General features: G+C 35.2%; 4 protein-coding genes and 1 long non-coding RNA gene across 7 annotated transcripts; 3 read left to right on the top strand and 2 right to left on the bottom strand.

Annotated features, from left to right (window-relative positions):
* The first annotated feature begins 34,950 nt into the window (after positions 1–34,950).
* LOC108454415 (uncharacterized) lies at positions 34,951–38,423 on the top strand. Its single transcript, XM_017752869.2, has 7 exons — positions 34,951–35,442; positions 35,592–35,833; positions 36,168–36,264; positions 37,092–37,275; positions 37,376–37,457; positions 37,995–38,064; positions 38,142–38,423. Exons 1-7 carry the CDS (start codon positions 35,032–35,034, stop codon positions 38,211–38,213), a joined length of 1,158 nt encoding a protein of 385 aa, XP_017608358.1. The 5' UTR covers positions 34,951–35,031; the 3' UTR covers positions 38,214–38,423.
* Positions 38,424–41,258: 2,835 nt separating this feature from the next.
* Positions 41,259–43,306, bottom strand: LOC128279220 (ABC transporter G family member 10-like). 2 transcript variants are annotated; one of them, XM_053018668.1, is made up of 2 exons: positions 41,489–43,306; positions 41,259–41,434 (listed from the first exon to the last, which is right to left on the bottom strand). In XM_053018668.1, the coding sequence occupies exons 1-2, from the start codon at positions 43,110–43,112 to the stop codon at positions 41,301–41,303; spliced, it is 1,758 nt and encodes a 585-aa protein (XP_052874628.1). In that variant the 5' UTR covers positions 43,113–43,306; the 3' UTR covers positions 41,259–41,300. The 2 variants fall into 2 exon arrangements, with proteins under 2 accessions (XP_052874628.1, XP_052874627.1); XM_053018667.1 differs by having other exon boundaries at positions 41,259–43,306.
* A 1,170-nt stretch (positions 43,307–44,476) lies between these two features.
* LOC108454745 (uncharacterized) lies at positions 44,477–45,350 on the bottom strand. The gene is made up of 2 exons (XR_008270562.1): positions 44,892–45,350; positions 44,477–44,766 (listed from the first exon to the last, which is right to left on the bottom strand). It is a non-coding gene; the product is annotated as an uncharacterized LOC108454745 (long non-coding RNA).
* Positions 45,351–49,989: 4,639 nt separating this feature from the next.
* LOC108455791 (probable protein phosphatase 2C 28) lies at positions 49,990–51,774 on the top strand. Of its 2 annotated transcripts, none has more exons than XM_017754339.2 (7): positions 49,990–50,055; positions 50,203–50,245; positions 50,454–50,504; positions 50,594–50,854; positions 50,924–51,197; positions 51,271–51,428; positions 51,522–51,774. In XM_017754339.2, the coding sequence occupies exons 2-7, from the start codon at positions 50,240–50,242 to the stop codon at positions 51,663–51,665; spliced, it is 894 nt and encodes a 297-aa protein (XP_017609828.1). In that variant the 5' UTR covers positions 49,990–50,055; positions 50,203–50,239; the 3' UTR covers positions 51,666–51,774. The 2 variants fall into 2 exon arrangements, with proteins under 2 accessions (XP_017609828.1, XP_017609829.1); XM_017754340.2 differs by having other exon boundaries at positions 51,502–51,774.
* Positions 51,775–62,507: 10,733 nt separating this feature from the next.
* On the top strand, positions 62,508–63,430 carry LOC128280736 (uncharacterized). Its single transcript, XM_053019057.1, has 2 exons — positions 62,508–62,847; positions 62,913–63,430. Exons 1-2 carry the CDS (start codon positions 62,508–62,510, stop codon positions 63,428–63,430), a joined length of 858 nt encoding a protein of 285 aa, XP_052875017.1.
* Positions 63,431–72,089: the final 8,659 nt, after the last annotated feature.

The following is a 72,089-nucleotide window of genomic DNA, read 5'->3' as shown; positions in this document are numbered from 1 at the left end:
AGCTCTTATAAGCTTACAGATACTCAGCTCATACGAGCTTACCATTATTTAGCTCGGAAGAGCTTACCGATATTCTGTTTGGAGGAGCTTACCATTGTTTAGCTCAGAGGAGCTTACCGTTTACAGCTCATATGAGCATACATGTACATGAATTGACGGATTACAGTTCAGTACACCTTGTATATGCTAACCGCGTATCCAACGATATTCTAAATGGTTCAATGGGAACAGTTTTGTCTCAAGTTTATATGATTTCAATACGAACTAGTACAGGTATTTACATGAATTACATGGAAATGGTTTGTATATGATATATGGATACATGATATTGATGTTACATGTATATGGAGTTTGAATAGTTGTTGAACTCATACTTGATTCTTGGTTTTTATATGAATTATACGGCTAATATGGTTGATGAATATGTGTTAGGCTTTTGGCCAAATTGAGTGAGATATGCTTTGGGTTTACTTACGATAAATGTGATTAAAATGGTAAGTTAAATTCTCTATTTTACGAACTTACTAAGCTTAAATGCTTACTCTGTATTATTTTTTCATGTTTTATAGTGATTCGGGAGCTCGTTTGGGTTGGAAGCTTGTCGGAGCTATATCACACTATCCATCAGTTTTATTGGTACTTTCAGTTATTTAATTTCGGTTATAATGACATGTATAAGTTAATTTGGCCAATGTTGGCATATATGTGTTTGCTGAGATTAGCCATTTATATGGCTTGTGTTTGGTATATTTTGATGTGTATATATATGTGGCCTTATCATGTTTGATGTGCATTTTTGGGAGTAGGTTGACGTCATTTTTGGGTGTGAAATGTGGCTTAAAAATGACCTATTTTTGTCCACACGGGTAGAGACACGAGCGTGTGTCTCAGCCGTGTGTCCCATGTATCTTTTAAAAGGTGCAAGTCAATATGCTCACACGGCCTAGCACAAAGGCGTGTAGCTTGGCCGTGTGGCATATGTCAGTGAATTACACGGGTTAGGACATGACCGTGTGTCCTTATTTCGAATGCCCATACAGTCTGGCCACACGGTCATGTGAGCTCTGCAGTTTTGAAAATTTTATAAGTTTTCAAAAAATCCTTTGAATCGCCGATTTCGTCTCGATTTGCTTATAAGGTGTATGTTGGGCCTCGAAGGCTCATATTAGTGACAACATGCATATCTATGATTGGTTTCTTTCATGAATGCTATATGTTATGGAATGTTTGAATTTTTGTCCATTTAAATTGTAAACTTTGGTAATACTCTGTAACCCTATTCTAGCGACGGATTCAAGCTAGAGGTGTTACATTTATTGGTATCAGAGCTACGATTTAGTCAATTTTCATACCAACGTAGCATATACGAATCTAGCTATATATGGCATTATTTAACATGTGATAATGTGATATCTCCTGCCCATTTTAAAGTATGTTTTTATATAGCAATAGCATTCAACTGAGCTGATTCTGATGAAGTAGAAAGTAAGGCTCAAGCCTCCGTTCACGGAGTAGCTTCGAGTGGCACGAGGCTCATATCTAAGGGCCGAGAAGGAGAGGCTGAGGAAGCCTTCTTCCAGTTGATGAATGAGTGGTTCACCGAGTTCGTACGAATGAACTCGGCTGCTCAACAACCTCCACCCTCTCTTGTTCCCCAATCAATTCCCATTTTTTTAAAGTACGGAACCAATTCGAGTTAGTAAGCCTCTTTTTGATAAGATTCGTAAGTACGGGGCTGAAGGATTCCGAGCTACTGCTAAAGATAATCCTAAGAGAGCTGAATTCTGGTTAGAGAATACTATCAGGGTTTTGACGAGTTATCTTGTTCCCTGATGGAATGCGTAAAGTGTGCAGTATCTTTATTAAAAGATTAAGCTTACCAGTGGTGGAATACATTAACTTCTATACTACCGAGAGAGAGGATCACTTGGGAATTATTTCAAACCAAGCTCTGCAAGAAATACATCAGTCAGAGGTTTCTAGATCAGAAACGTAAAGAATTTCTAGAGCTCAAGCAGGGCCATAATTTGTTCAATTGAGCAAATATGCTTGAAAGTGTATTCTGACTAAGACTGCAATGTGTAAGCGGTTTGAAGATGGCTTGAACAAGGATATAAAGCTTTTAGTTGGGATCCTTAAGTTGAAAGAGTTTGTTATACTAGTTGATTGGGCACATAAAGCTGAAGAGTTGAGCAAAGAGAAAAGACACGCTGAATTTAAAGTTAGAGATTCAAGAAAGAGATTGATAGAAAAATCGTATCAGTGAGCATCGAAGAAATCTAAAGAACATCACTATCGTTCTACTGCTTTTATAGGATACTCAGTAGAGATAGAGGTACCTGAGACTCCAATCCTAAACCTTAGGCTACATCTGTAGATAGTGTGGGTAGTGTTAGAAACACTAGACCCAAGTGTAAGTACTGTAATAGGCCATATTATGGTGAGTGTTGAATGAAAAATGAAGCATGCTTTAGGTGTAGTTCCTTAGGCCACTGTCTTAGAGATTGCTTAGAGAAATCCAAGAAAGAGAAAGCTCAAACCACGAGGCCAAGCAATACTACTATGAGAGGTAGACCACCTCGTATTCCCAAAAATGTGAATGGTAGTCATGGCGTAACGTAAGACTCTGCTATGAGATCTGAGGCACGAGCACCAGCTAGAGCTTATACTATTTGCGCACGCTAGGATGCTTCTGCGCTAGATGTTATTACTGGTACTTTTTCTCTTTATGATACTAATGTAACTGCTTTGATTGATCCTAGATCCACCCATTCATATGTAAGCATGAATTTGGTGTCTAGTAAGAATTTACCTGTTGAGTCCACTGAATTTGTGGTTAAAGTATTGAACCTCCTAGGCCAGTATGTGCTAGTTGATAAAGTCTGTAAGAATTGTCCTTTGATTAATCAGGGTTTCAATTTTTCGGCTGATTTGATGCTATTATCATTTGATGAATTCGATGTGATTTTGGGCATGGATTGGATAACTTTGCATGATGCTGTGGTAAATTGTAGACGAAATCTTATCATATTGAAATGTCAAAATGGTGAGACGCTTCGTATTGAATCATATAATCTGAGTGAGTTGTCTACTGTGATATCAGCTATGTCAATGTAGAAATATGTGAAAAAAAGTTGTAATGCTTATCTTGCTTATGTACTGGATACTAAAGTGTCTGAATCGAAGATTGAATCAGTACCTTTTTAAGTATTCTGATGTATTTCCAGAGGAGTTACCTAGATTACCGCTGGTCAGAGAGGTTGAGTTTGCTATAGAACTTGTACCGGGAACATCACTGATATCGATAGCACCGTACAAAATGGCTCCTTCTGAGTTTAAAAATTTGAAAGCACAGTTACAAGAGTTGACTGATAGGGGTTTTGCTTGACCTAGTTTTTCACCTTGGGGTGCACCGGTTCTATTTGTCAAGAAAAAGGATGGATCGATGTGATTATACTTTGATTACCGTCAGCTCAACAAAGTTACAATCAAGAACAAATATCCACTCCCTCGTATTGATGATTTGTTTGACCAGTTGAAAGGTGCCACAGTGTTGTCGAAGACTGATATTCATTTTGGCTATTATCAGTTATGAGTGAAAGATTCGGATGTGCTGAAAACTACATTTAGAATTAGGTATAGACACTATGAATTTCTTGTGTTGTTGTTTGATTTAACTAACGCACAAGCAATAATTATGGATTTGATTAACAGAATCTTCAGATCGTATTTAGATAGATTTGTTGTGCTATTTATTGATTATATTTTGATATATTCCCGAGACAAGTCTCAGCATGCCGTGCACTTGAAAATTGTGTTGTAAACTTTGCGAGATAAACAATTGTTTGATAAATTCAGCAAATGTGAGTTTTGGCTCCGAGAAGTTGGTTTTCTAGGACATATAGTATTTGATCGAAGGCATCCGAGTTAATCCGAGTAAAATTTCTGATGTGTCATTGAGAGCACCAAAAATATCCTATTCCATGTAAAATAGTAAAATAACAATAAAGGGGAAGTAAGGTCGAATCCTCAGGGACCGGATTGTACGAATGCTTGTTTCTTGAAATCCTGGACAATTTCTTGGCCAAGAAAACCTGCGTTCTTGAAAAAAAAATTGAATTAAGAATCTGGAGAAATAAAAACAGAATTTAAAGTGAATTAAAATTGTGAAATTAAATAAATTACAGAAATTAAAATGAGGAATATAAAAATAGATAGAGTTGAGAAAAGAGAAAGTTTCTTATGTGGCAAGATTCCAGCCTCCGGTTGTCTCGTTCTGCCTTGGGTTCAATCCTTGGCTTTTAAGTAACCCTTCTCGAGCAGGATAAGCCAGTTATAGTGGAAGAGGATGCCTACGACCACCAGCTCCAAGGATTTAGACTTAAAATTTGGCGGAGCCTGACTCTAGCCAATAATCGCTTTTGTGGGACTATCTTCTGCTAGATCACCTCTTCCCAACGGCGAATACCATGCTGTTTTGTCTCTTGGATTCGCCAACCTCTGACGCAGAAAGCCAAAGAACCGACTGTGCAACCTTCCTAAAACGTACAAAGCGGTCGTTCCTTGCACAAGTTGAAAAGATCACTTATTAAGGGACATGGACGGAAGCGTCGGTCTTGTAATGCGGAGAAGCGATGAATACCCTGTTGAGAAGGCTAAGCGCGGATTCTAAGCCTCATAAACCTTTTTGGAGAATTTTGACAACCTTCGGCTAAAGGCTCATGATTTTGGGGAAAGAAATAAATATAATATAAATGAGATTTTTATTAAAGACAATATGGAGAGAACAAAAGACAAAGTTTTTGGGAGAGGGAGTGTTTACAGAAAAAAAGAGATATCAAATATGTGCCACTCCATTCCCTATTTATAGAACTAGAAAACCTAGTCTATTCCTAATGAAATTCTAAAAGATAAATACAAATAAATAAAGATAATTAAAGATAAATAAAGATAAATGAAAATAAATCCTAAAATTAAATCTAAATAAAAATCCTTAATAATTATCCTAATATAATTGAAATTAAAATAGAGTCTTGTGCTATAAAATCTCTTTTTTTGCATTTTAGTCCTTGGGTCTTTCATGTTTGCATTTTTGGCACCACTTCTCTCTTCCTTTGCATTTTGGCCCATTATATATTCAAATTTGCACTTTTTTCCCTTAAATTTCCTCTTATCTCTAATTTAGTCCCTAAAATATAAAAGACCACAAAATAATCCAAATTAGGAGGATCATTTTCAAAATAATATGCAATTAGCACATAAAATATGTCGTTCTAGAGTATTATCAAATTCCCCCTACTTAGCCCATGCTTGCCCTCAAGTATGGTTCGTGTCCACTGTGAAAGTTAAATCTTTCCATGAAAGAAATACTATTCCAAAGTTTTATAAAAATTAGTCAGAATGCATATGTGATCGCGTGATTCGTAACAAGTAATAAATATTTATAATGAAGATCAAACCTAGACTACCTATTATCACGACGAAAAGGCAAGCGCACCTATCGAACAATAGTATAGTAATGGCAAGATCGGGATATCGTACCCAAGGGAACTAAAAGTACTAGTAATAACTATCTTTATATTTTCTAGCCTAAGAATAAAAGGGTTTATTTTAATTAACTAATTATCTAAACTAAATAACGAATTTAATTAAAGCAAAGAGAAAATTTGGAAAAAGACTTGAAGAAAAGCAATTGATAAAGACGACACCCAAGGAGGAATCCACCTAGATTTCATTTGTTATCTAACTCTGAACCAGACGATTTATTCACTTAACTTGTTCCGTAGAGATCCTTAAGTTAAGTTATTATCCCTATTCAAGACTAATAACGTCTAATCCCTAGATTGAATAACCGAGAATTTTCTCTAATTAACACTCTAGGGTTACATTAACTCGATCTATGGATCCCCTTATTAGGTTTCACCCTAATCTGACAAAATCTCGTAACCCTATTTCTAGGCGCTCGATCAAATCCGCTTAATTATGCCAAATCTACTCTTAGGCAGGGTCTATTCCTCCTTTACATAAGCACATCAAAACATAAATTAATACCCGAAATATTAACTCAAGCATTAAGAACACATTTTTAGAATAAATCAAGTATTTATCATACAGTTCAGATAATAATAACAAGATCTATCATAGGTTTTATCCCCCTTAGGTATCTACAGTGTTTAGTTCATAATAAAATAAAAGTACATCTCAAAAGTATAAAGATAACAAAACATGAAGAAAAGTCTAAAACCCTTGAAGGAATTCTGAGAGAGATCTTCAGTCTTGGAGTGGCTCCACTTTTGGGATGGATCGTCTGGCTTTCTTCAAGTAATTCCCGGTGTGAGGTTCTGTATTCCAGAAAAGTTCTGGAAGAGCGGCCCCCTTCTAGGTCATACTTAGGGTGTTTATATAGGCTTTGGATTGGCTTTCTTCCTCTCTAAGTACCCTTTTCCGTGTAAAATACAACTCTTTGAAAAAGGGACACGCCCGTGTGCCACGGTCGTGTGACATGATTACCAGGCCGTGTTCTATCCGTTAAATTGCACATGGCTGTGTGGGCTCAATGACCAGGCTGTGTGAATCGTCAAAACCTTGGTCGACACCCCCGAAGGCCACGGGCGTGTGAGATGCCCGTGTGGCAAGGCTTAGGCCGTGTCATCTTTTCGATTTAGTCTGTTTTGTCCCTTTTTAGCTCGTTTTTGGCTCCTTTAGACTCTTGGTGCTCTCCTAAGTACAAAACATGAAATAACTCGATTAAGAGCACCAAAATCCACAAATCTAGTAATAAACATCCATAAATATGCTAAGTATTTGGGGTATAGATATGTATAATTTGGTGTCTATCAATATGAAAAATAAAGAGAACCCTTAACTTGCTTTAAGTAAAATTGAAAAAAGTATTCCAATTAACACACACTTAGATTATTTTATGAAAATTAGGTAATTTACCAAACCTATCAAGACACCCTATTCGTTTCTACCTATAGTCTTCACACTTTATTAATATGTCTCTTTTTTTCTTTTTTTTTTCTTTTTTTTATAGAATTTTAATTTTATTTATTTATTTTTACTTAGGAATATATTGAACCTTTTGATGCGAAGAGAGATGATAGCCAAGCACCCCACCCCGGTTACTCAGCCCAACATACTCCTAATTTTTATTTTTCTTAAGAATATATCGAACCTTTTGACGCGAAGATAGATGACAGCCAAGCACCTCACCCCGGTTACTCAGCCCAACACATTCTTAAAAATTAATTCCTATTAGCGGAGTTTTACCTAACACGTCACACAACCTTTTGACGTGAAATAGGATGACAACCCAAGCACCCTACCCCAGTTACTCAGCTAGTCACGTCTTAAGCTGCACTCATAACCACGGAAACATTATTATTAAACGAAATTTTAATTTTAGAGGACTTAAGAAAAATGATCAAGTGTGAAAAATAAGTTTTAGTAATCACCTTAAAAGTCATGAACATATTTTAAGCATGCAATTGTATTAAGTGTCCTCTTGTATTTAGACTTAATCAAATTTACCAAAATCAAGATAAGGTTAACTCCATTAATCATAATCATTTAAACTAAAAGAAATAAAACAATGGAGATGAAATCTATCAAGCAAAATCATAATTAACTCAGTAGATAAGAATCATGCATGTGGGTCAAACAGTAGGCAAGTCATGGTCAAATTCTTGGGCATGAAAAGAAAAACATAATATGCTAAAAAAATAATTGTAGGCAGAACGTAGCAGCAACAATAATATAACAGCAAAACAGATGATAAAATAACACTAACAACGAAGAATACTTCCCCCTACTTAAAACACATTGTCCTCGATGTGGAAGAAAATAAACAAATAGATGGAAGAAAAGTTTAGAAGAACTCCCTCTGTAGTTACCGTTGTTCGCGTATTATAGTAATGAGTTCTCGCTATTGTTGCTTCAGTTTACCTGGACAAAAGAAGAGAATTTTATTAATATCTAAAATTAATAAGTAAAAAAATAATAAATAAAAATAAACTAAACTAAACTAAACTAAAAAAAAATAAAAATAAAAATTCGGTTGCCTCCCAATAAGCGCTTGTTTAACGTCGCTAGCTTGACGCCCCAACTAGTATTGGGGCTGTTCCAGCTGAATTCTTTCATTCGTATGGGCTTGAAAATTCTCATTTTTTATCACGCCCACCATATTTGGGTCTAATCATCCTTGCGACTCTTTCTTTGGTTTCGTATTTTCCTCCAAGGGGTTGATCCCTTTTAAGTCGGCAATGGTCTCATCATTCTCCAAAAATGTGCATTTGAGATGTTCGGGAAGTGGTTTTAATTTCAGATCTGGTGCTTGCACAACAAAAGGTAGAAGTTTAGTATTCATGGGAGCCAATAATTTATTAACAGATTCAAAATCATCAAACATCATTTTAGATTTATCTCCATAAGATGACTCAAAAGTTTTTTCTACTGATGAGTCAATTATGTCGACACGGTTTATGTCCAAGACTTCACTTGGGTGACTAATAGTGCCATAAACATTAAACTTCACGATCTCCCTGTCAAACTCCATCGTGAGGGTTCTGCTTTGTACATAAATCTTAGTATTCGCAGTACTAAGGAAAGGTCGCCCCAACAAGATATCTAAAGACCCAGGAGCATTATCCTCCTCCATTTTTATCACATAAAAATCTGCAGGGAAGATAAGTCTGTTGACTTTTCTAATACGTCCTTGAGGACTCCTTCGGGATGCACAATGGACCTATCTGCCAATTGAATGATAACACCTGTCTTTGTCAAAAAACCTGCGTTAGGTGATTCATAAACGGAAAAAGGCATGACGTTTATGGAGGCCCCTAAATCACACATAGCCTTCTTAATTCCTAAATGGCCTATTTTGCATGGTATTGCAAACATGCCCCTATCTTTACATTTCGCTGGCATTTTTCACTGTAACACTGCTGATACATTCTCACCAACACTTATCTTTCCATTACCTGTTAATTTTCGTTTGTTGGTGTAGAGTTCTTTAAGGAACTTGGCATACCGCAAAATTTGTCTGATGGCATCCAGCAGTGGTAAATTGATCTCGACATTTCTGAATGTTTCGAGGATCTCCTTATCTTCTTTACTTTTTTGACACTGATTTAATCGTCCTGGGAATAGAGGTTGGACTTTCGGCAATAGAGGTTTCGCTTGGATCTGTTTGTCACTTTCGGGATTTTCTTGGGTGATTTCTTGGCCAAGATTCCTATTAGGAATTGGTTCTAGTACCTTTCCACTTCGTAACGTCACTGTATTTACATGTTGTCTTGGATTAGGTTCTGTTTGTGATAGCAACTTCCCTTGAGAGTTCAATTTCTCAATTGATATGGTCAATTCTCTTATAGATACCTCAGTTTTCTGTTGAAAATCAAGCATATTAGCTGCTAATTTATTGACCAAAGTTTCTAAAGAATTACCTGAATCTTGTGGCTGCTGTGGAACCCGATTTTGGCATGGCTGGTTATATCATGGATTGGCCCCAAAACTTAAGTTAGGGTGGTCCCTCCATCCTGGGTTGTAGGTGTTAGCGTAAGGGTTGTATCGCCTTTGTGGTGGCCCAGGGAAATTTCCCGCAACATCTAAATGAGCCATAGTATCATCATAGAAACTGGGACATGCAACAGTTGTATGTTCAGGTGTAGCACATATTCCGCATACTCGGGTTGGTTTGGCTTTTTCTGCAACAAGAGAGCTCATAATATTAGTAAGTCTATCAATTTTATCTTCTAAGGTTGAATTACTTAGCTGATGAACCTTTCTAGGGGGTTCAGGATTGGCTCGAAATTGTTGGGAATTTGCAGCCATTGTGGAGATTAAGTCTCTTGCTTGTTGTGGAGTCATGTTGACCAACGCTCCTCCACTTACGGCATCTACCATATTCATCTCCTTGGGTTTCAGGCCTTCATAAAAGTACTAGAGCAAAGACTGTTCCGTTATATCGTGTTGTGGATAGCTCGCACAAAGCTTTTTAAATCGCTCCCAATAGTCGTATAGAGACTCTGTGTCTTTTTGCCTTATTCCCACAATTTCTCTTCTTAACTCGGCTACATGCGACGCTAGGAAAAACCTGTTGAGAAACAAACGAGACAATTCAGCCCAAGTCATTACAGATCCAGGAGGTAAATATAATAACCATTCCCTAGCAGAATCTGCTAAGGAAAAAGGGAAAGCACGCAATTTAATTTGATCCTCAGTTACCCCCTAAGGTTTCATACTAAGGAAAACCATATAGAACTCTTTCAAATACTTGTGGGGATTTTCGTTCTGTAACCCCCGACAAGTTGGCAGTAGCTGGATCAAGCCTGACTTTAATTCAAAATCAGTATCCATAGTAGGATACGCGATACATAGTGGCGGTTGTTCTGTTGGCGCTTCATCCAATTGCCGAATTTTCTGAGCCATAGGTTGAGGTGTGAAATTAGAGTTTTCGTCAACCCTAGCCCTAGCGTTAAGCACTTCTTTTGGGGAATCGACTTCTACTTTTTCACTTTCAAAAGTTTGAGTAGGGTTTTCGTTAACCCTAGACTCTACTTCGTCGTCGATTCTGATTTCTGGTGGTGGATTGCTTTGAGTTCCAACCACCGCTGACTGCTTTTTTCTTAGCTTTATTTCCTTGTGATTAGCTCTCGCAGTCTTTTCAATCTCCGAATCAAACGCAAGAGTTCCTAGAGCAGATCTGGTCATAAGAAACAAAAAAAAGATTAGTACGTTACCGATCCTCGGCAACGGCGCCTAAATTTGATGTGTCGTTGAGAGCACCAAAAATATCCTATTCCTTGTAAAATAGTAAAAATAACAGTAAAGGGGAAGTAGGGTCGAATCCTCAGGGATCGGATTGTACGAATGCTCGTTTCTTGAAATCCTGGACAATTTCTTGGCCAAGAAAACTTGCGTTCATGAAAAATAAAAAAATAGAATTAAGAATATGAAAAAATAAAAATAGAATTTAAAGTGAATTAAAATTGCGAAATTAAATAAATTGCAAAAATTAAAATGAGGAATATAAAAATAGATAGAGTTGGGAAAAGAGAAAGTTTCTTATGTGGCAAGATTCCAGCCTCCAGTTGTCTCGTTCCGCCTTGGGTTCAATCATTGGCTTCTAAGTAACCCTTCTCGAGCAGGATAAGCCAGTTATAATGGAAGAGGAAGCCTACGACCACTAGCTCCAAGGATTTAGACTTAAAATTTGGTGGAACCTGACTTTAGCCAATAATCGCTTTTGTGGGACTATCTTCTGCTAGATCTCCTCTTCCTAACGGCGAATACCACGCCGTTTTGTCTCTTAGATTTGCCAACCTCTGACGCAGAAAACCAACGAACCGACTATGCACCCTTCCCAAAACGTACAAAGCGGCCGTTCCTTGCACAAGTTGAAAAGATCACCTATTAAGGGACATGGACGGAAGCGTCAGTCTCGTTATGCGAAGAAGTGATGAATACCCTGTTGAGAAGGCTAAACGCGGATTCTAAGCCTCATAAACCTTTTTGGGGAATTTTGACAACCTTTGGCTAGATTGGTTTAGTGGCTCATGATTTTTGGGAAAGAAATAACTATAATTTAAATGGGATTTTTATTGAAGACAATATGGAGAGAACAAAAGATAGAGTTTTTGGGAGAGGGAGTGTTTACAGAAAAAAAGAGATATCAAATATGTGTCACTCCATCCCCTATTTATAGTACTAGAAAACCTAGTCTATTCCTAATGAAATTCTAAAAGATAAATACAAATAAATAAAGATAATTAAAGATAAATAAAGATAAATGAAAATAAATCCTAAAATTAAATCTAAATAAAAATCCTTAATAATTATCCTAATATAATTGAAATTAAAATAGAGTCTTGTGCTATAAAATCTCTTTTTTTGCATTTTAGTCCTTGGGTCTTCCATGTTTGCATTTTTGGCACCACTTCTCTCTTTCTTTGCATGTTGGCCTATTATATTTTCAAATTTGCACTTTTTTCCCTTAAATTTCCTCTTGTCTCTAATTTAGTCCCTAAAATATAAAAGACCACAAAATAATCCAAATTAGTAGGATCATACTCAAAATAATCATGCAATAGCACATAAAATATGTCATTCTAGAGTATTATCAATTTCTACAGTTGTTGATTGGAAACCACCGAGAAACGTATCTGAAGTTAGAATTTTTCTGGGATTAGCTGGTTATTACTGGAGATTTGTAAAAGGGTTTTTAATTATAGCTACACCGATGACACGACTATTATAGAATGATGTGAAGTTTGAATGGTCTAATAAATGTTAGCAAAGTTTTAACCAGTTGAAAGCACTATTGACCGAAGCACCAGTTTTGATTCAACCTTAATCGAGTAAAGAATTTGTAGTCAACAAGCTCCAAAACCACCTCAAGCTGAATCATTAAATATTTTAAAGGACTTGTTGAAGGCATACACGGAAAAAAAATGATACTTTGATCCAAAGTCAAGTAGTAACACTAAATAATCTGGAGAATCAGATAGATCTGTTAGCTATAGAGCTTCGTAGTAGACCGCAAGAAGACATGCCAAAGACTTCAACAAAATAAGCAGAAAGAAGAGGTGCAATTTAAGAAGTTCTTATATGTTCTAAAGCAATTTCAAATCAACATCCTGCTGGCGGAGGCTTTAAAGCAAATTTCCAACTACGTGAAGTTTATGAAGGATATTTTTTCCCAGAAGAAATGGCTTAGTGAGTATGAGACTATTGCTTTGACAAAGGAGTGCAATGTGTTCTTACAGAACAAGCTACCTCCTAAACTGAAAGACCCTAAAAGTTTTACGATACCCTGTAACATCGAAGAATCTTACTGCGGTAAAGCTTTCTGCGACCTTAGAGTAAGCATCAACTTGATGCCCAAATCTATTTTCAAATTTTTGGGAATAGGTAAAGTAAAACCCAGTACTGTGACACTTCAACTAGCAGATCGTTCATTAGCATATCCTGAGGGAAAGATCGAGGATGTTTTGGTAAGAGTTGATAAGTTTATTTTTCCTACTAACTTTATTGTGTTAGACTTTAAAGTAGATAAAGAATTCCGATCATCTTTAGGAGACCTTTCCTAGCCACGGGAAGAATGTTGATAGATGTGCAAAAGGAAGAACTCACAATGAGAGTTCAAGATGACTAAGTAACATTTAAAGTTCTAAAGGCTATGAAACTTCTCGATCCGATAGAGGAATGTTCAGTAATTGAGGAATTAGAAACCTTAGTTTCTATGGAATGCAAGAGCAATTTTGAAGAATACCCATTAGAGAACACTTTAGGTTCTAAACCATTGGAAGATGAAAAAGGTAATGAAGGCATGGCTTTGATGGAAGCCTATACGAGGAGCTATGTTGAACCACTACTTTGTTGAAAGTCAACTCTAGAGTTGGAAGTTCGGGAATTTACATAACCCAAGTTGTCAATCGAGGAACTGCCTAAGCTTGAACTAAAGGTACTTTCGTCCTATTTAAAATACATTTATTTAGGTAACAATTCTACTTTTCTTGTGATTGGTTAGTAGAATTGACAGAACACCAAGAGGAGCAACTAATTGCTGCTTTAAAGAAATTAAAAAAGGCAATTGGTTAGACCATAGTTAACATACGAGGTATAAGTCATTCCTTCTGTATGCATAAGATTATTTTAGAGGAAAGAGAGTGAGGTAGAATTGATGGGCAAAAGAGACTTAATCCTATCATGAAAGAGGTAATACGGAAGGAAGTGATCAAATGGTTAGATGCGGGAATTATCTACCTCATCTCAGATAGTTCTTGGGTAAGTTTGGCACAATGTGTACCAAAAGAAGGTGGAACTCGACGAGAACTATATAGGGGTATTGTGATGCTTTTGGGAGTAGTGTTATTTTACTTGTAATGGACATTGGATATTAAATTTTGGACTTTAATTTTGGTGATTTTAAAATTACTTTAATACATGATTTTATGTCTAATTGATGTTTGATTTATGGTATGTTGATGAGTGTTCGTACGGTGGTTGATAACACGGTGTATGAAGCATGTATTTTATACTAGCAATGTTTAATTGAAGTTTACCATGGAGTGGATTGCTTGCAACTAAGGTATGTAGCTTGTGTGAATTGATTGATGTTTGCTAAGCGTGTAATTGGGTGTTAAATTTTGATTAATCGTTGCATATTTGTTGTAAATAAATTAAATTGGAGATGTGTAGATGTTTATGGTAATTAATTGTAGTTATTTCAAGTTTAATGGGTAAGTAAAATATATAAAATCGGGTAATTAAAACAAATTTTTGACAAAATAGGTGTAGTGGTTTGGACAGGCGTTTGTCTTTTCACATTGGTTTGTGGGGTTTGATTTTTGGTTTTTGTAATCTAGTATTCTAATTTGCTTAATTTATGATTTAGTCCTAAAACTTGATTAGATTAATTGAAGCCTTTAATGATAGGGAAACTTGGTATTATTTTAGGATTAAACTTGTAACTGTTAATATTTAGTAGAAACACTCTTCATTTTTAATATTAAAAAAGTACTAAAAGTTTGTAAAAGTTATGATTTATCCCCTAATAATAAACCTTTAATTAGACATAGTAAATGAACTCGAATTAAGCAGAAATTTTTAGGAATTGCATAATTTGACTAAAAGAAGGTCGATAACTATTCAGAAATAAAATCAGGATAATTTAACCTTAGGCGGTAAAATAACCAAAATACCCTTAAGTTTAAATACATAGAAAAAGTTATAAAATGGTTCACAAATGGCTTCCGCATTAATAAATGATAGTTAATTAGTCATAAATAAGGTGTTATAAGGTTGGGGTGTGTGTCAGGTGGTTGTTAGCTGGAGAGTCGCTTTGGTGACTAATGTAACGTTTCAAATTTGGGTTAGTCCGTCCCAGTCTGATTTGAGGTGTCACGGTATCGACAAACAAAATTGAGGTGTGACCTGATCTTACATATGATTAAGAGCCAGTGGAAATTATCGCTCGCGAGGAAAAGGTCTTACGAAGCAAGAGGATTCCTTTAGTTAAAGTGTTATGGAAAAACCACAAGACTAGCGAAGCCACTTGGGAAACTATGGAAGCAATGAGGAGTCAATATCTTCATCTTTTCTAACATAGGTAGTTTCAAGGACGAAATTCCTTAAGAGGGGGATAGTTGTAACATCTTAAGATAGGGCCTAGGAGTTTGGAGTCTCGTGAGCCGAAGTTTGCCAAATAGTCAGGCGAGCATGTAACACCCCTATACCCAGTCTAACTGTATGGACCTGGTATAAGACTATTACATTTGGTGCCAAAATGGTTTTGGCTAGACGTTGTATAATTTAATTGTTCATACATAATGTATTAACTTATTTAACCCAAAAATTATTAATATAAACATCCAGGGTTATTAATGGATGTTTATTTGCATTCAGAAATGATTTAAAAATTGTTTTTACTCAAAACAGGGACAAAGCATCGATACCTTATGAAAGGTATCTATACCACTGCACAAAATCGATACCAAAATAGCATTCTGGAACTCCAAAAATTCAAATTTTGATGAAAGTATCGATACATATGCTTTAATATCAATGCCCACCTAAAAAACGATACCAAAATTGCTCTCTATTTCTCAAAAATTTGATTTTTGGGTCAAGGTTTCGATACCTTACCCTCAAGTATCGATACCTTGGGTTATAATGACACAAAAATAGTTGGAAAATTTTCTAAAAAGCCCCCTGCACTAATTCAAAACATTCAAACACTTCCAAACCAATTCAATTACCCTCAAACTCATTAAAATTCACCACAAAATCCATATAATAACATCATATATGCATTCATATGTTAAGATATTATAGATTCCTTTCAAAAGCTAACTAAATATGCCATTAGATCACCAAAATAATAAGGTTTCCAAAGTTTGCATTTTAGTCCATCTAACATTCACCTATACCAAAAACCTATGTGCATGCCATACTAACCCCAAAATTCATACATACAACCTTGCCTCTTGGAATGGTGCTGAGATGGGATGCACTCAACCTTGATATTAGCCTAATAGGATCTGCAGCACCTACGCATTAGAGAATTAACACGGTAAGTCTGTGAAGACTTAGTAAGTACTTCAAGATTTTTAAAATCTACTACTAATAAAAATAGAAAATAAAATTATATCCATTTTATAGACATATAATTCATATAAAATTAGTCCCTAGAGTTTAACATTTTCCTAAAATTGTCTTACCATTACTTATCGTAACTCATTAATTGATAATAGCTGAATTACAACACTGTAGCCCAATGTAGACTAGCTAAACACTTAGGATATACGGAAATAAACCAATAATGTATTGTTAATGCATATCTTATATCACTAAGAAAAAAGTGAAAATAACGAAAAGCACCTAGGTGCAAAATAATAACGATAAGCACCAAAGTGCAAATTTTTGCAACGATAAGCACCAAAGTGTAAAATAATACGATAAGTGCAATAATTTTTCTTAATGGCATGCCATCAATATCTCAATAGTTTGGGACTCTCCTACATGGGCTTTTCTTGGTATTAAATCTTTTCATTCATTCACTTGATAGAAAATAATATAACTTTGTATTTTTTTTACGATTTAGTCCTTATCACAATAATAACACTAAAACTTGTAAATTCTCTTCACTTTTACTACATACAACACTATAATTTTTATATCAATTCATTTAAACTCACTTTCCACATATTCATAATATCATAACATATTTAAATTTCTTTCAATTTAGTCATTTTTCATTATCACCACAATACGTCAGATAATGGTACACCAAAGTCAAAATTCATAACATTTACATTATTTACCCTATTATGATATCATAATTTAGTAATTAAACTACTTAATTAACATAATTATCTAATTAACATAACTTAAACAAAATTACTACTTGAAGTACTTACAACCAAAATTTGGATGAGGATTTTTTCTTCTCTTCTACTTATTGGCCACTTCTTTTCCTTTCCCTTCAATTTTTTCCTCAAAATTCTTCTCTTTTTCTTTAATTTCATAACAACATATAACATTTATAAGTTAAAACTAAAATTAAATAACTTTTCTATGCTAGATTATGAAAATAAGCATGTATGTTATGAAAGTTTCCATCATTCTTACCTTAACTCTTTGAAAACCCAAAACCCTAACTCATGTCTTTCTCTTTTTTAGCCCATCTATGGAAGTTTCCTCATGAAATAAAGTTGCTCACTAGTCTTCTTTTTAGCTTTTATTAAATAAATTTCAAAGAAAAATGAAGGTTTGAAGCTCGGATGGTTCAACAATAGAGGAAGGACATGAAAGGAAATAAAAGAAAAGTTGGATGGATTTGGAGGGGTGAGTGATGGTTTCGTGTTTGGTAAAAGATGATATCTTTCATATTTTTTCCACTTTTCTACACATTTCCACTAAAAATATCTCACCTTTTTATTAAATGGTCAATTTGCTAATAAGTCCTCAAGTCATCCATTTTTACACTTTTGCCCATCATCATTACACCTTAAAATATCTACTTGACTATTTACCATTTTATCCCAACTCATCTTTTATAATTCCTAGGATGACTCATACTTCACTTTGGTTAAATTTCTTTTTAATCCTTCCTTCCTTTCTACTACCACTATGTATCTCTTAACTTTCTAAATTTCTACTTCTACTACAACAATTTCTATACTCTTTCAATTTAGTCTAAGCTTCTATTTAAATCTTTTCTATCTTGAAAATATTTTCTAATCTCCTATCGGGTCTAAATACTTCCTAATTTAATACTAAAAATCCCTATTTAGTCTATTTAAAAAATTCTCCATTATTTTTTGACCTGATCCATCTGTACCTAACTCCAAGTCAAAATATGGTCATTACAGAGTAGGTATTGACCAGTTATGTTGGCAAAGAGGAGGTTTGCCAAAGGAATTAGTGAACATGTATTTGCCAAAAGATTTTACGAGATGAGGTCACCAGTAGGTTTGGTGAATAGGGGTTTGCCAGTAAGTTAGCAAACTAGGGCTGTAGACTTTGGCCACATGTGAAAAGAGCAGTTACACCTGAGTTAGGAAATCAACTTATACTACGACACCATTCATACAAGTAATTATTTCCTACCTCTAATACAACTAAAGTATTCTAAGAACATTAGAACACTTAGTGCCTATTAATTAAGCTTTTTTCATTAGAAATTTCATATTCTGATTCTTCATCGATTATTCTGTTATCAAGTACTAAGAACCCAAAATTTAAGCCCTTAGGACCTAAGGTAAGACTCTGTTCCTCTATCGGTGTTTAGAAGAGTTCGCAACAAAGGATACTAGGTTCACAATAAGACTAGCATGTGCGAACCTAGGCTCGCTTATGTTTATGTACGAACCTTATTATGTTTAGTCTGTTAATGACTTGTGAAATTGCGAACTTAATAGAACCATCTATAAAATAAAGACAAGGCAAATATGAAGCTTCTCTAAAAATATTCAACAAATTGGTGAGTGTTCAGGGATCGCCACTTGTATGTGCGAACCACAATGTTAATCAGGAGCTTAGGGTTTTAACCTAAGTTCCGAGAGTAAGCTTCCTCTAAAAACTCTTCTTTTGTGATTGTGTTTTAACTGTATGTTTTCATAAACAGAGTGATACATGAGCTCTTTATGGCGAGCTATACATGTTCATAAGTTTTGCGAGCTCCTCATGATTTGTGAGCCCTATGTTTTAAGTATATGTTTTGACACCATAATTTTCTACAATTGTTGGATATAATGGCATGCCATAGGATTTTGAGTACTACATATGTTTTATGTTTAAGGCATGAGGCCTTGGGATAGGTTGGAGAGATAAGGGAATGTTGAGCTTAGCTCCCTTCAATGGGACATACTGGTGTACTAGAGAGTGCCTAGCTTTATGCTACACTTAAGGGACATGTTAAGACCCATTAAGTCATTTTAAGGCATTATAAGGAGATCCGCTTATCCAACAATAAAGATCAAGTATATGAAATTATGTTTTCTGAAATACAATGTTTTACAATTTTAAGCTATCTAGCAGTAAGCATTGACGAACTAGATTTCGCATAAGTATGGCAGACCCAGTTCACAGTTTAGTGATTTGCCAAAGTTCTTATTTAACTTATGTTTTACGCGTGCTTTGTGGTTGTTCTTTCCTATATATTCACTAAGTTTGAAAGAACTCACACACTCTTTCCTAAACATTATAGATAACTAGATCGCAAGGTGAGTTGTGGCGAAGCGAGTGATCTAGGAAGCAAAAACTCTGGAAAGGTAGAACAAGTAAACCCTAGATTAAAAGCAATGCAGGTTTTTGTTTGGGCATAGAGATAAATTTTTTATGACTTCGCAGCTCGTTTTAGGACTTAGTTCTTTTCTTTATGATTCTTTATGTTTGTCTTTATATTTTAACTGAGAATCGATATTACTTTATAAACACCTTTGTATTTCAAGAATAAGATTTTAATCCAAGTCTGAATTATGTTTTCTTAAATGATTAGTTCACAACTAAGCACTAATTTCTAAACCTTGAGTACGCCAAAGGAAATAGTGTGAATGTTTTAAAACTAACAAACCTATAGAGTTAGCCAAGGTTACTGCAAAGTGACAAGGGTTGAACTTTACTAAACTATGAACCCTAGTGATTGGCGAACTGCTATCTACGAACCCATAATGTTTTTAAGTTATAGAACCTTGCGAGCCGAGTTTGAATAACCTTAGCTCATAGAGGTAGCTCGCTAGACCTACCCGATTTAACAACGTATCCCTTAAAAGACTTTGAATGAGCGAGCTATGTAGGGGTGCGAACCCCTATGTTAGATAGACGAACTGTTGTGCTCTACGAAATGCATTGTTTTGTAAAAACTTAGAGTTCGCATGCTAATAATTCCTTTCACTATAATCATATATGCTTCCAGGGAAAGATGTTAAGTTTATTCTAGTGAAGTATGTCTGCATGTTTCTGCCACTGTGTACACTAAAGCCTGCAAAATGAGTTCACGAGTTTGGGGTTGTCTTAAATTTGTGCATGTTTACTTACAAATATATGTGTACCCCTAACTTATTATGAATGCGAAACCCCTTAAGTCTGCGAACCTTTATTTGAATGCGAGCTGGTTAGTAGATTTTTGTTGTAAGTACTCTTGTGAAATTCCACTACACATTAATAACTTAAGCATATTCTATGGTGTGATGGAGGTTAGGTTGGGAATTAATGGAGAGTCACTTTGGTGGCTAATGTGGCGTTCCATAGCTCGGGTCCGACAACTAGACCAAGTATGGGGTGTTACAAACCGATATGACAAACCATTATTTCAATAGTCTGGGAAGTTTATACAAATGTCTTATATGGTCGAAATAACATAGTTCAAGTAAGGGGTGTGGATGTTAACATAGCCCCAAGTGAGATTATAGGATTCATAAAACACAGAATATTCCATACGATTTTTATGAGAACCTTGATTTGGATTCGGTGAATTTTGATGGTAGTTTTCAACTCCTTACCAAGGGTTGAGGCCAATGGAAGTTGAAATTTGCAAAAAAAGCTCCCGTAAGTTCCCAAGAAACGATAATGTTTGCAAATGCTAAAATGTGGATGTATTTTCTTTGCGCTAGACTAATCGTGAACGAGCTGTCTTGTTATATGCTATTTTGAAGCAAGAAAAAATTGATGTTGGGGAAATGATTGGTCACCAAATGATGAGGATGGTTGTTTCCGCATTTGATGATTGCAATGTGTCGCAAAGCGGGTGTGTAGTGAGGTAGGATGTGAGCCAAGGGGGATAATTGACCATGTAATTGTGGAGTCTCACGAAGCTGTTTTGAAGAAAAAAATCAAAATTTAAAGGAGATGGCGAGTCCGTTTAGTTGTCCTACGCGTCAAGAGACATTTGAACCTATTCCTCCACGCCTGATCAAGAAAGGTAAAAAACGGATGCGAATATGCAAACATTTATGGCATGGTTAGGACCAATGATCAGCCATTACGATTGATTTTGTTTATACATTCCTCCAATATCATAAACCCCTTTTTCACTCCCCAAAAGAATCACACTAGAAGACATTAAACAACCATTCCCATAGAAAATGAATATTTACATGATGCTAATAAGGTTTTAGTAATGTGTGTAAATTGTATTCTATCTTAAATCTCATCCACTGATTTTTATTTAATTATTAAATCGTAATTAAAAAAAATAAAATCATTGGAATTACTAAAGTTGAGTTATAATGCAATCAACACATTTTTAAGATGCTTCTTTGTCACATGATCATCATTATTCACCAAATCTGCTACATCAAGTCATGAAACAATCAACCCTTGCGTGGAGCCACCACACTTTAATATAAAAACTCAGGCTGGCTCAATTTTAAATTAGCGGCCGCCGCTGCATTATACACTATCCTCTTAATTTATCATTAAACATACCCTACCCCAAAATCTAGTATCTTGCTGTCTGCCGCGGACTCCATGCCTAAAATTTCTTTTAGGTTTTTTATTTTATGGGATTTATATTTTTAATCATAAATTTAGTTTTATACAAGCTAGTATTCTAAATATTAGTTTGGTGAAATAAAGTTTATGTAAGTATCTAAATATTAATTAGGTAAAACATAAATAATTATAATATCTAATACAAATTGAGTATTTAACTATTTTTCTTAAATTTTAGTGATCAAAATTATCTCAAATTTAAAAATATTTTATCAAAAGCTCAAGTCAAGCCTACTTTGAACATGTATATTTTATATAAATATCCCGATCCCTTTCAACAATTTTGACTTTGTCCCATTCATGCTTTTCTAAGTGAGATTGAGGTATTTTTTTTCCATTTTTTTTGAAGCTTATGACTATCTTTCTCAATAAAATTATATTCGAATATGAATTTGAGTTTTCTCTAAAAATGCAATGTGTTTTAACATATGGTGTTTATTAATATAAATAAAAGAAAGAATTTTTTTCATTTGCATGTGTATAAATGTTATTTATTGGTTATTAATAAGGTTAATAAAGATCAACAACTGTTGGGTGAAATGTTAAGGTACCTTACATTTTAAAGAGAGAAAATATGTTCGAACCTTAAAATTTTCATTATTGAGAGGGATAACTTGGAACCCACAATATGAATCTCAATTTTTTTTCTTCCCTTTCATATGGATATAATTTTGTACATTTAAATATGGATACTCTCCTCCCAAATTAAATGTATAAATTTAAACATAAATTAATCTCACTTCTTAGATCTAATTAGACACAAACCCAATTACTTTCTCTTTTATTTATTTACTGTTTCCATTTATTCTTCTTGTAGTAAAAAAACGCTTATATATTATTCACTTAATTTTAGAAACTTTAAAACAACATGAAATCCTCGTATTATCTTTTATGTTTTACACCTGAAGAGATAAAAAAAAATAGCTCAAGTATTATTTTTCAAACCTTTTTCAATTAATTTTAAAAAACCTTTTCCAATTCAAAAAATATGTAAATACATAAAATCAAGGGGGAAAGGAAGGTGGTGAGAGAAGGAATATACCTAAATTAAGGAGGAAAGGATTGAAAAGAGTTCTGATTTTGGATGATAAGAGGTCAAGTTTCTAAGTGTTTTGGCTTCTCCTCAAGTGTCCTGATTAGGTTTATAAATAAGAGACAAAGGAGCTCATACGTCTTGGGCTTATTGACAACAGAGTTATATATGATTTTATTATAGTGGCAATTGTGTGACGTTCTATGTCAAAAATATGACATCTTAAAATAATTAAATAATCAATGAATCTAAAATCCTACGTGCATTTAGCAAAGATGATCTAGTAAGGGTTCGCCATGGTATTAAATGTGGTCTAAAGTTTGCTTGACATAAGTTCGCCTACCAGAGACACATACATGTACAATATATAGTTCTCCTATTGAGGACATGTTGAAGGAGCATTTGGAGTAGGAATAACACCTATAAAGATATTGAAAATTCTGTTTTAATGATTTTTATGATGTGAGCAAACATGCTTTTTGTTAAACAGAAATTTTATAAATGCATAAAATATGTCAATATAATATATCTTATTTGTGCTGGTTTTCGAGTCGGATAAAGGGTGTTATATATAGAGAAAGAAAAACTTTATCATGAACCCACTAAAATGATGGCCTACTATATATATAGAGTGGTTATAGAGATATGAATGTTTTGTTAGGATGTGATGGGTACTTGATATTAGTGTGTAAAATGAATATAAATAATATTATTTAAATTTTTATATGTATTTTTTAGAATTTATTTAGGTAGTTTTCTTTATCTCTTACTATTTCTTTTATAGGTTTTTCTTAATTTATGGAATAAAAATATACAATTAACATTTCTCAAGTTTGGTTGTAAAACAGGAACAACTAGCTTAAGTTTCAAATTTAAAGGAAAAAAAAGCTTCAGAGTTAAAAAGCTTTAGAATATTTTCAAAGAAAAATCAACTGAATCCTTTTATGAAAACACATTTAATTAAGCTATCAAATTTTAAAAATACATCAATTAAGTTTTTGACTAATAATTTTCAACATTGAGTATTATTGTACTAACGTGATCATTAACGGTCACTAAATCAATCATTATAATGTTGACATGACAGTTCACGATAGTAAATATAAAAATTTAAAAGTTAGACAAATATTAAAAATATTTGTAACTAGACAAATATAAAAAAATACAAAAGAAATATAAAAAATTAAGTTCAATTAGACAAATATCATTGAAGTTCTAGACACCTATTTATTTAGAATCTTTCTAAATGTAATTTTTAAAATCATAAAAATGGTAAAAACATGAAATGGTGGTTATTGATAACTCACATGGGTGAATTCCATTTTTTTTTATAAGTGTTTCATGTTCTTGCTACTAGTAGTTCTTTTTGTTTAGGTAAATTATTCTAATTATTTATAAATTTTGTTTGAAATTACATTTTAATTATTTAATTTTTAAAAGTTACATAATAGTTATTAATGTTATTAAAATGATACATTTCGTCTCTTAATTATTAACTTCAATTAAAAAGTAATGTTGTACCTTAATTTAAAAGATTCGATGCCTGAGCTATTTAAAAATCTTAGACTAGAAATTACTATAAAATCTATAAAACTAATTAAAATCATAACTTTTATAAATATTTAAATATATATAAATTTAAAATACTTTTAAAATTAAAACTAAAAAATAAACTAACATTTCTTTCAAATTTTAATTATATAAAGAATATTAAAATTGCCAAACTAAATTTCATTTATTTTTCAGCATTGATAAACACTTTGCCAATTTTATTTTATTTTTTCTTTAAACCCTAAAAAGTAGCTAGCAAAACACATATCATTACAAGATTCGAGTTCTACTTTTAGGTCTGTACAATGATTTAAATTTAAAATTTGCGGTTCCATCATTAAAAGAAAAACAAGTAAAAAAGAAAGTTTAGAGTCAAAGGTGAAGTGTCCATCTTCAACTGCTTAATCTAGAGATGATGATTAAAAGAAAGAAGAAAAGGACAACACCGTAGTTATTGTAGACCTTGCATATGATTTCCATTAAATTTCCGTCTTCATTACTGTTTTTGGTAAAGTGACAAAAAGGCTTTTCAGTTATATAAATGACAAAAAGCCTTTAAGAGTCGGTGTCATTGTCGGATGGGGTTTTAATTCTAGTGCCATTATTATATTTATACATACCATTTTATCCTCTCTAATATCATTTCTTTCCCACTAATACCAATATGCTATTTCTCATCACATTTATAAATTTTAAATGATTATTTCCAAATATAAAATTCAAATTGTGAGGATAATATTATTGAGAGGAATAGTCATGAACCTCAAAAATATTAAAAGAAATGATAAGCAATGGTAAGCAGGTATGAAGGAATCCGCCAAAGTGATGGAAATGGAAAGGATAGACATGGAAGCCGATGTGGCATGGGCGAAGACCCAATAAGAATTAGAGGAAGATAGGTCGTGCAAGAGCTGGCCTAGTTTTGGAAATATAAGAAAGGGAAATTATCCAAGGATCACAAGCAATGATCTAAAATAAGTGAGAACTCAATAAAGTTGTACACGAGAAGCAAATCTCGTGGGAGAATGGAGAAGTGTTCTTCCAGGATAAGGATTCTTTTTAGGGGACAAAATATCTATTCGAACCATTCCTCTTGGAGGAAAGTCTATTGTGGGTGTATTGCCACAAGGATAACTCTGTAGGGAGAAAGCGAGCAAGTGGAAGGGTAAGCTCATATAGTCGTAGGAATGATAATATGCTAGTTTAGCTAGACAGAGCGATCTTCACATAAGGGATAGGAGAGTCTCTAAGTAAAGGCTGGTGTATGGGGTGGATTACTAGAAGTAATTCCCCACTGCGAACAATGAGGAATGAGAATGGGTTTGCTAGAGTTGCGAGGACTGCTGGAGATCAGCACAACACAGAAATGTCAATAAGTCCTTAGGTGCTATTGAATGGAAAGAGAGACTCCGCCAAAGGACTGGTTCAACCATGGAAGTCCACCAAGGAAGGTATGCTCTAAGAACCCTTGGGCAAAACGAGGATTAGATATGTCTATTGGTAAACTGGCATATCTCCAAAACAATTAAAGGTCAATAAACACCTCGAGTAAGGGGAAAGAGTAGGGAAGGAAGACAAGGTGGAAGGATAGGAATCGCCGATTTGGTGAGGTGTCTAGATTTACTATCAAGAGGAAAGTGTAATGCCCCAAAAATTTGATTGTTTGAATGTTAGATCTTGTCATAGTTAAGTTTTTGTATTTGTGGTTATGTGTTCTGCTTATGTGCACGAGGTCAAGAGTTTAAGTCAAATCTTTAGAATTTTGCTATTTTATTCTAAGCAACCCTAATTTTAGAATTGCATAATTAAGTTAATTCAGTGTAGACCTATGTTAATAATGAGCTTGCTGGTTCAATGGTTAAGCATTTGTGTTCTATTTGGCCCTATGTTTGAATCTTTGAGAATGCAATGGGGTAATATATTTTTACTAAACGCTGGAAGTCTGGTTAGTGGTTAACTTAATGTATTTTGAATTAATTCCATCGCTCCTCTCTTGTTTCCTTCTTATTTTTCTTGTTTTTTTCCTTTTCTCTTTTATCTTTTTACTCGCTTCTGTAATCGTTACTACGTTAATCGGGATTTTTTTCGTTGCTCGTTGCGTCAATTGTACAACTGTTGTGTAAGTTTTGTCGTTATCTCCTTCTGTTTCTGCAAGCTTTCATCTTGTTGTCGTTCATTCTGTCGAAATAGGATTTTTCTTGTTTTAATTGAATTCTCAGTTTAAGGGTTCAATCAGTTACCTTTTTAGGCGAAGATCTTATAGGAGATGCTCATCCATCGCATTAGTTCAGTTTTCATCTGTTATGTGCAAGGTAAGTATGCGAATTCGAGATGGGGTTGTGTTGAAACTTTTGACATAATTTTGGTGATATGTTGATCTTAGCGAAAAATTGAGAATAATTTTTTCATTGACTATTGGTTGGTCATTATAGGTTCTAGAATCCTTTTACGTTGTTCCTACTCTGAAACTATTGCAGGGGCATACCGAAAACTTGAGTTTTTGTGAACTTTGGATGTCGAAAAACATGGTTGTCGACCCCACATGGTCGTGTGTCAAGCCGTGTGGTTGGCCGTGTAACTCACTGTTCATCAAATAGAAGCCACACGGGCAAGGGACACAAGCGTGTGTCCAGATCGTGTGTGGCCATGTTAGTGTATTGTTCACACAGGCCAAGGACATGGGCGTGTGTCTAGGCCGTGTAACTCACTGTTCACCATATAAGGACTACACGGCCCAGGGACATAGGCGTGCGCCTAGGCCGTGTGACTCACTGTTCACCATATAGGGACTACACAGCCCAGGGACATAGGCGTGCGCCTAGGCCGTATGACTCACTATCATTTTTAAATACCACACGAGCTAGAGACACGGGCGTATGTCTAGGCCATGTAACTCACTATTTACAATTTTGAACCATACTAGTAGACGACACGGCTGTGTGTTAGGCCGTATGGCGTGTAAATTGAATCTGAACTTGATTTTGAGGCTGTGAATGTCGTCTAACATGGGCACTGGCCTCCATAATGTATTTATGATCTAAATTAGATTATATGAGTACTATCTGATACTCTGAGACTAAGATATGAATTATATAAATATATATGTATTGTGATAACTGTTAATGGTACTGACCTATATTATCTATTTATGAGTTGAACCAGAATGACTGAACACATATTGTTGATATCTATAATCTGCATTTGCACGGGTTGGGAATTAAGTAAAGAAGGAAGAAATCTACTCTAATTCAGTGGCAAAGCCACGATTTATATGTGAGCTTGGCATTTGGCACAATATGATCTGGCAGCTAGACTACATTTTAGTAAATGTGTCGGACTGACACTATATGGTGTGTAAGGTTGGATGAGTATTGAATGCCCTTAACGATGTGTTGGGATGGTCGGAGATGGTCTGTAGCAGATAGAGGTAGGAATAATTGCATATGTTTTTTATATGTTCTGTATCTAAATTGGAACTATTCTGTTATATAGTTCTTCCATTAATTTTGTACGTAATGTTATCTACTTTTGATTGGAATTTGGGATTTGAGATCCTTTTATTAAAATTATGCTTTTAATCGAATCTATATTGATTATACATTGAATTCTCCACTCATTTTTGTGGTTAACTAAATTTTAGGTAACTCACAGGCTTGATCGGGTCAGCGAAGGGGAAGTTCGGCCAATCTACATTCTTATTGTATTATCTAAATGTCATGTAGTTATAGTATTTCTTAGTGCTATGAGTATTTTAAGACTTTTGAATCATTGCTGGATTTAATGGGTTTTATGATTTAATAATGGATCTATCTATTTTTATGAAAGTTTGTTTTCTTGATGACGTTAATGTAACCTTTCGGACTTAGACTAGATGCCTAGGCCGGGTTTAAGGTGTTATAGAAAGGTCGACCAAAGGAAGATCTCTAGTGAGCTGAGTAGTTCAGAGGATCGAGTGGAGTCTGCTATCCTAATAAAGAACAACCGCATTGAGTGACCAAGGTGTTAATATACGTTTAAGTTTATTTTACATTTGTTACCCTTATGCGATAGGGTTTATTTATGGTGTAGTAAATGAACTCACTAAGTTTATTTGAACTTACAACAGTGTGGCTGATGTTTGCAGGATTTGTGAGGATGATCGAGGACTTCGATGAGGGACCAAGCCAAATGCAATGGAGATCAAGGATCGCTGATGGATCAAGTCATGCACATAAGAAGGGGTATCAATGAAGGCTTCGCCTTAGGATAAATTTTGGAGTAACCAAACGACGTCCTTAGGGTTTGGGTTCTGAATTAGATAACCCTAAGTTAAAAACATTAAGGGTCTCATTGTAACAAACAATCTGATTAAAGATAGATATAATTTGAGGGATTAAACATTCAGTGGCTTAAGGCCTTAGTTGTAAGAATTATTATTTTTAATTTCATTATTAGATAGTTTTATTTTTAGGTTGTTTTATAGCAGCTAAGTTAGCCAACTTAAGTATAGGTGAACCTGGTCGATTTGTGACATGCTATAGCCGGATCCAACAAATGGGTCAGGTGTGAGGTGTTACAAAGGAAGTATTTGAATATGGTTATATGCTTTAAGTAAAGTTTAATAAGTTAGATGAAATGGGTAACGCGTGTGTATTGTTACATTTAAGCATGAAATGTGATCATGAGAAGGCATATTGAAATTTACAAATTGATCCTAGATATGAAAATTGATTTAACCATGTGACATGGAAATCATAAGTCAAATAGGGTTATGGTATGGATTTTATAGCATATGGATAAGTATGAAATGAAAATAAATACTCATTTGTTAAATGTGCCCATGTAAACTTGGTAGAAATGTTAGAATATGGTTGGCACGCCAATTAGGGTTATATGTGTATTTTTGTATAAGCTTCATATGAAGTTAGAGTCTTACCCTTTCATTTGTTGATTGTGCATTATTGCGCACCATTGGATATACACCATCTCTTTGAAGACTACTTTGGTATGGTGGACTTTTCGTACTTATGTGCGTTTTATATTGCCTTCAGGCCTTACACTTATGTGCCCTTGGTGTGGTGTAGTTTTACGCTCTCATGAGCCTTTGGTGTGTTAGTGGTTTCCCGTATGTCCAAGTCCATTTTACTAATGTTACATTGGGCGAAATAGTTGATATGAATAAGAAATTGACTAATGAAAATAAATAAGAATATATTGAAGTATGAACTTTAATGAATAGTCATTATCACTACATGTATTTGCATTATCATGATAGATACTATGCAATGTGTTTTAAATTATGGTAAATAGATGTATTATATCACATGTGTAATATGGATTATGATCATTTGTATAATTGTTATTCTATACTTAACTTGCCATGTGTATGTCTTACATGTTTGAAGTTACTAATGTTAATTTTCTATTGTATTTAGTATGCTCATCTCATTTCAAGGCAAGGTAAGTAAATTAATTCCATTTGAGCTTGCTAAGCATTTTATGCTTACGCCCTGTTGTCTTTGCACATAGCTTATCGGCTTTTGGATTCTTGAAGCCTGACTCAACTCGAACACCACATTATCAACAAGACAACCAAGAGTACGAAAGTAGCATATTTGTAACTTGAGGCATGTACTTAGGGTGTCTTCATGTATAAATATGTTAGTCTCATATGCTATATAGTACTTGGAAAATTCATTTTTGATCCATTGAGTTTGGAGGCATAAATGATACTTTTAAACGTAAAGTGTTTGAATATTTCTTTCTTAATTATTTTAAGATTAAACTTGTTTTGAATGTTATTTATGAATGAGCTTCGAAGGGTTACTTGATGTTCCTCTACTCTATCTTCTTTTGATTACTTGTGGGTATGCATACCTACTCTTCTTTTGATGACTATGAATATAAATTGAAGTGTTCAAAATGTCTCCAAAATCATTAAGAATTCTTTTGAGGTAGAAATTTCTATGATTGGATTTAGTTAAGAAGGAATTTTCAATGTTTTTAAACAACCTTTAGTCTTACTTTGTACTTGTATGTTAATGAGATGTTTTGGAATGGTTTTAGTGTGTTTTCAATTTGATTTTAAAGTTCCTTGCCTTAAGTCTCGTGACATGGAATCTATGTCTCCAGACTTGCATGTTTTTAGGCTTAATTTTTGCACCAAGGGTCTAGTGTCTCGAGACATAAACCCTGTCTCAAGATATAAAACATCGAAACTAAAATTCTACAGTAACTAAGGTCATGTCTCGTGACATAAGGACCAAAGTCTTGAGACATAAGAGCCAATGTCTCAATACATGTAGGTTTGCACCTATTTAGTTTTATTTTTGACTCTTTAAACCCTCTATAACCTCAATTCATGATTTAAGTACGTCAGAAACTCCTTGAAATGATTCAAAATGATTTTAAAGATGTTTCTAAACTCTTAAAGTGACTTCAAACATGTTTTAATGATTTTATTTAGTGATTTAAAGTTTAAAATTCTTACGTATTCTTAGCTTTTCTTTATGTATATGTTTCGATAACATCTCTTAAAAAATGTTACATTTCTCCTAACTGCGGCTTTAGTTAGTACAACAGCTTTAAAAAAAAATTTCTATCTAAAATCGAACTTGATTAATAATTAATTAAAATCATAAAAGATATTTACAAATTAAAATTAAAATTAAAATGGTAAAATAACCATTTCAAATCAAAATAATAAAAATTATGCCCTATAATATTCTCGTACATTTTATTTATGATATTACTCATAAAATGTCTAAAATAATTAAATTGTGCATCACACAAATACATAACTAGTTAATCTAAGATTAAAGAGTGCATATTATTCATCCTAATATAATTTATATTTCACACAGAGAAAATATTGCATGAAATAAGGTTGACTTCGCATCATCTTGTATCACTTTCTAATTATTTAATAACAATTTAACAATTTTTTATGTTATTAATATATAATTTATATGATTTTTTAACTTGAACCGTAAACTTAATTAAAATATATCAAAATTATCATTAAATAATTAAAAAGAAATACAAATGGGTAACACCCTTCTTCAAACAATCCTACCTCTTGTTTTCTTAAAAAAAAAATATCGATAATAGCATATGGGAAAGGCCTAAATAATATTTTAAATGGGATCTAGCTAAGATAAGAGCTATAGACAATAACCGAAAGAGAATATTGATGTTTTGTATAATTGTGGAACGGTCCAACCATCTTTTGAAAAGTTTAGGAATGCAACAAAACGGTCATTTATAAAATATTGAAACAAAGTGTGAGTTGCTTGTTTTGCTCAAAACCCATGTGGACTGACACTCATCCCATGTTAGCATTAAAGAAGAAATGACAATGGTGAAGTTTTATGTTTATTGATTATAATATTAATTCATCAATCAATGAACATGTGTTTTGACACAAAACAACAAGTGAATGACTAAGCAAAACCCCATATCAAGAATCCAAGACATAAAATCATCTCTCTGTGTTGTTGGTTTGGAGTATTTTGTCAGCCTCATTTTCTCCCCACTAAACCACTACCATGGCATCAATTTTTTCTTAATAAAACTTACAACTTATATAAATTGGAAATGTCGCACCCATGCACTATCATCCGCTTGCCAATTCCTTACCTTCCTCCGCTACTACAATATGCCTAAATCCTCGACTCTTGCCTCAACTTCCATCGCATTTCTTATCTTGTTCTTCATGCTCCACATGAGTTGCGACGCACGTATTCTCAAGATACCGGAGACACACATGCACAGCAAGCAGCTTCTTTTACTTAAGTTAGGTTTTGATCTTCACCAACTTAAACGTTATGAAAACAATTCAACACATGTATCCGCTTCTGATAGAGTCTCACCAGGTGGACCAGATCCGCAGCACCATTTCTGATTTGCTCCTGTAAATTAGTTTATATACGTTAGATTAAAGAGTAAATTTTTCTTTTCTATTAAAAATTCAATCCATTCTACTATTAAAAATTGGTGCAATTGACTAAATAACCAGACAGTTAAACACGATGTATCACGTGTACCTCATGCTAACTTACAATGACCAATTTTTAAAAGTAGAAATGGATGGAATTTCTATCGGAAAGATTACTTTGCTCTTTGATCTAACGTATAAAGACTAATTTTTTATCTTTTTTAGCAAAGGAAATAAAGTACCGCTACAAAAATGTTACTGTGTTATGAAATGCACTTGCATTAATTTGTACCATCAAATTTCATCCATTAGTATCGATAATTAAAACTAAATTTTATTTTTCTTTTAATGTCATTAAATATCTTAATTAAGAATATTGGTGCAATTTATTGCAAACTCAGTTGCAACTCATCTCATTAGGCAACAAATTTGCTTATATTACCTTTAGCAATTTTCGATGTCATTTTATAATGAGATATTGCAACTGAAGCTACAATGTGTGAGAGATTGGTTGAATTTAAATCACGTTCTGTATCGTGAATTTATAATAATTTTTTTTTCATAGATAAGATGCTACGAACGTAGGATTAAATCTAAATTGTATAAACATTTGTTTATGTTCATTATTTAATATTTCTATTATAGTTGTTTGTTATAAGCTACAACTAAACAAAAAACTACTTAGTAGCATGAACAATTATAATTTGTATTCAATGAAATTCGGTAGTTAGATGTCGAATCATGGAAGGAAGTTGAATTGCTAAGTTAACTATACTTGATGGTTGGAATTATACCTACTAAAAAGCACATATGTCTTTATAATGCTGATGAATGAGAAGATATAGAAGGTTGTTTTATTAAATTGGTTGGGAACCTCCTAGTAATGAGATAAATGAAGCTCGCATTCCCAGACTTAAAAAAAAACCATTACAAATAAATTATCATATATTCATTACCATAAATATATCTCACAACTAATTTTAATTAATCACTATAATATTTAATATTATCACTACAATTTTATCTTAATTAATCTTATTATCTATTAAAAAAATTTTAAGAAAAACGTGTAGGATGAATTATGTTAAGTTCCGTCCATATGGCAACATTGGACTTGGGCCTATTTTGGTTTGAACTCCAAAAAAGTCTATTGTACTTAATTGATTTTGTATTATGGAGGTCCTTTAGTAGTTCGATTTTTTTATTTAAAAAAATAGTTATTATGTATTGGATAAAAAGTAAATTAATACTTTATGTTAAAAATTTATTCATTTTATTGTTAAAACTAGCGTTATTGATAGAATAATCGAGACAAGTAAAAGTGGTGTCTCACATGTACCACATTCTAACATATAAAAACTAATTTTTAAATGTATAAATTGATATAATATTTAATGAAGAGTTAATATATATATATATATATATATATATATATATATATAAAGGTACCTAGACAACTATTATGCTTACCTGCTACCTAAACCTTTTTTGAACCTAATCAGTACTTAAACTTAATAACTGTAAGCTAATTTATTTCTTTTTTTTTTTAGGTACTTGACTAACACCGTTAAATATTCTAACATGACACTGTCGACTAATAGAATGGTAAAACGTGTCAGCCTTATATTTTGACGCAAGGTTTAATTTAAAAATAAAATATTTAAAGTTTATTTTTAAAAGTACATCTTTTTGCCACATGTCAAAATATAAGACTACCACGTGTCACCATACAATTAGTTTTTAGTGCCACAATAGCACCATGTCAACATATTTAATGGTGTTAGTGAGGTACTAAAAAAGGTATCAACTTGTTTTACTATTGCCAAGTTTAGGAACCAGCTAGATTCAATAAAGGCTCAAGTACCAAGTATGTATAAGTTATCAAGTTCAAGTACCTTTATATATATTAACCATTAACAGAATGATCAATTTACTCTTTCATTTAACATATAAGGACTAATTTATCTATTTTTTTGTAGAAAAATGAATGCAATCTATCTCTTAATACAAAGATATCCAAGTTTAACTCTTAACTCTACAATGGTTTTACCTTGTATTCTATGTTGCACTTTATTTCCACAAGGAAATTTTATCCTTAAAAAAAAAAAAATATATATATATATATATATATATAAAGATTTTTGGCGACAAGTATAAGTGAATTATTGGATATTGTTTTGGTTGAAGAAAACATGCATTTCATTACTTAAGAAATAATGATTACAAATTTGTGGATAATTTTGCATCCAGTAAACATCCTCAATATAAGAAGAAACATGCTTGGCCAGCAGTTTGATTGCCATGTTGGAAAACACAGGATTGGAACATTCTTGCTAAACGATGGCCCAATATTAGACATGTTAAGCCTGTGATGTGATAACTTTAATAGCCTCCCCTTCCACCATAAATTTTTGGTGAGTCAGTTCCACACCTGCATCTTGAATTGTGCGGGAATTGATGCATACCTTTGTGGTCCGTAGCAAAGCAATGAGAGTCCATCGCTCATAAATGGTTGTGGACACAGGCATTTCAAGGATTCCTTCAAGCATGCTTACTTTGCTGTTTGGATGAATACTCAAACCACTTGATTGCACAAAAAAAGAATAATTTGTTGGCATCCATCGTCCCCAACTCTTCCCTAGAAGACCAAATGCATTCACTATGCACGAATGAGAACTAGTATATGGACTATATATGTCTTGTTCTAAAATCATATATCAATCTTAACATAATTCTTTTTATAGTTATATTTAGAATGATTTCCATTTTTAGAATGAAGTTTTAATAATAAATACAATGAAGTAAATATTATTTTAATTTACATTTGTTTTTTTAAGCAATCAAATATATTACTTAGAAGAAAATATGATGTAATTTTTGGTAAAAATCTAATTACATAATTGTTATAAATAAATTAACCTAAAACATCTACAAATTATAAAATTATATTGTTAAAAATTTTAAAAGTGATACAAAATTATCTCAATCTTAATTTCAGAAACGAGGATACCAGTTCCTTCTTAAAATCAGAACCATGGTGCTTCTCACCCCCAAGCTGAGGTTCTCACATCTTCCTACCCATTTTCACTTTACCAAGCTTCGGTTTTGCTTTTCTTCTTCTTCTTCTTCTTCTTCTTCTTCTTCGCAATTCTCTCCTTGGTCTGGTCTCCAAAGCTGGAGAGAGAGCCCACTGAACGAGGACCGATTTTTGGGAACCAGTGGCCCTCAACCTCTGTCCAACACTGAAGTCCCCAACACACCGGTCGCCCTTGAAGCTTTTGGTTCCTCTCTCGCAGAGCTTGGTTCTCTGGTTCTCTCTACCAGTGACCCCCTTACTAAATCCAAGCTCTCTCATTTGGCTTTCTCCAGGTGGCGCAATGAGGGTCTGCCCATTGGGCTCTGCCAGCCTCCTTCTCGACCTGCTCGCCCTACTAACCCTCAATTGGTTTGTTTCCCATTCAAACTTATACCGCATGGAATTGGAGTTTCTGTATAAATAGAATGTGTAATTCATCTTTGTGATCAATTATTCATTTGGGAGTTGCTATTGTTAGGTGAAAAGTGATTATTTTTAGTCGTTTTCCTGAAATGCAGGTTTCTCCAAAGGAGATTCCAGACCCTAAAACCTCTGGCCTGCCTCTTAATGCTTATCTGCTTCACAACCTGGCTCATGTGGAGTTAAATGCAATTGATTTGGCATGGGATACTGTTGTACGATTTTCACCCTTCTATCATATTCTTGGGGACAAATTCTTTGCTGACTTTGCTCATGTTGCTGATGATGAAAGCCGTCATTTTGCTTGGTGTTCACAAAGGCTTGCTGAGATTGGTTTCAAGTAAGTAGAGTTCTCGCTTTCTGCAGTGTGTTAATTTGCTATTTCCTTGTTTAAACGACTTTAATCTCTTTTCCCTTGACTTATTATCAACATATGCATTCTCTTACACTTAGGTTGTACCTTGTTAATCATTAATAAAGCTCTATTTCCATGTACAATCCTTTCCTTTTCAGTGTAGATATGTTATTTCTGCTTGTCTTTTCACATGATAAATAACTAGCATTTGTGTTTGAAGAACCAAAATATGCCATGAATTGGCTCACCTTAACTAATTTACACTCATCGTATGCACTTCCATGTGATTGTTTTTTTTTTTTCTTTTTCCTTTATCTAGTTATGGAGATATGCCTGCTCATAACTTACTTTGGAGAGAATGTGAGAAATCATCAGATAATGTTGCTGCACGTATGGCTGCCATCCCATTAGTACAGGTGATCTTTTACTGTTGACCAACTTTTAATTCTTGAAATAGAAGCTTCCTTAAAGTACTTTATGATTTCATGAAAGTAAATCTTGAGTTCTTTTCTCTGTAAAATGCAATTGCTCAAAATGTAATTGCCCAGCCTGCATATCCTACTGCTTTTCATCTAACTTGAACATTTCACAGCACCCATCTTTGAGTAGTGATTTAGGTGGATTAGATTTCACTCCAGTCTGAGATTTTCATAGCACTATAGTTGAGGACATTTCATTGGAAGTTCCATAAACCTAGATTAACTCAGTTTTCAAGTTTTTGCACCTGTAGTTTCTCATGTCCAATCTAATGCCTTAATAGGCTCAAGTCAAATTCAGGACATTTCCTAAAGAACCATTTATGATCTAGTCTTGGTCGAAGTTGAAGCTTAAAAAAATTGATCATCTGAAATCAAGATTGCTCTTGCTTCCTTTAAGTTTAAATTTAACCATTTCAATGTCAGGTCATATGCATAAAAGTTGCTTCCAAATTCCAGTTACCTAGGTTTTTTATTACCAGTCCAGTAATCTAGCTTGGCTATTATTTTTGAGTTTATAGAACCTTTTTTCTGCTATGCTTCGCAAGTCAATGTCATGGTGCTAGTCAGACCATTTTGTTTTAAATGCATTAGCCATTCTCTGCAGGATTCTGATATCTGTGTTATTATATTTGTTTCTAAATTTAGAAAAGAGTAAAAATTGCAGTTCATCCAGTTGATCCTTCCTCTTATATACCCATATATTTTCCAATTTGTGTTATTTTAGTTTGGTTTGGAAATTTAAGTACTTGTTTTTACGGATATAGGAGGCTAGGGGTCTTGATGCTGGCCCACGCCTGGTCAAAAAAATGGTGGGCTTTGGGGATCACAGGACATCTACCATTGTCGCTAGGATTGCTGAAGAGGAAATTGCACATGTAGCTGTTGGCGTATACTGGTTTATGTTCATCTGTCATAAAATGAATCGTGCTCCATGCTCCACATTTAAAGGTTTAGTAGCATTTTATCACTTCAAGACAGGTTTTGTGTTCAAATTCAATTCCATTCAGGCTTTGCAATATCTTATGTATTTCTTTGAGAAACCGTGCAGAGTTATTACAAGAGTATAATTTGGAGTTGAAAGGGCCATTTAATTACTCAGCTCGAGATGAAGCTGGTATTCCACGAGAATGGTAAGTATGAATTGAGTCATTTGCATGAAAGAAATGTAGATACAAATTTCGTCATATTTATTGATATGGACCTTTGGAAAACCACACCCTAAAAGCTAGCTGTTGAGATTGGAGAGCCTAGGTCCACATAAACCTAACAATGAAATTTCGTGGGATCCAAGTCCAATACTTGGGCACATAGCAGTCTACCACACTCCGCAATCCTAATGCCCACAAGGTGGGCTGGCTTTGTGCTAGCTTGATCTAGCCCCAAGCGAATATTGGATTACCGACGTCACCACCTGCCACACAATTGCAACTGAGAAACATGATGGCTGGTTCTAATACCAATTGATATAGACCCTTGAAGAACCACCCCCCAAAAGCTAGCCTATGTGAGATCCTTGTCCCCTACCTTGCAATTGGGCATGTAACATTTATCCTCATCTAATTCTAGATTTTTAGTCTTTATAACCAGCTTGCAAAGCAATTCCAATTTAGAAGTTATAATCATATGCATATGGCTGTCTTTAACTAGCTGTCTGACACACTGTGTAGGTATGACTCATCGTCTACGAATAAACAAGAGCGTGAAGGGAATTGGAAGAGTAGTCAGCAGCTTTCTGAGGTATGTGATGCAGTATTATACACTTAAATTTGAATAACTTTTTGGAAAAAGGATTGATTTTTCTAAATTGATTACAGGTTTATGATAGGCTTGCTTGTATTATCTCCATGGAGAGTGAGAATTCAAGTTTAAATAGACCATCTGAATGACTTTTATTTGAATAGCCACTGTTAAGATCCCTGTATAAATCTAAATTCTGGAATTTGATGTCCGGTTTTTCATGTAACAAAACTTGGGCAAGATGGCAAGGGTCAGGCACAAAATTTAAACTACTTTGTACATCAACGCAAAAGCTGTATCAAACTAAGGTTTTGCTTAGTATGAAGGATGGAAAGAAGTGATGATGGAAAATTTGTTAATTGTTGGGGTTTTTGACCTGCTCGTTCCATGTTCTATTATAACAAACCTGTTTTACTTCTTGGGCCATTGTGTTTGGCCTTGTACAGATTTGGTTAAGCTAAATTCGGTCCACTTGAGTGTGGCATATTTGACAAAACAGAAGTATGAGTCGACTTAGATACTAAGTCTCAGGGCTGTTTGATAAGTATGAAAGTCTTTTATCTGGGTGATTGAAGTGTTATTTTTTAGAGATATATGTCAGATTTATTCAAGAGAGTATTTCAAGCTGTTGAGGAACTTGTTTATGAAGGCTATTGTGAGGTAAATACTGAAGATAATTAATGGATAAAATCAGCAATTGAAGAGCTCTGGAAGACGGAGCAAGAATTGCATGCAATTGTTAAGGTACACTCCTCCAACTGTCACTGGTTAATTACTGATGTATATGCTAGCCCTAGGTTTAGAGAACGTAGATTTTTTTGGGAAAACCTTAGGAATGTAGCATGCCCTGGCTAATCACCTGGGATTTCAATGATATTCTCACTATCGAGGATAAAAATGGAGGCCTTCCTTCATCCCCTAGAAGATTAATGGCTGATTGCTTAAATGATTGTAACCTCTTTGACCTGGGCTTCAAGGGACCCCGCTTCACATGTTCAAACCTAAGAGAGTTAAGTCAACTTATCCAAGAAAGGTTAGATTATGCCTTCGACAATAACCAATGGAAACTCATGTTCCCTAAAGCATCAGTCATTCATTTACCCTGTCAGATCTGACCACTGTGCCCTTCTTATCTCTTTTTCTAATCCTCAATGGCAACAAAGGACTCGGATGTTCAAGTTTGAAAGAATGTGGCTTGACCACCCAGATTTCCCTGGGATTGTGGATAACTTTTGGAATGACACAACCAACCCTCTTGTAAACACGATCAGAGACTTCACCAGTTTCTTGAGGGATTGGAACCGAATTAGTTTTGGCAATGTGTTTAGCAAAAAGAATAAAATCTTTGCTTGTATCAATGGTGTTCAAAGAGCCTTTGCTAATGATCCCAATGAATTCCTAATCAAGCTCCAACAAACACTGGCCAAAGACTATATGGATATCCTCAAGCAGGAAGAGGACCTCTGGCTCGTCAAAAAGAGACTAAATTGTTAGCTATCTCTTATCTTGCAGGTATACAATTTGTTTCTCAAGAGTGGTAGGACTTACTAAATATCCTTCAATGATGCATAGCCATATTGATGTAATGCGTAGTTTTATTTTTGTTTAGCTTAATCCAAAATGTGTAGGAACCATAGTAGTGGTTTTTTTTTTCTTTTGGTATAACTACAGGTTTTTTCATTCATTTTACGAAGTACTCTTTGGGCCGATGTGGTATTCAGGTAAAGTCCTTCTAATAATATTGATTCCATAATTTGAACTTGATCTAAATATTTGAGGAATTTTACTTTCACTTCTTCCAACCACTTGTTGGTAGAACCATACTAGCATTAATTAATATCTTTGCTCAAGAAAATTTATAAAATTGTTGAAAAAAAAAAGAAAATTATAAAATTATATTATTAATTATTAATTTTTTTTTTAAAAATAATGATCTTTAAAAGGTGTGGGCTATGAGTTGAGTTGAATGTTGATTTAGGATATTTGTCCAATCAAGTAGGAAAAATTCCAAAGGAAAGAAAAAGAAGTGGCTGCTAATTTTATGGGAAATTTGATCCTAAAAGAAGAAAAATGTGCATGGAAGATTCGATGGGTTTAGTGGATACTCAAACATGTCATAAATATATAATTATAAATAACTACATTCAAATCTAAATTTAAACTTAATTATTGACTCAAATATATTGTTTCAAAGAGAATGAAAACAAGAAAGAATCTTTATTTTTGTCGTCTGAATTAAAAATATCTTTTCATTTTTAACATCAGTCATAATTTGACTTGTTAACGGGTTGAAAGGATTTTGACAAAAATATTATGCCTGAAAATGAGTTGGACAAAAAAAAAATAGACTAGTTTAAAATATGAGTTAGACTCAGGCCTTAAAAATTCAAGGTTCAATCTTGACTCAATTCAACCCAGCTCATTTTCTAAATTTGTTATATTATTTTTATATATAATATAATTTATAACACAACAATTAAATCTATAATAATATAACATAAAAATTAAAAAAGTTAAATATGGATATATATAAAACTATAATAAATATAAACATACATTTTAAAATTTTTAAAAATAATATGGGCCTCTATTAGTAATTTATAAGTTTAGATAGGTTTTGGTAAAATTTTAGACCCATATTTCGAGCTAGGTTTTGACAACTATAAAATATATTAATATTATACTTAATTCTACAAGAATACCTCTAGACTAATGAAACCAAAAGTAGAATGGTAGTATGGAACTTGAGAAAAAATACAGCATGATCTCTTCGCATAATACATGGATAAAACCCATAAATCAACTATAAAAAATCAAGTTGTTGATCACTTTATGCAGTATTGCTAACTACATATCACATGTAATTGGAATAAAAAGATAGTTGCCACATAATGCCCTACAACTATTCTCCTACACAACACTGATACTATATCTTTTGCATTGTGACCCATTTTTTATAACACATCAGCATCAGAATTGTTCTTTCCCCACAGGTTTCTCCTGCAATAATCACCCCTTTCTGTTGCACCCTGCCATCATCCTCTCTCACTATTAGCTAATACTATAGAACTGTGACCAACTGATATAGGAAATTTCAACTGCTTGGATTGAGTGAGTCCTGTTCATTTATTGCACTTTTAAAGAGCTAAACTCAAGTATGCATAATGAAACTAATGGTAATTATGATAAAAGGGTTTGTATAATGTGAAATAGAAAAGCAGGATAGAAGCAGCTAGTCAACATTTTGTTCTACAGGACCTGTAACTCAAAAGCAAAATGCTTAAAAATCTGTACCCAACAATGAAACTCAACATGACAACAATGTTACTCCATTTCTGTGACTCATTGAGACCTTGCTGCTTCAAAAACCCTTCACCATTGAGATAACACTGCCCTTCGACAATCTTCAAGCATCTCTTTTGACCCTTCTCTCCTCCATACTCATTTAACATAAAACACTCAAAGGGATACTTGAACAAACTCAAGTAGTGCATGAAAATCCAATACTTAGGTATATCTTCTTTTGATATGAAATAGCCTGAAAATAGAAAAAAAGATCCTACGAGGCCGGCGATCAAAGATGTTCCCATGATGAAATTTGGAACAAGTGCACTAAAACATGCTACAAATGAATTTGACATTAGAACCACTAACCAGACCACCAATGAGAAGTAAAGAAAAGCATTGATTTCCCTCCTCAATCCTACTAGCCAGTATACAGGGAAGGTGTACAGCAGAGCCACAAATAACAGGAAAGGCATGAATACCATTGTGTTTGATATGACATAAGAAGAGACTCTATAAGCTCCCCTTGAGGTTTCTTTCATTAAAATTCTTCTCTCTTGTAGATAAATTGGTAAGCCTTCCGTTGTGGATGAGAGCAAGAAGGTGAGACTGAAGGCGAAAAACCCAATTTGAGTTTGTAGCTTAGATCTCATAGAACCATTACCTGCGTTCATAAATATTGTGCCAAGCACAATCCCAGCAGCTAGAGCTTGTATTGTTCTTGCTATGAAAAGCTGTTTTGTCCTATATATGTTATTAGAAAATCTCTGACATAATATCAGAACCTCCATGAACAGAGGATTGGCATAACAGATATTGTTTTCTTTGACATTACTGAATTGAAGATTTCTTCTAATATCTTCACAATCTTCACTTTCTTCGGTGCTTACGACCAAATCTTGTGTCACTTCAATGGCAAACTCCAAAACATTAACATGGCAAGGAATGGAATGACCTGCAAATTGGAGACGTTGTTCGAGGAGATGCAAGGTCCCATGATGAATAACGGTTCCATTTGATAACAACAAAATTCGATCAAACAGCTCGAGAATTCGGAAACCAGGTTGATGGACAGTTAAAACAATTGTTTTGCCTTGTTTAGTAGCCATAGATTTCAACAACGATACCACATGAAAGGCAGATGCAGAGTCCAACCCTGATGTTGGTTCATCAATCAAAAGAACAGTCGGATCATGAACTAGGTCGACCCCGATTGATACTCTACGTTTCTGTCCACCTGAAATACCACGATTAGATTCCTCACCAATTCTAACATTGGCAACTTCCTCTAGTCCAAGTTCCTTGAGTAACTCTTTTACTCTGAAAGCAGCCTTGTTGTGCTGCTGCCCATCATGCAACCTGAGACGAGCGCTATACATGAGTGTTTCTTCAACTGTTAGAAGCGGGAAGAGAAGTTGGTCTTGTGTGACATAACCTGATACCCTTCGGAAGTGTCCGGGATCCATTGCTTCGTTATTTACAAGAACATTACCAGAAAGTCTACTCAGTGGGATCATCCCTGCTAGCACTTCCAACAATGTTGTCTTGCCAGCTCCACTCGGACCGGCAATTGCCAAGATTTCACCAGGTCTAGCTTCACAATTCACTTTTTTTAAAATGCATTTACTAGCAGTTGCCTCTTTCCACAAAAACCACTTGAAGTCATCAAACCGCCGAGATAACCAGTAGGAAAGGTTCATGGCTTTTATTGTGTAATGGATTTCGGTATCTCTACAATCCAGTGCTTTTATGGGTAGTTCCATTTTGAAGGCACGGAAAGAAGGGCTATGCTTCCAACTCGCTAGGCGCAAAGCTGATATTGATACGACAGATTCACCAGTCTGCAACTCTTTATATCATTTTCATTGCAATGTAGAGGGCTTTGAAATTTTCAACATTTGGCAGGTGAAGTATACCGTGTGTTACATCACCCAAGCACCATTGTCCATGTGACCTGAAAGCTGCAGTTACAATATCTCTCAAAGGCGTTAAATGGGATTTTGGTATTTCCGATGGATGCAGCTAAGATTGCCATTACTTCTACTTACCAGAGAAACTCACACGAGGAAAATAATTTTTTTCTTAAATATTAAAAAAAAACTCTTTTATAATAATTCAAATTTTAATTCAAATTTAATAAAAAAATTAGCAATTAATTAAGCTTCTAAAATACGATTTTTTGTCAAAACACCTACCGAACTATTAAGTGATGATGTGATAATTAATGAGACAGTTGACATAAAAAATGAAAATGAGATGACTAGTGTGATAGATATAGACTTAATTATTAGTTAGAAATTATATAAAATCATATATAAATCATTAAAATGATAAAAATTTATAAAATTTTAAAAGGGCAATAAAAATTAAGTTTTTAATGATATTTATTTCTTTTAATAATTTATATAATCTTTTTTATAATTCTTTTTATAATTTTATAAAAAATTTATAATATTTTAATAATATCTAATATTTTTAAAAAGTGTTAATTGAGTTTTAGCTTATTTAGTATCAGTATTGTAGCCAAAATAAGAGGATGTGGGTTCGAATACGCTAAAGTATGTTTATCTTCCTATTTACGGGTGGGAAGAGGTTATATGTAGTTCGAGTATGTGGGCATCCTTGTACTCGAACAGGATTTTCCCTCTTTGCTCAATAACAACAGAGGAAGCTAATTTGGATAGTGTTTGCATGCGTGTTATCACTCATTGGTAGTTGCTTTATTTGTGCTTTATCAAATCCTGTGAGCAATTGAGTTGCAACTGAATGATATTTCTTCAACACTGCTTCTTTTACCTCGTACTCACCATTCATTTGCTTCGCCACCAATTATGAATTTGTATGGATGACAAGATCCTTTACTCTTAGTTGGTGTGCTAGCTGCAGTCTCGATATCAAAGCTTAATACTCTGCGATGTTGTTGGACATTTGAAACCCAAAAGATAGTCCATACTGCCACTCATTGCCACTAGGATTGATCAGGAGTACCCTTGCTCTCGACCTCGTCTTGCCTGCAAAGCCGTTAACATAAACTAACTAGCTTTTCGAGTTATCAGCTGTATGTAGACCTTCTTAAAGTGGGCTAACTACTAGGTTGCGTACAAAAAATGGAAAAGAGATCTTAGAATAAAGTAAAAATTATTATGTATCATTATATAAATAACGAATTGAATTACTGGTGTTTGCCAATATTCACATGAAATTGTCAATAACATACACATTTAACTTCATAAAATGTTCATTATCTAGTATTTCAAGTTATAAGTTGTATTATTTGCTAGGCCAATAAGCTTCTCGAAAGAACACTCAACCATGAAGTCAGCTAATACCTACCCCTTTATTGCTGTTCTCGGGGCGAACTCCACTCCAAATTCAGCCAATTCAATGCTCCATTTGTCACCCTTCCTGAGGTATCGACTTTGGACAATACGTCATTTATAGGTTGATTAGTCATGACGAAAACAGAATGAGTTTGGAAGTACAAACGTAGTTTGTAAGCTGCAACAATAGAAGCAAAGATACATTTTTCTATGTTTGAATACCTCAATTCACCGTTCTGGAGTACTTTGCTGATGTAGTACACTAGAAATTGGCAAGCACTCTCTGCTCTGACCAATACTACCGTAGCTATCTCCTCTGAGGTAGCAAGATGCAAATAAAGGGTTTCTCCCACCTACAGCGACTTCAAAAGCGGTGGGGAGGTAAGGTGCAATTTCAGTTCTTCAAAGGCTGTTTGACACTCTTTAGTCAATGAAAAGGAGGTTCTCAAGGCCTTGAAGAAAGGGAGGCATTTATCTGTTCTGGATATGAACCTGTTGAGCGCTACTACTCTACTTGTGAGGCGTCGGATGTCATTCACTGTTCGTAGAGGAGACATTTCCAAGATAGCACGGATCTTTTTCGGGTTCACCTATATTCCCCTTTTTGAGATCATGAAACCCAAGAATCTACCAACCTGCACACTGAAAGCACACTTTTCAATATTCTTTTTTTTAATAAAAAAACCCGAGGGTCAACATCAATTTATTGCATAATTTAAAACAAGATCATGGATATCTGACGAATAGTCCATGTTAAAAACCATGGTACAATTTTTGGTCATAGCCCAAGTACAAAGAAAGTCTGCTACTTGACTACAACACCTAAGAGCCCAACTAAAATTGAAACAACAAAAAGATTCCATCATTTTGTACATATCCTGGATGCGATGGCCCATAGTTGTTAAATCAGCATTCCTTCTATTAAAACGATTAACAAGGCTGACGCAATCAGTTTCAAAATCCAGCTTTGACCAACTTTTTGACCAAGCAAAATTAATACTTTTTTCAAGCGCTAGCAATTCGGCCCACTCAATCTGCATTTCTTTCTCCATAATGCCTATCCGTCCGCCAAGTACAAAATCATCGTGATCCTTGGCCACAAGTCCATAACTCATCTTTTTTCCAGTAATAGCAGCGTCAAAATTAATTTTAACTACCCTCGTATTGGTTTCCTTCACGCTTTCTTCATAACAGGTCTAGGCAGCATAGGTTTCTCCAGCAAATTAAAGATGCAGAAGTCATGACTCAAAGTCGCAGCTCTCTCCTAAGTTATTTGGCTTCTTCCTCCTCTCCACGAAAAACATAGTTATTTCTACTATTCCAGACATTCCATAGGACGGTGATAAAGTCAGAAATGGCCTTTTTATCCAGCACACGAGCCAAGTCTTCAATCCAATCGATACATCGGACATAATTCCCATCAAGCAATTTATTGTTAAGGCCACCATACATCAACATCACTCAGGCCACACTTTTCTATATTCAACTTCATGTTGTAGGCTCTTAAAACTGCGAACGCCTCTAATAAGTTCCGCACATGTTCCTCCATTTTTCCACTTTTCACCAGCAATCATCTACACCTCAAGTACGCGTCCTATCTGCTCTCTAAAAATCCTATTTACCAACATCTGATAAGTTGCTCTCACATTCTTGAGACCAAAAGGCATGATTTAATAGTAGAAAAGTCCTTCCTCGGTGATGAAAGCTGTTTTTCCCTGGTTATCATGATCCAACAAAATCTAGTTATAACCAGAAAAGGCATCCATGAAGCTCATGAACCTGTGACCTACAGAGGCATAAACCAAATGGTCAATCGAAGGCAAATGAAAACTACCTTTAGGACACGCATTGTTGAGGTTGGTGAAGACAATACACATTCTCCATTTGTCGTTTGCTTTCTTCACCATAGCCACAATTGAGACCCAATCTGGATACTCAACTTCCTTAATAAAGCCCGTCGATAACAGTTTAGCTACCTCCTGTCTCATGGTTTCCACCACTTGCAGAGCGAACTTCTTCCTTTTTTGCTTAACCATTTTTGCCTCTAGAAGTACATTCAACTTTTGAACGATCACCTATGGTTCCAGGCTTGGCATATCCGCTACTAACCAAACAAAAAATTTGAGTTCACCTTCAAACACCGGATCAACATGCTCTTTTCTTCGGTTGCTAACACTAATGAAATCTTTACAGTCATTTCTTCATTGTCGCAGGATAGTTGTAAAGTCTCGGTGTGCTCTACTACTTTGGGCTTCTTATTTCTCTCTTCATCCCTCACATTCAAACTGTCAAAGTCCAATGCTTGACTTGTTAAATCTGCCCCCTGCAAACTTTGTCCCCCAGTTGCAGGCTATTGTGGTTGTTTAACAGATAACATATGACATTGCCTCGCAATTTGTTGATTCGATCGCAAGAACCCAACCCCTATCCTTGTTGGTAACTTAATCTTCATATAAAACGTTGCAACTACCATTTTTTCCATCCTTATTGTTGGGCACCCAAAGATGACATTGCATGCCATGGGATGATCACAACAAAAAACTGAACATACTCTGTAGTCGTATGTTCACCATCCACCAAGGTGATTAGAAAAGTGATAGAGCCCTTCACCTTGACTAGATGGTTAGCAAAACTATACAGCGGGCTCGCTTTGAACTTACCTTGCTCTTTTAACCCCATTTTTTGATACACTTCCCAAGATAGCACCTCCATTGTGCTCTCACTATCTACTAGCATCATTTTAACCTCAAAACCTGCGATCATCGCAGAAACAACCATCGAATCATTTCCCTCTTCATTGCAGACTAACTCTTCATCATCGTTACCAAATTCAACACTCTATCTTCCTTAATGATATGACCTTTTAGGGGCACTAACAAACATCACATTTCTCATATAAGCCTTCCTCTTTGCACTAGAACCTACCTAACCTTTATCTGTACCTACAATCACATGGATGGTGCCTTTAACCTTCTATTTACCCTTAAGATCACCATGCGAATCCTAACCCTGCTGGGAAGTACCTTGACCAACAAATTTAGCGTGTTCACCATTTCACACAGCCTTTTCGATAGCATCTTTCAGAGTGAAACAATCTTCAGTCTTGTGCCCAACGTCATTATGGTAGGCACATTTGTCTCTTAAAATTTACCTTCTTGTGCTATGCCTCCTCGGAGATTATTTGGGCAAGATACCGAAGCTCTTCACCTGTTTCAGGATGTAAGTATGGGCAGCATTCAAAGGATTGTAAACTTCGAACTTGTCCTGGGGAATGTACTTCCTGGTATGTTCTAGTTGAGACCTCTAAAGAGCTTTGGGAGAATCACCTTTCGGCTGTGCTCTCTGCTACCTATCACCTCATGCTCGTAACAACTGGTTAGGGGACCCTACCTCCTGCGAGCTCCCTCATAATTTTTTAACTGCCTATCTTCCCTTTGAAAGGTGCCACATGACGCCCTTTTAATCTTATTTGCCTCTACGAACTTGTGGGCCCGTTCATATAGATCTGCCAAATTCTAGGGCATATTATCAAGAAATGAGTATTGTACATGGTCATCTTGTACCCCCATAATGAAAGTATCGATAGCCAACTAATCTTCTAAGTTCTTTGTGTTCAAAGTCACCACATGAAATCGCTTCATGTAGTCTTAGAGAGACTCGCCTTCTTTCTATTTCACGGGCATCAACCCCATAGGCGTGCTCATGGTTGCCCTATGAACCTTAAATCTTCCTAGGAACATTTGACCCAACTGGGAGAAACTTTGAACTGAGCCCTAAAAAAGGGACAAGTACTAATCCTTCGCACTTCATTTAAGTGTCATGGAAAAGCCTTGCATTTTTTCAAATCTGATGCTCCTAGCATGTTCATATAATCTTTGTACTGCATCAGGTGGGATCGTGGGTCTCTTCTCCCTTCGAACATGTCCTTTGGGACCTTAAAATCACGTAGCAAGTTCACTACTACTATCTTAGAGGCTAATGGATTGTTAGAACAAAAAAGCCAATCCATGTCCTGAGACTGGAAGTGCAACACTCTCATGTCTCATCGCAACTCGTCCATCTCGTTCTATCATTGTCTCGCATGCATGCCTGAACCTTCTTCCTGCATATTCACATTATCGTGGAAATCAAAATTGTCAAAATGTACATTCCTTCTTAACTCATCATTCTGCTTTAGTAACTCTTTCTGGAAAGTCTGTTGTTGCTCGAACCGTGCATCTTATGCATTCATTTGTTCTCTCATTAACTTCATCTGCTCCTGATGAGCAAGAAACTGTTGTGGCGATGTTTCCTGGTTAAAAGGGAGAGGTAGCACATGACCAGAGGATATGTTCAAGTCCAACGGACTAAAAACTCTCTGATAAGCCGTATTGCTAAAGTTTTTTGGTCGATCGACAAACCAGCCGGTAAACAAGTCTGCCTCATTAGGTTGACCGCTGGAACTTGAGGCTCTAACCTATCCGGATAAAAGATTGAAGGGCAAATTGTCATTTGAGTGAGCCATTGTAATTTTTGTGAAAATTGTTTTCTCAAACTGAAAGAAATCTACTGGTCGAAAATCTATCCATGCTCACTGCACCAATTGCTGAGTAATTTTCCGTTGTGTCTCATTAAAGGGGACAATCAAATATTTATATAAATTGTTATCATTTTTGGAATTGACATTCTTAGAACTCTATGCATGCTGAACACATGTATTGTCTTGGGTTGCCTGCTGGACTTTGTGGCCTCCACATGCTAGCTCTTTAGGTATATGCGAGCTAAGACCATGAGCTCCCTTCGCGAGCACCCCCTGGCATGTACAAACCGAAACCACGAGCTCCCCTTTCTAACTTTTTTCTGTAAAGCTTGTATGCATCCATCTAGTAGAACTTAACTAAGTCGTAAATAAGTAACCCAAACCTTATCTAATTCTCAAATTAATGACCATAAGTACATAACAATATTACTATTTAGTAAGTTTACTCCCAACATTTATCTACTTTTTCTTTTAAGGGATTGAGAAATGCAACTCTTTATTTTCTTATAATATTGGTTGGCAATTTTCTTATAGAGAAAAAGGAATTACTTTGTTTGTAAAAAAATCGTATTATATGGCATGAGATAGGAAGTTAAAAACAATAATAACTATGATACGTGGCGTTCCACATGGGTGTTACAAATTATAAAGAAGCGGTGGTGGCAGTGTCACATCATTTCTACAACCTTAATTACAAGTCCCACGTATCAGTGTAATGCTTTATCACTCTCTCAATTTTCAGACACATGGATTATTCTCTCTACTTTCTGTCCATTATCTGACCTTCTACAGTTTATATATAACTTTGAATTAACCCACACACATAGAGTAAGTGACCTTTCACTCAACTGAAGCAACCAAATGAAGGTAATACGTTTCATTTATTCTAGCTATGTTTTGTTTTAGTTTAATGTTATTTCTGGTGTGGGTTGAAATTACCTTAAGACTGAACTGATCTTTAAGTAACATGTTCATGTGCTCATCTAATCATGTTTTTGGAAATTTTTATTGCAGAGTGAGATATTTTCCGGAAGACCAAGTCTTAGGCGAGATGAAGGTATATGTGCCTCTTTAAATTATATATACTTCAGAATCTGTTGGACTGAAAATGCTGCACTTTGATTTTATAAACATCATTGAACAAAAAGAACATTATAGCCGTAATCAAATTGTGCAAAATGAAAACAAGCGTTTTGAACCTTTTGAGTTCACGTCGTGTCTTTTTGGTTACCATTTTGACCAATTTCAAGTTGTTGAATGTATAGAAGAAGAGATCAAAGGCAACAGAAGACGCAGCTGCAGCCTCCCACAACAAGGTACTAATATGTCCACCCTCTTTTCCTTTTTCACTTTAACCTCTAATTCTACAGTGTTTATGTAATTTTAATTATAATTTTAATTGCAGGATGAATCTCATTACTTGAGAGAAGAAGAAGAAGAAGAAGAAGAAGAAGAAGAAGAAGATAAGACGGAGATTCCAAATGTGACCCATGGTTATGATTTGGTTAAAGGAAAAATGGATCATGGAATGGAAGATTATGTTGTTGTAGAAAGTAGGAGAATCAACGGACATGACATAAGACTTTATGCAATTTTCGATGGTCATTCAGGTCGTGATGTTGCCAAATATTTGCATACTCATCTCTTTGACAAGATGTTGAGCCAGGTAATTATGTTGTTGGGTAATTGACCCTTTTTCTTTCCCTGATTAATTATGATGTTGTGTCATTGATAGTCTGATTTCTGGAGAAACCCGGAAGGAGCGATCAAAAGAGCGTATAAAGAAATGGATGATGAGATATTGGAAGATGTTGCTGGTTCAAGAGGTGGTTCCACTGCTGTTACAGCGATATTAATAGATAGAAAGAAGCTAATGGTGGCTAATGTTGGTGATTCTCGGGCTATATTATGTGGCGGAGATGGGGTGAAACAAGTAACAATAGATCATGAGCCGAATAAGGAGAAACAAGTAGTTGAAAGTAGAGGAGGATTTGTGTCAAAAAAGCCAGGTAATATAGTTGGGTCATAAATGAAATACAATTTAATGTGATTGATGACTAATATATATATATGGATGTCAAGGGAATGTTCCTCGAGTGGATGGGCAGTTGGCTATGACAAGGGCCTTTGGAGATGGAAAATTGAAGGAACATATCACTTCAGAACCCGATGTGAGGATTGAAATCATTGAGCCGAATACTGTTGAGTTCATCATTTTGGCTAGTGATGGGCTTTGGAAGGTATGATTATGATATCAGCTTTTTTTTTTTTTTTTTTTTGGTTTTGCATTGGATGATGATATTGGTTATACAGGATGGCATGCATGCATGCAGGTAATGTCAAATGAAGAAGCTTTTGATGAAATTAGAGAGTATGATGATGCACAGGAAGCATCCCAAGTACTGATCAAAGAAGCATTAGCCAGGGGGAGTCGAGATGATATCTCTTGCATTGTTGTAGCTTTTGGTTGGTCATAGTAGTTTTCTTTTTTTCGCCCAAAGCAACTTCATATTTCTCCTTGCCTTGTGTACGACATCACTTCAACTTATAGTTTATGATCAATATTACTTAAAAATCTAGAACAAATCCTTTGTCATTTACAGAGTGGTACGTTATAGCCTCCTACCTTTTCTCTTGATTCTTTCATGAACAAAAACAAGAATCAAAACAAAAGTGAGGGACATACAGTTAAAATTCTAACACTATATACAAGAAAGTTATCCAATATATATATATTTTTTGGTGAAAATGCAATATTTTATTTTATAAGTAAATTACAAGATGTATATTAACTAGCCACTTAATAGGTCAACTATCACAACTTGTTAGCATTAACACTTATAACCCATTTACGCTTTCCAAAAATAGTTGCCTTTTACTTGCAATTCAAAACTCCGTAGTTCCATAAATTTCAATGACTAATCACTATTTCTTAAAATTTCTATTTAATAATTTTAAATTTAGCCACCAACGTTTAATTGTATTTTTAGTTATCATTTTATTTTTTAAAATTATTTTTAACAGATTTAATATAAATATTTTTAAAATTTTAAAAATAACTTAATAAAATATTATATGTGAAAATAATAGAATAAATAAATAATTCATGAAATTAAAAAATAGTTCTTAATTTAAAAAAACGTAATTATTAGAAAAAGTTTTAAAATGAAGATGCATACATTTAGTATTTTCGATATTTATTTTGAAATTTCTTTCAAATAATTAAGTTTATTTTCTTTAAATTAAGAATTTTTTATTTTATTTGTGACTTATTTATTTTATTATTTTCACATATAATTATCTATTGGGTTACTAGGTAATAAATTACATCTCATTAAAATAATTAATGTATGAAATTTAACATTATCTCATTAACTTTTTAATGGTACTTCCGTCAAATCTATTAAAAAATAATTTAAAAAAGAACAAAAATTGATGGTAAAAAAAGTTCAAAAATATAATTACGGTTATTTTAACAAAATATGTAAACGACAGTGGCTAAATTTATTATTAAATCATAATGAATTTTTACTAAAATTCTTCTCTCTTTATAGAGATAACTGTCTACATGGATAGCTACATCTTTTATCAATAAATATATTTATTCAATAGTATTTACTTGAATAATGATGACATTTTGTTATTAATTAAATCTTGTAACTTGACCACTTACAAATATTTTAAAAATGTGTTGTGGCCAAACTTTAAAAACATTTTATATTTTGATAATTTTGTAAATGGATTGTGTAAATAAAGGTGTTTTTCGATTGAACTTTCACTTAATAAGAACACATTAAAATTAATCGAAATTGTATGATAGACTATACTTTGTTTGATTAAGGAATACATTTTACACAGTATTTTCAACGTCAATTAATGTATAGATATTATTATGGCTGTAACTTCTTTTCATAAGTGTTGTTAGAGTGTAACTTTTGAGCTCTTAGAAGCGATTATATTTTCACTTACATAGGTAGAATAATCAAGAGTCTTTTCCTAATTACAACATTTTAAAACATTAATGTTATGGGTCTACTAAGAGTATTATACTCTCATCATTTCCTTATCATTAGAGGTACTTAACAATTTTTACTTTAGAATGATATATCATATATTAACTTTTAGTGCTAGCATCACATATTAATGATGCACTTTGTCTCATTGAATTTAAGACTTCACGTTATACTAAGTGCTGAGTCGAGATTTCATCATGTGTGTCTTAAATATTATGGGCTTCTACTTCATGTAATACCTTAAATCTTGGTTTTTAAGAAAGGAAAAGTATTTTAAAGGTGAACTAAGTATTGAAGAAGTATGAATAATGAAATTTAGTAAGGATTAAATTGAGAAATTTTGAAAGTTGAAGGATTAAAAGTGCAAATTTATCATTTTTTTTAAGAGGGAGGAAATTTTAATAAATATTTTTTAGGATGTGACATGGATATGTTATCACATATGAAGTTGGAAAATTGAGTTAGAGATTAAATTGAACAAATTAGAAAATATAAGAACTAAAGTGTAATTTTTCATTTTATCAAAATATAATTTTACCATTTTTAATTAATATCTAGAAGAAGAATGATTAGATTATCATGCCCCAAAAATGTTATATTTTGGTTTTGTGAAATTGGGTCATAAGTGTGTATCTGCTTCAGTGGTTAAGCATTTTGAGTGTGTGTGTGAGGTCCCAAGTTCAAGCCTTACTTGGGTTAAATTTTGGTATTTTATGAATAAAACCCTATCTATGTTCAGTAGACTTTTATTTAATTATTGGTAGGGTTATATTAGAATGGGCCTGTTGGTTCAGTGGTTGAGTGGAGTGTTGGTGTGATGGAGGTCTTGTGTTCGAATCTTTGTGTGTGCATTATTTTTGCTCGTTCGTCCCGAAGAGTTTGAGTTGGACTAAAAATCTGAGTAGTTGGATGTAGTGGGTTAGTGGAGTGATTTGGGGGATTGGATGGTTATCAAAATATTTGGGTATCCTCTCATTCCCAAGAAGTCTCCTTGCCAAATTTCCATTCCCTTTTGCTGCCGAATTTCCTTCTTTTTCTTTCTTACTATTATTTTCTTTTTCTGAAAAGTCCCTGCATTCCAATATTTCGATCCTCTTTTCGTGTTTTGGTAAGTACGATTAGTGTATTATTATTTTTGGAATGATGAATTGTTGGTTATTTAGTTTCGATTGGTGTTTAGGAGACAATCGGAGGGCTGGAGATCTTTAATTGACGGTTTAAGTGTGCGGAATCCCTACTGCGCGATCGGAGGTAACGTTGTTGTTAGTTTAGCATTCGATTATCTTGTGCGTTGTCGTTTGAGCATCGCTATAAGTGACTAAATTGGTGAGTTGTTGGTCAAATATAGGTTCTAGTGGTGTTGGAGTTGCGTTGGCTGCAAAATCGAAACAGGTGTGTACCCGAAATGCAGGAAACGAGATTCAACGAAAAGCCAAAAAAGTATTTTGTTGATGCCACACGGGCGTGTGGTCGCCCGTGTGGAAGGCCGTGTGACGGAACACGGGCGTGTGATCGATGAGCCAGGCCGTGCGTGCAGGACACGGCCGTGTGATGGTCAAGTGGACTGTGTGCGACACACGGGCTGGACCAATTTAGGCCGTGTGGGCCTACACCGGTAGACCACACCGGCATGTGAGATTCTGGGCCAGGCCGTGTGATCCACACGGCCAAGGCCAATTTGGGTCGTGTGGGTCACACGAGTGTGTGGGCCCACACGGGCAGGCCACATGGGCGTATGAGCCCATGTAACACCCTAAACCCGGCCTAGGTTATGGCCGAATCTGGCGGTGTCACATTGGAGTGCTTTTCAAAAACTTGCTCTTGCTGATGAAAACCCGTTTGAAAATTTAAAGCCTCTTTGTTAGAACTCAAATCATTCTAGCTATTCGTTATTCATTTTAAATTATCATTACTTTTGAAACTCTGTTTGTTACGGAAGCATTTCAAAAAATGTTGCAAAAACTTAGTGTTTTGAAAACAGTTATCGTTTTGGAAAACCGCGTTCTACTTAACATATATAAATCATAATATTAAAAGCTAGAAAATTAGAAAGGCCTTATTACATAATTCAAAACCCAAAACAAAATCTAATAGCAAATAAACACCAAATAAAAGAAAACAGGAGCAGTAGTGTGGCCATCTCTGAGTCCCTCGCAGCTCCGATCCGCCTAACGGTGGGAATTACCTGCACAGTTAAACAGTGGGGTGAGCTTACGAAAACTCTGTGTGTAAACCCTTATCAGCTGATTGGTATACGGTATACAATAATAGTCTGGGCCTGAGCCCTACTCAGAAATAGTACAGAGTGGGCCATAGCCCAATACAGTAACAATACAGTACAATAATGCAACCCATCCCAATCTAGCCAACACACCACTCCGTACCACTAACACACCATGTGAGGACAAAGTCGACTCACCCAGCCAACACACTAATATTGCACTAAAGCTGCCAGTAAAAGTAACACAACAAAGCTACCAGTATCAGTATATATGGCAAAGCCACCATTAACAGTATATATGGCAAAGCCATCAGTACAGTACACTTCCTCTATAACAGTATCCCAACCTTATGCAGAATTTCATGTCATAAATCATACGTGTATGCGGAATGTCATACTCAGTATAGTCATATACTTTTCTTAAACACATTAGTTAGTCTACCTCGAAGGGTATAACGGTCATTTTAACCTATTAGGGGTAAAATAGTCATTTTACCCTTTAGGGGTATTTTGTGTCATTTTACCTGTCTTGGGGTCCAGAGCCGCATATCGACCTCTCTGAAGGTGCAAAGTTGTCTCGAACAACTCAAGCAACCTTAACGGTCATAACGGTGTAAATAGGCCCAGGGCCCATTGTTCGGCCCAAGAGGGCCCACATGCTTGTGTGGCCCATTTAGCCCAAGTTTAGCCACTGCTATTTGAACTATACAGCCCAGTCTAGTATTAGCCCCGTACTGCTGATTTTATTCGTGTGGAGCCCACGAGCCCATTAGGCCCACACGGCCTATTTCAGCCCATCGAGGCCCAAAACAGCCTAAGCTCATGAGAACGCCCATGGTGGCCTCTACAGTCTTATGCCCATGATTCGTGGGCTCGTCTTACCACATGTACGTTAGCACACTCATGTGGCCAAAAGGCCATTCTTTCAACTTTTCAGCTTTTCGGCTTTTTAGCTTTTGCCGTTCTACAGTCTATTCAGTGTGTGTATACACACCTGTTTGCGAAATTGAGTGAACCGCTCACGAGCCCAAAGCCTATATTCCAATAAAACATACTGTTAGCCTTCCAATCATTACGGTTCATAATATTAAATCCCCAGATCTTCAATTACTACTAACCTTGATTGACAGTAATACAGCCTATTACCCTAAGATCACTGGCTAGAACCAAACAAACGCTCCTTGTCGATTAGCTGCATAACAACAGATCCTGTTAGATAGGATTGATCACAGATATAGCTTATATCCATAAAATCAACTTACAATCTACAGGGATATTCGACCTAACCCAACAGTAAGGTAACGTTCTTACCTTATTCGATTAATAATAGGAAGGGGTAAGTTGCTTCAAGGCCACTTGAACTACTCCACTCTTCGAGGAACCTAACAACCCAACGAGCAACATATCATGGGGAAAGGATCATCATTTGGCAATCAAGAATAGAAAGGAGGCATTCGGCTCAAAGAAAGAAAAATGATAAGAAAGAACGGATTGAATGAGAAGAGCCAATATGGACACTTACCGTTCTAGTTAGGAACTCTCGTCGAAAAGGAATTAATAAACCAACAGCAACGTATGGAATCAATCGATCAAGAATAAGGAGAGAAAATAAGGCATAGTACAATCGGTATTCCAAATAAAAAAGGAATAAAAGAGGGAATAAAAGAATAGGGAAAGAACAATTGGCTAGGGGGAAATCGAGAAGAAAATAATATGGTGGGAGAGGAGATGATAAGAGGAGCGACTGGAAAAGAAAGAAAAGATCAGGATGTTCGGCTACTTCACAAAGAAGACAAAAGAGAAATGCAGGAATAGATGATATCGAAATAAAATAGTATATTCGGCCAAAAGAAGAAAATAAAGCAAAGCAGAAGCCCTAGCAATAATCGATATAGTAACAAAAGGCAACCAAGGATGTTAACGAAACCAAAAATGAAGAGAAAAAACACAGAACCCCAAAACGTTCACAGCTCCTATAGATTCCTCAAAGCCGAATTTCCTCAAAGCTAGAGACCAATTTCGGCACACACTCCCCTTCTCACTCAAACTCCTTAATTTTCTCCAAATATTTCTCCCTTTATCCCTCATCAATTCTCTCCATGAAATCCTCCTTGATTTTCTCCATGACCCATTCAAATTCCAACCTGCAGAGTTCTAGACAGACTTCACTTCTCATACAGCAAAGAAGTAAAATAAATACTCTTTTGTGCAAAGAGTGACTCGAACCCCCAAACTCATTAGAAGCATAACACATCACTACCACTACACCACAACTCTCTTTGTATTATATATTACTTAATTTAATTAAAAAATGCTACTATCTAGAACCAAAGGCCCTATTCACTTAAAATTAAAATTTTTGCTAAAGCCCAAGTTTGAACCTAGGACTTCTCCAACACTTCACAAGACACTTAACCACTGAAGCAAATACACGGTTGTGTCATTTTCTTGCACAACTAAATACTTACGTGCAGTCTCTTAGCTGTTCCCATGCTCAAGGCTTATTCCTTCTAGGCCTAAATTCGGGGCGTTACAACCCATGTTTCTAAAAAGTTTCTTAAGGTTGCACGGGTTGCCCAAGTCGACTGTGAACCTACTATAGGGTCGGTAAGCACTACTTAGACCCCTAATTGTGTGAACTGTCTATATGATATCTGAACTGAGTATGTATGCTGATCTGAATGTATGGACTATGACTGCATAATAGCATGACATCTTTCGTATGTTGCATTGCATCAGGGTGGGTTATTGTTATTTGGAAGAAGTGTTTGAAAGGCTATTAAGCCTGTTATTTAGTAGCTCTTCTGCAAATTTCAGATCATGTGTCGCATTTCAGTACAGCATGGTGTGTAAGGATGGGTGGGTTGATTTAATCCCTACATGGTGTGTAGGTTTAACATCTCGGTTTTAGCTAAATCAGAACAGTGGTTTCGGAACCATAAATCCGATGTCATAAAATTATTTTAATATTATTTTTGGTATGTCATAAAATTATTTTAATATTATTTTTGGTGTTTACAGCATGTGAATATGTATGTGTGAATTTCGTGAGCTAATTTTGTCGTTTAATAGCTCAATTTGAAAAAAAAAAGGACTTAATCGCGTAGAATACAAAAGTAGCATGCTAAAAGTTAAAAGTGCCAAATGGCTATGGTATGTTGTAATTAGACCATTTATAGTGTATATGGACATTAATGGGCATCCATTATGTGTTTTTATATGATTATATTAAAGGTTATAATTGTAAATGGTTTAATAATGAATTAATAAGTTTAATAAAATCATTTTAGTTCATCTTTTCTCTTCTAATCGATTGAAGTCGACAAAAACACCATGGATAGAGATTCAAATATTCGGCCATAGTTTAACCTTGCATGTAAGTTCATTTTTCGTCCCTTTTTTTATGATTTTTACGTTTTTGTGATTGTTGCTTCGTGTTCTAGCTAACCCATATCTCAATTTTTGAAAGTGTTGATGATTTTGTGAAATGCCATTGATGAGTGCTTGAGGTCTTGAATGTTTGATGATGGAAAATGATTATTTGTTGATAGATTATCTTTTTTTATAAAGTGATTATTTGTTGATAGATTATCTTGTTTTATAAAGTGATTTTTAGTGAAATTGCATAAAAGGGATTAAATTGAGAAAATGTGAAATGTTGTGGTTAAAAGTGTGAAATAAATGAAAATATGGGCTTTTAAGGAGCCTATAGAAATTTGGCTAGCTTGGGTTTAATTGAAATTGTTGTAAATTGTGTTTTTATGAGGTAGGGACTAAATTGTAAGAAATGTGAAAGTTTAAGGCCAAAGTGAAAATTGATTTAAATATGTGTTTGTGGATGTAATTGATTGAAAAAGTGATTAAATGGATTAATTTTGAATATATATAGATCAAGAATGAAAGAAATCAAATTTAGATCGAGGGAAATCGAAAGTTATCGAATAATCGATCCGGGCCTTCTATTCCGACTATGAGGTAAGTTCATATGAAAATAAATGTATTTAAATTGAATTATATTTGTTTACTTATCATTGAATTGTTATGAATTTTGAACAAGTAACTACGAGCAAGAATCGACGAAGTTTTGACATTTGAAAGTCCCGTACAAACCTTAGGAATAGTATAGGATATGATTGTTATGACATTAGGTTATCAAGATGTGATTACATGTAAGACCATGTCTAGGACATTGGTGTTATATTGTGATTATGTGTAAGACTATGTCTGGGACATTGGCATCGTTAATCAATTTCGTGTAAGACCCTATCTGGGACAGTGGCATCGATATGTGATAACATGTAAGACCATAAATGGGATAACATGTAAGACCATAAATGGGATATGGCATTATACGAGCTATATGTGAATGCCGAGTATCCTTAACGATTCCGAATGATTCAACGGGAAAATTCAAGTCGAGATAGAATATGTGAATGAGCTAAGTGATTCAGGTACATACGAAATTCATACGAGCATTGAAAAGGGAAAGTAATTGATGAATTTGATTAAGACATTGAATATATGTTAAATGAGAAAGGTTTGTTAATTTTGAATGTGATTAGCTATATTTAGCATAATTGAATTGATATGCAAAGGTTTATATGATAGCTTTATTTGTATATGGCTTACTAAGCTTTTTAAGCTTACTTTGTGTGTTCTTTCCATGTTTTATAGATTATCGAAGCTAGCTCGGACATCAGGAATCATCGGGAACCATCATCACACTATCGACTACTTGTTGGTACTTTTAGAGCTTTGTGTATATGGTATATGGCATGTATAGGCTAGTGTCATCTTGGTATGTTTTGAGTTGTGATTATAGCTATGAGATTTGGCTTGTAAATGTTGGAACATGGTCATTTAAGTTGGCTAGAATTATATATTGGATAAATAATATATGTGATGTTTATAATGTCCTAAGTGTTGGCTTTTTGGAATGGTTGTATGGATGCTCATTTGGATAGTTACATTTCGTGGTATTATTGCTTGAAATTTGGTATATTTTGTTGTGATTTGAGGATGATGAATTGATATGTTTGAGAAGCATGAATTGGTTGATAGAAAGGTGAGAAAATTTATTTAGGAGTTATGTGAATTTGATGATTGTGGCATGTTGATTTGGTATGTTTGAATATGGAATTTAGTATTTGAATTGGTTGATGATAGATAGCATGGTATGTGATTGAATTGGCATATTTTAACTGCCTATATATGTATTGAAATGATACCATTTTGATGACTAGGTGTGCATGAGAAAAAGGGTGGCAAATTGGCTTTGTGAATAGCCTATTTTTGTCCACACGGGCAAAGGCACGGGCGTGTGTCTCAGCCGTGTGCTACACACGGTCATAGTACACGACCGTGTGTCCCCTGGGGTACCTTTCGAATTAAATCGGTATACCCTATAGTTTTGACACGGCTAAGGTACACGGGCGTGCCTATTGACCGTGTGTAGCACACGGTCTGGCACATGGGCGTATGGTCGGCCGTGTGACCAAAGTCAGTAACCTCCGTAGTTCTCCCACGGCCATGGCACACTGGTGTGTTTCTGGACGTGTGGTACAAGTCAGTATGTATGCCCTGTTTTCATACGGTCTGTGACACGGGCGTGTCTAATGGCCATGTGAGGCACACGGACTATTCACACGGGCGTGTGACCCTGAAATTAAAGAAAATTTTCTATGTTTCCTAAAGTTTGCATATGTTATCGGTTTAGTCTCGAACTACTTTTAAGCATGTTTCAAGGTCTCGTGAGGCCTTACATGGGACAATGTGTTTGATATGAATGGATTATTATTATTATTATTGCATATATGTATGTAAATGAGGTGTGTTATTCGGTGATACCTCGTAACCCTATTCCAGTGACGGATACGGGTGAGGAATGTTACAGTAGGGATGGACGGAGATGGTGTGTAGAGGCTGGTGGGTAAGGTTCTGATTTCCTGCTATTGCATACTATATTTGAGATGGGCCCAGGCCCTGACACTGTATTTGATTGGGCTAAGGCCCAAACTGAATCTGTAATGGGCTCAGGCCCAGCCTATATTTGACTGTATTCTAATGTGTATCTATATGTATGTTTCTGTGGGGATTACACACTGATTTTGTGAAAACTCACCCTTTCTGTTTAATCTGTACAAGTAATCCCCAAACTTGACAGATCGGTACAGCGGAGGACTCGACTGTGGCTACATGTAAAATTTAGTCTACTTCTATTAACTTTTCAAATTTTATTACTTATTTGGGGTTTTTGATGTAAGTTTTGAACTTTGGGCTGTCTAGTTTTGAGTTTTGAATTTTTAACTACTTTACGATTTTAGGATGGCTGGACGGTAAAAACTCAATTTTGCTAAAAAAAAGGTTTCTTCAAAACGAACAATTTTCTTAAAATAAACGTTTCCAAAGCTTCCGTTAAAAAGATATGATTTTAGAAATAACGGGGAACATGCGTTTTACTTCGAACTAAGATAAAGGCTAATTTAACTGGAACGATTTTAACTCGACAAACTCGTTTTTGACTTCCATTCTAACGTCTAGGCCGGGTCTGGGGTGTTACATTTAGTGGTATCAGAGTCAGGTTTCAAAATTCAGCTGTAGATTTTGGGGTTTAAAAAGTCGGTTTCAAAGAACTAATTTACAAATGGTTTTAAATAATTTGACTGAATATGTAGTACACCGAGTCTTCGGCGCTGATCCTATAAGTGTTCTGAAACTTTGATAAGTTTTATCTGAAAAATATTATTAGTACACTATGAAAATACAATAGTTAATGTGCTCTGACACTATAGGGAAAACTGATAGAGACTGCAATTCGCGATAACAAACTCTGAACTTCTAATACTGTTTTGCATAAAATGTCTGCTAATAAATATCGAAACTGTAACTGATTCATAAAACTGTTAATGTAGATAAACTTCGAATCTACGATGAGCGCACGAGGTATCCGTGGACGAGGTACTAGAGGCCGTGGAAGGGGCTGTAGAGGGGCTTGAGCTGAGTCCTTGTCATCTAGTAGTATGCTTAATTTAGACACGAGTGAGACGCTGGTGTCACCTATAACTAAGACTGGGTCTCAAGACCGTATGACTGGGGACGACGCATTATCCCAGGCTATGTTAAGGATTTTGGAGATGGTTGCAAGGCCCAATGCTAGATCTGGGGGCCGAGGGTCGGTTATGGAACAACTCCGGTCCAATAGGGCTGAGCTATTCAGGGGTGTTACTGGAGTTACCCCTAACGTGGCCGAGTACTGGATGGAGGCCACGAAAAGAATCATAGATGATCTGGACTTTACCCCTGAACAGAAATTGAAAGGGGTTGTTTCCCTACTTCGCAATGAAGCATGCCAATGGTGGCTGACCGTTAAAGAGGGCGCTCAGCCCAAACGACTGACATGGGATTTCTATAAAGCTGCTTTCCAAGGTAAATATGTGGGGGCAAGCTACTCGACATTAAGAGACGTGAGTTTCTGAATCTCATGCAAGAAGATCGTTCAATGGCTAAGTATGAGGCTGAATTTCTAAGATTGAGCCGCTACGCCCGAGGCATGGTGGCGACTGAATATGAACATTGTACCCGCTTCGAGGATGGACTCAGGGAAAATTTGAGAGTTCTGATAACTCTGCAAAAGGAGCATGATTTTTTTGCACTGGCAGAGAAGGCAAAGATAGCAGAAGAGGTAAAACGCACTGAGCGCCAAAATAGAGATAGTGAGAGGGGTAAGAACAAGAGGGATTCTGAGGCCTCAGATTCTGTGATGAGGCCTAAGAAAAATACTAGATTGGATAGGCCAGTTAGAGTTGGGGCCCCTGCTACACTTATTAGGATCTTGCCTTGTGGGCATTATGGTAGACGCCATCCGGGCGAATGTTGGAGGACGATTAGGGCATGTTTGAAATGTAGGTCTATTGAGCACCACATCCGAGAGTGTCCGTTGAGGGCCAATCAGATGCAAGCTCCGAGTTCAGTCTTCTGCATGTACCGAGGTAGTTCAAAGACCACTTAATGGTCGTAGCCAAACTAGGGGTGGTAATGGCATGGGCCGTGGACAGAGAGCATCAGGTAGTGGTGTTGGATATACTGAGGCGAGGCAGCCCACTCTTGTTTATGCTACTTGTCGACGAGAGGAAAAAGATACTCTAAACATCATCACGGGTACATTTTTAATTTATAATGTACATTACCTTGCACTGATAGACGTAGGCTCTACACACTCTTACATAGTTAGTACTATGTCTGAAACTTTGGGGACTCCAATTGAGAGTATTGATAGTGAGGTAACTATATTGAGTCCTTTTGGGCAATTTGTCTGAGTTAACAAATTGTATAGAGATGTTCCTTTAGAGGAACAGTGGACAGTGCTTTTGGTTGATCTGATAGAGCTTCCGTTTGAGGAGTTCAATTTAATTCTAGGGATAGATTGGTTGGTCAAGCACCGAGTAAGTCTGGACTGTGTAACTAAGAAGGTTGTTTTGAGAACTGAGGACGACGATGAGGTAGTTGTGATTGGGGAACGTCGGGATTTTCTGACTAATTTGATTTCTACATTGGTGGTAAAAAAGTTGGTTCGGAAAGAATGTGAGCCATATTTGGCCTATGTAAGTGTTTTTTTATTCTGGGGATTCTTCAGTAAAGGACATCAAAACTGTAAGGGATTTTTTGGATGTCTTTCCTGAAGAGCTATCGGGTTTGCCTCTGAGTAGAAAAATGAAATTTGGGATCGAATTATTCCAGGTATAGCTCCAATGCCTATCGCCTCCTACCGAATGGCACCGAAGAAGCTTACGGAGCTTAAGGTTCAGATTTAGGAATTATTGGATCGTAGGTTCATTCGTCCCAATATATCTTCGTGGGGAGCACCTGTGTTGTTTGTAAAAAAGAAAGATGGCACAATGAGGATGTGTATCGACTACTGATAGCTAAACAAGCTAACGGTTAAGAATCAGTACCCACTTCCAAGGATTGATGATTTATTTGATCAGTTCAGAGGGGCTTCTGTGTTCTCCAAGATTGATCTATGTTTGAGTTATCATCAATTGAGGGTTAACGAGGCTGATGTGTATAAGACGACATTTAGGACTCGTTATGGTCACTATGAGTTTCTAGTGATGCCCTTCACTTTGAGTAATGCACCAGCGGTATTTATAGACTTGATAACCGAGTGTTCCAGCCCTATCTGGACCAGTTTGTAGTGGTGTTCATCGATGATATCTTAGTGTATTCTAATACTGAAGACGAGCACAATGAGCATCTTAGAGTGGTACTACAGATTTTTCATAAGAAACAGTTGTATGCGAAGTTCAGGAAATGTGAGTTCGGGCTCCAAGAAGTAACCTGTTTGGGACATGTAGTTTCTACTGAGGGGATTCGAGTCGATCCTTATAAGATTGAGGCAGTGTTGGATTGGAAACGTGTAATATCCCGAATTAAGGCCTAATCGGAATAGTGGTTTCGTGACCACAAATCCGAGATAGAAATAATTATTTTATAATTATTTTGAGGTTTATGATATGATTGCATAATTGTGTGAAAATTTCGTGAAGAAATTTTTGGCATAACGAGTTTAATTTAAAGTTAGGGACTAAATCGAATAAGTTGCAAAACTTGCATTCTAGAAGTTTTTAGTATGAAATTGCTTTGAAATATTAATTAGGAGGTCCTAAATGGTAATTTGACCAATTTTAAGTTCATGGACAAAATTAAGACATGGAAGGAATTTTTGGAAAGTTTAGTAGTAAAGGCATTTTGGTCATTTGGATATTAAATGAAATAAAAATAGGAAAAATAACCCAAAATGATCATCTTCTCCATATTGTTCTGCTGATTTTTGGTCTCCTCCATAGCTGGGGTTTCTTCAACTTTCAAACTTCATAGTAAGTGATTTCAAGCCCGTTTTAATGATTTTATGTTTTGAAATCCGGTAGCTCGATTTGGCTTATGTTAACAATAATTCAACCTATGGTTCATATTTGGAAAAATACCCATAGGTGAAATTTGTGTATTTTGGTGTTTTATGTCAGAATATGAGGTTTTAAATTTTGTTAGACAACTTGTGCTACTCAGTTTTGAGTAAAAACGAGTAAAAAGGCTTAATCGGTAAAAATATTTAGTAGTCATAAATACATGTTAGAATGAGAATTTGATGTTGCCATAGAAGGGAAAAATGATCAGAATGTCATAAAACATGATAATAAGGGATGAAGTTTAATTCCCGAGCCTAAGGGCAAAAGTGTAATTATGCAAAAGTTTAGGGGCAAAATGGTAATTTTTCCAAAGTTAGTATTAAGGACTCTTTTAATGAATGTATGTATTAAATAAGATTAATTTGGTATTATAGATCAAGAGAAATGAGATTCAAGTCGTGATCGAGGGAAAAACAAAGTTTACGAGGAATAGGCTCGATTGTTAAAAATTTTGTACCGAGGTAAGTTCATGTGTAAATAAGGTAGCATAATTGTTATTTTTAAGTTATTGATGTTAAATATATGATATGCTGATTTTTATCATGAAATATATGCTTTGTGGTTATTTTCGAATAAAATGCAAATTAAGTGTATTATTTGTTAAGTATAAAGTGTTACCGAGTATTGGTTTCGGTATTTTACGGAAGATGGCAAGGAAATGTGTTCGAGGAAAATCCCGTTTGAACCTTAAGAATAGATTAGGATACAAGTGACATGTCACTAGGATGGTTGAACATCTGAACTCGTTGAGTTGAGTCCGAGTTCACTTATGGATGTGAAATGTCCGAACTCGTTGAGTTGAGTCCGAGTTCGTGAGATGTAACTAGGCATCCGAACTCGTTGAGTTGAGTCCGAGTTCACTTATGGGCGGGTTACATGGTAGCTTGGCTACAAATATGGCACTTATGTGCAAATTATCCATGTATCCAAGTTATATTCCGATGTGTTCAACGGGTAAAATTTCTAGTGGAATGGAGGAACACTTAAGATGCAGGTGACGTATTGGTAAGTATTGTGAAATGCACACTTTGGACAGGTATGTACTTAACCTTCGGGTTGAAAATAGATACGGCAACGATAAGGTGGTAAGATGATTAATGATGTTTAGAAATGTGATATATGTTTTGGTGATACCATGCTAAGGTTGTTTGGTATAATTGTATTGTTATGTTACTTGTTATTTGCATATGACTTACTAAGCATTTATGCTTACTCCCTCCTTTTCATTCACTGTAGTTTTGAACAAGCCGGCTTAGGAATCGGGACAGGTCGAAGGTTCGATCACACTATCCGAATGACTCTTTTTGGTAAATGGCTTGTAAAACTTAAGTATGGCATGTATAGCAATACACCTATTTTGTGTAAATAATTTTGTGATATGGCCATAATTTGGTTGAGAAAATGCTTAATAATGATAAGTCATGGAAAATGCTAAGTTAGATCATGTTTGATGTCATGGAAGTTAATATGTTATCTAGATCATAAAAACTAAAAGATGAAATTTGCCATAAATGCAAATATTGCAAAGAACAACGACATGAGTTTGAAAATTTACTAAAAATCATAGAAATTGAATTTGGTGATGGATTAAATATGACATTGAAGCCTAGTATTTCTAGTTTCATATAAAACAAATGAAACAAGTAAAGGAATTATATGTTATAAGATATTTGAATTTTAGTGAAACAGGGCAGAGCGATTTCTGGATCCCCTGTTCCAACTTTAGAAATTTACCATACATTGTACAAAAATAATTAAGTAGTGTATTTTATATTCTTGGAATCCTTATTGAGTCTAGTTTCGGAATAAATAAACGTCATAGTCATATAAACTTTTCACAGAGAGAAATATGGTTCGTAGTAAAATGAGGTCAGTCCAGTCAAGTCCTGAAACAGGGTAACTTTAACTAATAAACTGTATTAATTGGCCCAACCAAAAATTCTAGAAAAAATTAGTAAATAGATATATGAGTCTAGATTTAAGGAAAATTTACGGATCTTGATTTCGAGTTTTGTAACTCGATATATGATTTTTCTTGTAACTATGACGCAGATAGCTAGAAAGCTGTGAATGTAGAAATAAATGATTCAAAGTTCTTAATTCGATAAATTATGTTCGGTAACACCTCAAGCTCGACTCCGACAATGGTCTCGGGCATGGGGGCATTACAAAACGGCCGAAGAATGTGTCTGAGATTTGCAGCTTTCTGGGGTTGTGGGTTACCATCGGCGCTTTGTTGAAGGGTTCTCCTTGATCGTAGCTCCATTGACTAAGCTACTGCGTAAGGGAGTTTTCGTTTGTGTGGACTGATGCACAGCAAGAGAGCTTCAAGAAGCTCAAGATGGTTCTGACTCAGGCTCCTGTTCTGATACAGCCTGAGCCTGGTAAAGACTTTGTGGTATACAGTGATGCTTCACATGTGGGATTGGGTTGCATAATGACCTAAATTCAAGGTTATCGGAACAGTGGTTTCGTAACCACAAATCCGATTTAAAGAGAATTTTATTTTAATATTTTTGCATGAATATTTATATAATAGGAAATCGTATGAAAATATCGAAAAAAAATTTTTATCGATTTAGTGGTTAGTTAGAAAAAAAAGGAATTATTGAAGGAATTGGGTAAAAACAAAGTATAGAGACCTTGATCTCGTAAAAATAAGTAGGAAATATTTTTATAAATATTTATAAAATGTTAGTGATGTGATGTTAAAATTTCGTTAGAAAATTTTAACGTTTGGGTAGGTAATTAAATGAAAAGGACTAAATTGGAAAAGGTGTAAAAGTTGCTAGAAAGATTAAATAGCTTAAGTGTCTAATGAGAAAGGATTTAAAAGGCAATTAGACCCAAAATTTATTTGGGCTAGACGGCAAGGGCATGAAATCAGCAGGAAAATTGACGTTTTAAGGGCAAAATAGGAATATTACATAATTAACTAAATAAATATAGGACTAAATAGGAAATATCTAGATTTCTCTTTATTTTTCTTCATTCTCATCAGCCAGAACGCCATAGGAAGGGTTCTCTAAGCTTGTATTTCATAATTTTTGCACCAAATCCAGAAAATTAGAATACGAAGCTAAATCGAAGAAAAGAAAAAGTTCGGGATCAGTAGATTTGTGTATACGAACAAGTATCGACATAAGTTCATGTAACTTGAATTATATTCTTAAATGCTTGAAATGTATGCTATTGATGTGAAAATAATTTGAATGTTCATTGTATGAAAATTAATGAAACATTGATATATTTGATAAAAAGGGGAAGAAATTCCGGTTGACTGAAAGGAAATTTCGATGGATCTCTAAAAAGGAATTTACGGTAAAAAGGATCAAGCCTGGACGGGTGATCCTATCCTGATATTGCCCTCCCGAAGAATATGTGTAAAATAAATTTAGCCTAGACAGGTAATCCGAATCAGGGTCTAAATTTAGCCTGGACTGATAATTCCGACAATACTCTATGAGTTTATATTACAGGGGATTTAGCACGGACTGGTAATCCCGACAATACTCTATGAGTTTATATTACAGGGGATTTAGCCTGAACTGGTAATCCCGCTGTAAGGATGATGTTCGTGAGAGTGTGCTCTCTGAAATGGAAATGTGCGCACATGAATATGAATTGACGGACCCAGAAATGTACACTAAAAGTGCACCTCTGAAAATCCATCGAAAATTCCAAGAAATTCAACGGGATAAATATGAAAAAAAAATAAGGGAATGGAAATCATGGTATTGATGAGTTCATCAATCATGGTATATATATTATTGACACATGGAAATTATTGTAATAACTTGAATGTTGAGTTTGTGCATGTTAGGGGTAATAATGCATTGAATGGATATTTGAATGTTTATTGCATTGTACTAAAAATATTAGGTAAGTATAATTCTTGTTACATGAGCTTACTAAGCATAAAGTGTTTATCCTATTTCTTTTTTCCCTATTTTGTAGTGTTAAGAGCTCGGAGGTCGAATTTGGTCGAAGACACATCACACTATCAACTTCAAGATTCGGTATATCAAGAAACTTTATTTTGGAAATCAGTGGCATGTATAAGCTAATAAAGTAATTGTTAACGTGAAATAGATGTAACGTTAGTCATTGGTATGGTTAACAAACCTGGTTTTGGTATGTGATGATTTTATCTTATAAATATGCTTGAATCTATATGCGTTAATCTATCTTGAAAATATGTTGAATTGAATTGGTTGATATGGATTGTTTTTGGTTTAAAATTACAGGAAAGGTTAGATATCTATAAATGGGTTATATTGAGTTAAAAAAAATTAATTCGTAAACTCCGGTAATACCTCGTACCCTATTCCGGTAATGAATACGGGTAGGGGGTATTACAGGTTGTGTGTTGATGCAGGATGGAAAGGTGGTTGCATATGCGTCTCGTCAACTTAAGACTCATGAGGCAAATTATCCGACGCATGACTTGGAGTTGGCTGCAGTAGTTTTCGCATTAAAAATCTGGAGGCATTATTTGTATGGTGAGATGTGTGTCATTTACACTGATCACAAGAGCCTCAAATATCTCCTCACCCAGAAGGAGCTGAATCTTAGGCAGCGTAGATTAATCGAGCTTCTTAAGGATTACGATTGCACCTTTGAGTACCATCCTGGCAAGGCCAATGTGGTGGCTGATGCACTGAGCCATAGAGCTATGATTGATTTGAGGGCGATGTTTGCTCGCCTAAGCTAATTTGATGATGGTAGCTTATTAGCCGAGCTTCAGGTTAAGCCGATATGGATTGAGCAGATTAAGGGTAAACAGTTAGAGGATAAGTCTTTTGGTCTACAATTTTGACAGATTGAGGGTGGTAGCACTATAGATTTTGGGTTGAACTCTGAGGGTATGTTGTGTTTTCAAGGTCGGATATGTGTACCGAACGATTCTGATCTGAGACAGTCTATATTAAGAGAGGCGCATAGTAGCACTTACACTATGCATCCTGGTGGGAATAAGATATATCGAGATCTTCGAGAGTTGTATTGGTGGCCAGGATTGAAACGAGAGGTTGCCGATTTTATGGCTAGGTGTTTGACGTGCTAGCAGGTTAAGGCTGAGCACTAGTCACCTTCAGGATTGCTACAGCCGATTAGGATTTCTTTTTGGAAGTGAGAATGTGTGACAATAGACTTCGTTAGTGGGTTACCCTTAACATCCACTAAGAAGGATTCAGTTTGGGTCATCGTAGATCGATTGATCAACTCAGCACACTTTATACCGGTTCGTACTGATTATTCTCTACAGAAGTTGGCAAAGCTTTATCTTTCCGAGATAGTGAGACTGCATGGGGTACCAGTTTCTATTATCTTGAATAGGGATCCTCGCTTCACGTCTCGATTCTGGGGAAATTTGTATGAGGCTTTGGGTTCGAAATTGGACTTCAGTACTGCGTTCCATCCTCAGACCGATGGTCAATCTGAGAGGGTGATTCAGATACTGGAGGATATGTTGAGGAGCTACGTGATTGATTTTCGAGGCAGTTGGAAAGACTATCTACCATTAGCGGAGTTTACCTATAACAATAGCTTCTAGTCTAGCATCCAAATGACATCTTACGAGGCATTGTATGGTCGTAAGTGTCGCACTCATTTACGTTGGACTGAATTGGGCAAGCGACGTGTTCTGGGTCCTGAGTTGTTTTTCGAGACTGAAGATAAGGTTCGACTGATTAGGGACCGACTGAAGGCAGCTTCTGAAAGGCAGAAGTCTTATGCTGATCTGAAGAGACGTGAGATTGAGTATTCTGTGGGAGACTTCGTGTTTCTAAAGGTCTCGCAATGGAAGAAGGTTCTAAGGTTCAGTCGCAAAGGCAAGTTGAGCCCTAGGTTTATTGGGTAGTACTGAATTTTGAAGCGAGTGGGACCGATTGCTTATCAGTTAGAGCTACTTCTAGAATTAGATTGTATTCATAATGTGTTCCACGTCTTGATGCTGAGGCGCTACTGCTTTGATCCCATGTATATTGTTCCTGTGGAGGAGATTAAGGTTAGGCCAGACTTGACCTTCAAAGAGGAGTCAATTTAGATTCTGGATCGCGACGTTAAGGTTCTGAGAAGGAAACCCATTCTTTTAGTAAAGGTACAGTGGCAGAATCATAACACTGAAGAGGTTACGTGGGAGCTTGAGGATGCGATGCGTCAGTAGTATCCTCATCTATTCTGATCAAGTAAATTTTAAGGCCAAAATTTACTTATAGGGGGGTAGAGTTGTCACACCCCAAAAATGTTATATTTTGGTTTTATGAAATTGGGATATAAGCGTGTATTTGCTTCAGTGGTTAAGTATTTTGAATGTGTGTGTGAGGTCCCAAGTTCAAGCCTTACTTGAGTTAAATTTTGGTATTTTATGAATAAAGCCCTATCTCAGTTCAGTATACTTTTATTTAATTATTAGTAGAGTTATATCAGAATGGGCCTGCTGGTCTAGTGGTTAAGTGGAGTGTTGGTGTGATGGAGGTCCTGTGTTTGAATCTTTGCGTGTACATTATTTTTGCTCATTCATCCCGAAGAGTTTGAGTTGGACTAAAATCCTAAGTAGTTGGATGTAGAGGGTTAGTGGAGTGATTTGGGGGATTGGATGGTTATTAAAATATTTAGGTATCTTCTCCTTCCCAAAAAGTCTCCCCTGCCAAATTTTTCTTCCCTTTTGCTGCCGAATTTTCTTCTTTTTCTTTCTTGCTA

Source organism: Gossypium arboreum, chromosome 9 (genome assembly GCF_025698485.1).
Source record: "Gossypium arboreum isolate Shixiya-1 chromosome 9, ASM2569848v2, whole genome shotgun sequence".
Lineage (NCBI taxonomy): Eukaryota > Viridiplantae > Streptophyta > Magnoliopsida > Malvales > Malvaceae > Gossypium > Gossypium arboreum.
This window is presented reverse-complemented; position numbering and strand designations above follow the sequence as displayed.

Coding starts and splice junctions, on each gene's coding strand:
- LOC128279220 (XM_053018667.1), bottom strand. CDS start 43,112: ATGGAACTACCCATAAAAGCACTGGATTGTAGAGATACCGAAATCCAT.
- LOC108454415 (XM_017752869.2), top strand. CDS start 35,032: ATGGTGCTTCTCACCCCCAAGCTGAGGTTCTCACATCTTCCTACCCAT. Junction 35,443..35,591: donor GCCCTACTAACCCTCAATTG/GTTTGTTTCCCA, acceptor CCTGAAATGCAG/GTTTCTCCAAAGGAGATTCC. Junction 37,458..37,994: donor GCTGGTATTCCACGAGAATG/GTAAGTATGAAT, acceptor CACACTGTGTAG/GTATGACTCATCGTCTACGA.
- LOC108455791 (XM_017754339.2), top strand. Junction 50,855..50,923: donor TTGACAAGATGTTGAGCCAG/GTAATTATGTTG, acceptor TGTCATTGATAG/TCTGATTTCTGGAGAAACCC. Junction 51,198..51,270: donor ATTTGTGTCAAAAAAGCCAG/GTAATATAGTTG, acceptor ATGGATGTCAAG/GGAATGTTCCTCGAGTGGAT.
- LOC128280736 (XM_053019057.1), top strand. CDS start 62,508: ATGACTGGGGACGACGCATTATCCCAGGCTATGTTAAGGATTTTGGAG. Junction 62,848..62,912: donor CTATAAAGCTGCTTTCCAAG/GTAAATATGTGG, acceptor TCATGCAAGAAG/ATCGTTCAATGGCTAAGTAT.